Source organism: Nicotiana tabacum, chromosome 9 (genome assembly GCF_000715075.1).
Source record: "Nicotiana tabacum cultivar K326 chromosome 9, ASM71507v2, whole genome shotgun sequence".
Taxonomy (NCBI): domain Eukaryota; kingdom Viridiplantae; phylum Streptophyta; class Magnoliopsida; order Solanales; family Solanaceae; genus Nicotiana; species Nicotiana tabacum.
This window is the reverse complement of record NC_134088.1, coordinates 9,833,860-9,905,948: the sequence shown is the minus strand read 5'-3', so window position 1 is coordinate 9,905,948 and position 72,089 is coordinate 9,833,860. Positions and strand designations below refer to the sequence as shown.

Below are 72,089 nucleotides of genomic sequence, written 5' to 3'. Positions count from 1 at the left end.
TAAATCAAATAGACAATAAAAAAAATTGAGAATTAGAGATAAATGAAAATTTGGAGTGAAGCATTACATTTGCTCGGTGCTCGCCTGTCTCTAGTCGAGCATTTATATAATCCAGTTGGTTTTAGCAATGCTGTTAAAAACAAGTTGATGTACAGACAGAGATATAGGCTTCTCAATCTCAGTAGACAATGATGATTAATATCTTTTGTTGATCATATAGTTCAAGATTGTGACTTAAAGCATATGCACTCTAATTTATCACCTATCCAAGGGGATTCTTTAAAAAATGAGTTCTCTAGCTTTTCAGAATAAAAGTTGTACCTTTTCCTTTTTAAGTTTCCATCATATGAAGGCCAATGAACCATGTAATACAGAAGAAATGGATGGAAATTGACATAGATATAAAAGTTTAACGGGTTAACAGTTTATCCGATAAAGAAATTGAGTAATCCGCCCCCAAATCATTAAGCCGTTAATTATAAAATTTCAATTCGTTCACCAATCATTACCGCGATACCCCTCACCAGTTGCCTCCTCAGTCAGAGCTCATCGTACCGTGCTTGCCTAGTGCGGTTTACACCTCATGTATTGTTTGTGGGCAGTGGCGGATCCACCCCTTTAGGAAGGGGTGGCATGGCACCCGCTAAGATGATAAATTTTTTATATACCTATGTTTAAATTTTCTTAAGCTGGGTTAAATATCTGATCTTGCCACCTGCCGTCGTAAACTAGACAAAGATGTCATGGCTGGTAGATCTTTTTGAAAGCTTCTCTTGTGTGTAAATTCAAGTTAGAATTTATCTTGAACCTTGCCCGACTTTTCCTTTTCTTTGTGCTTTTATTTCCTTTTGTCCCAGTAATTTTCCGGTTCGGTTCCCCCGCCCGCTCCCCCCCCCCCCCAATTTTCTATTTGTCATTTTATTATTTTTTGTATTTTTTTCTCTATTCTATTATCTCTAGCAAGAACATTCAAAAAAAGATACTCCAAAAATTTAAAATTATATAAAATAAGTATTCCTCTTAATCTTAAATTTATGAGCTTTCTTCTTTCAAATCCGAAAAATGTAGGTCTTAATGGAAATTTTGGATTGAGATAAAACACAGTTGATCTTTTTTATTGTATCATAAATCTTTGTGTTATTCTACGGTATTAAATATAATTTAAATCTCTTTATTATTAAATTATGATGAAAATTTCGTAAGTATAGCTTTAAAAATATGAGATTTATGATATTGATTTTTGGAAACTTGTCGTTAATTCAATTTTATACTTATAGGTATAATTTATCTATTGAAATTTGTTTTTAAAATTTTCTTATTCTGATTGATGTAATTCCCTTATTGAAGATGTTATCTTACCTGTGTAAATTTATTTTTAATATACAGAAAAAAAATGTAATTTTCTAGTAAAAATATTAGTTTTAATTGTGTTGTTATAATAAAGGTGTAATTCTTTATTTAAAATGCTAATTATATCTATTTTCATATCCGAGATGTAATTTTTATATTTACAAATAAAAAATACCTATTAGGTTGAGCCGAATAAACTAAAAAAAAATAACGAATAAACATTCCTAATAAATTCCGTATTAATTATGATAAAGTATACATTAGAGGTAATTATGGCACCCTGTTACTTTGTGAATAAGATCGAGTCTCGTCAGTTCACCATTGATCATCTATACAGCCCCCAAATTTTCCCGGGGGGGGGGGGGGGAGATACTCCCAAAAAAGGAAATAATAATAAATAAAGAAGAATATGAGATGATTACTTTGAAACTATTTTATTTTATTTTCTGAATCTGGAAGCAAAAACATAACCAGCTTAATCTAAACGTGCAGTACATCACACAGCTTTTATTGTAGTATATGTGGAAATTTATGGATCAAATAAAAAAGACAAAAGAGTTCAAGCTACTTTGAATATCATCTCTCCTATTCAATGTTTTTATTTATTATTTATTTATTTATTTATTAACAAATCTCCCAGTCAAAGTAGACCGCAATAAAGATGTCCCAAGGCCAAATAATCCAATTATAACCAAAAAGAGAAATCCAACCTATGCTTCCCAAGCTTGTGATGCTGCCAAAATAACAAGGATAAAAATTAGAAGAAAATTAATTTAATTAACCAAAATCTATAGTAATTGAATGTAATTTCTTTTATGCTGACTGTGCGAAGTGTTTTTACATTAAAATATAAGATAATTAAAATTAATTAAATAAATAACTTTTATAGAAAATTAACTTATTATAACAAGTTAAATTGCACTGATAACGTAAAAACAGATTAATTTACTAACCTTCTTGAGAAAGAGTCCACTTATTATCCACCCCAACATGCCATGCAAAATAACCGAGCAATCCCTTCTTCTTAGCAAAAGCAACTTTAGTAAAAATGGTATTAAATTCATCAAAATTAATCCATGTTGTTCCCAAATAGCAATAATTCCCAACAATATCAGCATCAAATGTTATTGTTGCCCTGACACAAAATTCACTTATTTCTTTATACCCCTTTGATCCATCTCCACCACCAATAGGTCCTCTGGCCGGTGCATTTAAATCATGATTTTTTCTATTCAATAATCTCCATGCGTAACCGAAAAATGGTAAACCTAATACTATTCTCTTAGAGGGAATTCCAGATTTAATCCAATCTTCAATTCCAGCACTTCCACTAATATTTTTTCCAGAATCTTGATCTAATAATGCTGCATGAGGTCGCGTTACACGCGAAAGATTAGGAGAAGTGAAATTATAAGCCATTAGATTAATCCAATCTAGACTTTTTGCTAATGACTTTGAAGGGTAATTCAAAGTACCATTAATTTTTGGTTTGTAATAAACTGCTAAACTTAGTAACAATGCTTGTTTACTTGATGATTTAGCTTCCAAGATTATCGCGGATCGCCATTCTTTTATAAGAATTTCTAAGTTGATCATGTCTGAATTTGATTTAGGGTAAGTCCAATAAAGATCTAAACCATGGAAATTAAAAGATCTAGCTAAAATTATCGATGAATCGATGAATTTTTTCCGAGAAGTTGGATTACTAGCCATGGTAGAAAAAGTGACAAAATTAGAATCCTTAATTGACAATAGGGTTTTAATTGAAGGGTTTTTTTGTTGAACATTTTTTGTGAAGGTGGGAAATGGTGATATATTTGATGAGGAAATGGAGACTTGAAAATCTTTGGGATTAATATCAGCAAATGCACAAAAAATATGAGTGAAATATTTGGATTCAATTTCAGAAGCTGAGAAATTGAAGCTAGAAAGCCAATAGGCTGATCTAACTACTTGTTCTTGACATAAAGCAAAATGTTGAAGAAAAACAAAGGGAAACAAGAAGTAAAGAAGATTTTGGAAAGACATTTTAGCTTAAAATAATATTTGCAACTTAAATTGGTTTGAGAAATGAAAGTTTAGAGCTTGAATATTTATAATAGGGGTGATGGGCATAAGATTGGCAATTTTAGTAGGCATTTGGACATAAAAATCGTAACTTCTTTTTTTTCAAAAAAAGTATTTTGATTTAAGTTGAAAAATGGTATTGGAATATGAAATTGTGTAATTTTATAGTTTTGTGAGTGGGGAAAAAAGTTTTTTTGAAAAAGTGGTCAAAACCATTTTTTGGTTTTTGAAAATTTTATGTTCGATTTTTTTTTAAAAAACTTATAAAATTTCACATACAAACATTTTAAAAAAAAAATCGAAAAAAAAATTGTATGGACAAATGGGTCCCATAGCACTACTCTTTGAACAAAATTCTTCTACTTCGGCTGGTATTATCCAAACTTAGGAAACATTTTCTAGTGGTTATTTAGTGTTTTCACATGCCTAATTAAGATATATGTTATCAACTTGGATTTTATTTGGATAAGGCCTCTTGTAATTTGAACTAGGAAATACATAACACGATTGGTTTTATATTGTACGCGCTGACTGTGTAAAGAAATTTTTCTCTAAAAATATTATGACTTTCCCGTTTTAGGTTACTATATATATCAAGTTTGTAATGAAGATTTATATGTTAATGCACGTAACTTAAATTTAACTTTTTTAAGCTCCGACCTCCATTTTCTTTTTTGTTTGTGTTTATATCTATCAACAACAACAACAATCTAGTGAGTTCCTATAAATGGAGCCTGCGGAGGGTAGAGTGTATGCAGACCTTACTCCTATCCTGAAGAATAAAAAAGTTGCTTCTGAAAGACCCTCGGCTCAAGAAAACGAATTTGTATTTATCTCTCTGTTCTAAACAAACTATTATATATTTATATTAGCTATAAGAGAAGTTCATTAAAATAGTACAAATATGTTTGGCATTAGTTTGAGTGAATTTCTCTTTTTTTTTTGGGGGGGGGGGGGTTTGGGGGGGTGGAGGGAGTTGGTGTGAGAGAAATAGAACGACTATAATTGCAATAATAGGACTTTTCTACCAGTAATTGCTGGCTATACAATGTGGTTGACTTTGTTAAGTAGCGTGCTATTTTAAAAATGACAATTGACTTTGACTACAATTGAGAGAGGACTTTGACTACACTTGCGTTTTAGTAGCCGCTCAAACTTATTATATGTATAGTTAAATCTGTCGTTACGTACGAAAAGTGTCACTTTATGAAACGATAAATTTGGTGTGGTGACATTATTACCTTATTTTTTCTTTCATCTTGCCCTTCAACAACAACAACAACACCCAGTATAATCCCACGGGTGGAGTGTACGCAGACCTCATCTTGTCGTTCCTTATTATTAAATAATCATATTATATTCTTTATCCTGCTTTTTTATACAATAATTCTACTTTGTATCCTATTTTTTCTTGGTAATGTTGCAACTTTATTCTTCGTATTATTGGTGCGTGACCTCATGAAACAACGGTAAACGATACAATCTATCCAAATATTTTATTCATTAAACAATATAGTACAATACAGTACGACACAATACAATATGATACAATACATTATAAAATAACAGGTAACAACCATCCAAACAAGCTGTAACACCATGAAACTCTTTTCAGCTTATGTTCCTTACAAGTACCAATATATCAAGCTCTCAAGACCACTGAAGCAGTTTTGAAAACACCACTTTAATCCATGCAAAAAAAACATATATAGCCGTGTATACGGTTAAAATCGGGTTCGCCCTCTTGGTTCTCTTCGATTGACCTTGGTGTAGTAGTCATGAGGATAAGACACCGAGTTCGGATTCGAGGTACCTAGCAAGATCGAAACCGATAATGATCGAGGTTGAGCAGGACAGACATCGAGCAAGACCGAACGGAAAGACGAGATATCCGTGACTGGTCGAAGATCGTGGCGAAAATCTCGAAACAGATCAAATCAAAAGGCGGTTGTTTAGTTAATCATGAGATTTACTACTATAAGTAGAATTGTATCATAGATAGGATTCATCTACTATATAAAGAGAGTTCTAATCATTTGTAAGAGACATTGTTCTCACGTATCAAAGCAATATAACACTTTCTCTTTAGCTCATATTCTTGTTCATCAGCTTGTTATATTTTTAATTGTTCTTGCATCAATCAGTTCGAGGGTATCCACGCTCGAGGGCCGAATTCCATTCAAATACTAGTTTGCTTTATCTTATTGTCAATTTCTATTATTAATCTTCATACTCATCAATTGGTATTAGGTGAAATCATGTGTCCTTAAAATCACATTTTAAGTTTGATTGTTATCCAGTTGTTAGGTAAATAGTTTGGCCCCCATCGTGGGGCTAAGGATAATAGTGATTACCTGGTATTAATTCTCATAACACACATTGTTTTACGCTTGTTCTTGTAAGTATCTTTGATTTCAGGATCAACATGTCGAACTCTCAAATAGCACCCACACATACAGACAACGACCTTGGTCTTTAGGGCGAGAACAAAAATATAACCGCCCCGGGAAACGGAGTACCTCCAGTCAACCCCGATGGACCACCATCTATGAACCCAATTGACGCCAGCTCCCATGTTGCCATTAATGGAAATTTAGGCGTCGATCCTAAAAATAACATCTGTAAAGATGCTCGAGTAGCCGATCAGAATGCACATAGTGGTAAAGAGGGCAGAATTAGCCTTCGAATGATATTCGAGATGTTGTAGACTCAACAAGCTGCGATAGCACAAATCCAAAACCAAAGTCGAGCACCAAGCAGAATCGAGCTCGAACCATCACAAGAAGTTGCTCATAGAGATGAACCTGTACCAGAGAGATCAAACGCCAATGAGTTGGGGACTGACCCCGCCATTACAAAAATGCTCAAGGAGCTCACTAAATGGATTGAATCATGTGGAAAAAAAATAGAGGCAAATGACAAAAAGGTAGAAATGTACAACTCCCGAGTTGACCAAATACCGAGGGCACCACCGATTCGAAAGGGTTTGGATTCGAAGAAGTTCGTGCATAAGCCTTTCCCTCCATGTGCGGCTCCGAAGCCCATTCCGAAAAAAAATTACATGCCATAAATTCCCAAATACAATGGAACCATCGACCCCAATGAGAATGTCACTTCTTACACATGCAAAATAAAGGGGAATAACTTAGAAGATGATGAGATTGAATCTGTTCTATTGAAAAAGTTTGGAGAAACTTTATCGAAGGGTGCCATGATATGGTATCATAACTTACCACCTAACTCTATTGATTTGTTTGCTATGCTCGCTGATTCTTTTGTGAAGGCCCACGCCGGAGCCATTAAAGTTGCAACAAGAAAATCAGACCTCTTTAAGGTAAGGCAGAAAGATAACGAGATGCTTAGAGAATTCGTATCTCGGTTCCAAATGGAGAGAATGGATTTGCCTCCAGTCACCGACGACTAGACTGTTCAAGCTTTTACACAAGGTCTCAACACTCGGAGTTCCATATCTTCACAATAGTTGAAGCAAAATTTGATCGAATATCTAGCTGTCACTTGGGCCGATGTACACAATCGGTATCAGTCAAAGATTAGGGTCGAAGACGACCAATTGGGGACTTCAATTGGTCCGATTTATCCCAACAAGCCCGTGGACAGAGTTAAAAGGGACGTCGATTGGGAATCACGATCGAATAGAGACAGATACCAGCCATACATTGGATATCAGAGAAGTAACAAGCCTGGACGTAACCTCGTACGAAATGATAGAAGGAATGATCAGGAACAGAGTTCCCAGGGGCTCACGAGCAACAGTGGTTTCGATAGGGATGTCGAATCCAAAGAAGCACCTCAACTGTCAGAATACAACTTCAGCATCAAAGCATCACATATTGTATAAGCCATTGGACGGATTAAGGATACTAGATGACCCAGACCCTTACAAACTGATCCAGCTCAAAGGAACCCTAATCAAATGTGCAAATACCATGGTACCCATGGTCATAGAACCGAAGATTGTAGATAGTTGAGGGAGATGGTATCCCATCTATTCAACGAGGGTCACCTTCGAGAATTCTTAAGATCGAGCCAAGAACTATTTCAAAAACAAAGATTCGAACAGACAGAACTAGCAGGAAGAGCTACAACATGTGATTCACATGATTGGAGGAGTCGATGTTCCTCAAGGACCGGTATTTAAATGCACCAAGGTGACAATCATGAGGGAAAAGCAAACTCGGGACTACTTACCAGAAGAAACCTTGTCCTTTACCGACGAGGATGCAGAAGGAATCGAGCAACCTCGCAACGACGTACTGGTAATATCTATCCTTATGAATAAAATTCAAGTTAAACGTGCGTTGATTGATCCAGGTAGCTCGGCCACTATTATTTGATCAAGGGTCGTAGAACAACTCGCCCTGCAAGATCAAATTGTGCACGCAACTCGAGGACTTAAGGGCTTCAACATGGCGAGTGAAACCCCTAGAGGAGAAATTATTTTTCTAGTGAATGTGGCTGGGACTATCCAAGAAACAAAATTCCATGTGATCGAGGGTGACATGAGATACAACGCTCTGCTCGGGAGGCCTTGGATCCATAACATGAGGGCAGTACCTTCAACACTTCATCAAGTTCTGAAGTTCCCAACATCAGAAAGAGTCAAAACAGTGTACGGTGAACAACCCACCGCCAAAAAAATGTTTACAATTGATGAGGTGATACCGGTATCGGCGCTTTCAGCTACAAAGGTACCAGAATCAAAGGGAAAGCAATAAGTCAAATAGTAACCACAGTTATCAGCCTCAGCTCGATCGGATGAGCAGGAAACTTTCAATGATGATGATTATATGATACCTCGAACATTCATAATCTCTGATGATTCTGATGCAACGAAGTCAATGATCAAAGAGCTGAAATAAATCATACTGATTGAGCATCTACCCGATCGAAGGGTATACCTGGGCATAGGATTAACCCCCGAGCTCAGGGAAAAACTCATTAAATTCCTTATCAAAAATATGGATTGTTTTGCTTGGTCCCACCTTGACATGACAGGGATCCCAATGGAGATTACTACCTATCGATTGAGCTTGGACCCAAAGTTCTGACCGGTAAAGCAAAAGAGAAGGCCCCAGTTCGAGGTTAAGCATGCATTCATCAAAGACAAGGTAACCAAACTTCTCAAAATAGGGTCCATTCGGGAGGTAAAATATTAATGTGCGTAGACTACAAAGATTTAAACAAAGCATGCCCTAAAGATTCTTTTTCTTTGCCGAATATCAATTGCATGATCGATGCCACAGTCAGCCCCGAGATCCTTAGTTTTCTTGATGCCTAATCTGAGTACAATCAAACATAAATGAACCCGTAGGATTAGGAAAAGACTTCGTTCATCACTAAATACGGCACCTATTGTTATAACGTAGTACCGTTTGGACTAAAAAATGTTGGTGCCACTTATCAACGCCTAGTAAATCGAATGTTCAAAGAACAAATAGGTAAATCAATGGAGGTTTATATTGATGATATGTTAGTTAAGTACCTACGAGCAAAGGACCATTTAAAACATTTGCAGGCGACCTTCGACATACTAAGAAAGTACAACATGAATCTCAACCCGGAGAAATGTGCATTTGGGGTCGGTTTGGGCAAGTTCCTCGGCTTTATAGTATCAAATCAGGGAATCAAGATCAACCCCGATAAAATCAAGGCAATCGAAGAATCACAGTTGTTGATAAAGTTAAGGTTGTACAGAGGTTAACAGGGAGCATAGCTGCCCTAGGTCAATTTATTTCGAGGTCCTCATATAAGAGCCACCGGTTCTTCTCACTACTCAAGAAGAAAAACAATTTTGCATGTACCCTGGAATGTCAACAAACCATGGAAGAACTGAAGCGGTACCTGTCGAACCCGCCTTGCTTCACACCCCGAAAGCGGACGAGCAACTCTACTTATATTTGGCGGTCTTGGAGATAGCAAGAGCAAGGTACACAATTTCCTGTTTACTATGATACTCGAACCCTAGGTGAGGCCGAGACCCGAGACCCATACTTAGAAAAATTGGCGCTCACTTTAATAAGCGCCTTTAGGAAATTAAAACCATATTTTCAATGTCACCCAATTTGTGTGGTGACTACCTATCCCCTTCACAATATTTTGCATAAGTACGAACTCTTGGGTTGATTGGCCAAATGGGCCGCCGAGATCAGTGGGTACGATATCGAGTGTCAACCCCGAACGTCCATCAAGTCTCAAATCTTGGCAGATTTCGTGACCAACTTCACACTAGCCCTCGTACCCGAGGTCGAAAAGAAACTATTATTAAAATTGGGTACATTATCGGGGGTGTGGACCCTCTTCACAGACGGCGCTTCTAACATGAAGGGGTCTGGGCTAGGCATCGTTTTGAAGACACTCACAGGTAATACTATTAGACAGTATATCAAAACTTCAAAATTAACTAACAGTGAGGCCGAGTATGAGGCCATGATTGCAGGTCTCGAGCTAACTAAAAGCTTGGGAGCAGAAGTCATTGAGGCCAAGTGTGACTCCCAACTTGAGGTAAATCAAGTCAACAGAACTTTTGAGGTTCGAGAAGATTGAATATAGAGGTACTTGGATAAGCTACAAGTGTCTCTACATCGATTTAAAGAATGGACCCTACAGCACGTACCTCATGAGCAAAATAGCGAGGCCAATGCCCTTGCAAATATAGGGTCATCAATCGAAGATGACGAACTTAGCTCAGGGACTGTCGTACAATTATCGAGGTCAGTAATCGAATAAGGTCACGCGGAAATAAACTCCACAAGCCTAACCTGAAATTGGAGGAATAAGTATATCGAATACCTAAATAATGGAAAGTTTCCATCGGATCCTAAGGAATCAAGGGCTCTGCGCATGAAGGCCGTCGATTCACATTGGACAAGGATGGAATATTGTATAGGAGAATGTTCGATAGACCATTGGCGATATGTTTGGGAGCAGGAGACACTGATCACGTTCTATGGAAAACTTACAAGTGCACTTGCTGAAATTATTCTGGTGCCAAGTCATTGGTTCGTAAAGTCGTCAAAGCAGGGTATTATTGGGCCGATATGGAAAAGATACAAAAGAGTTTGTTCGAAGATGCGACAAATGCCAAAGGTATGCATCGATGATTCACCAGCCCAGAGAACAACTCCACTCGGTCCTATCCCTGTGGTCGTTCATTAAATGGGTAATGGATATCATCGGCCCTCTACCATCGGCCCCAGGTAAACTAAATTTATTTTGTTTATGACTGCCTATTTTTCTAAGCGGGTTGAAGCACAGGCCTTCGAGAAAGTTAGAGAAAAGGAAGTCATAGACTTCATCTGGGACCACATTATATGCTGATTCTGGATGCCTGCAGAGATCGTATGCTACAATGGAAAGCAATTTGTCGGCAGCAAAGTGACAAAGTTTTTCGAAGACCACAAAATAAAAAGGATTCTATTAACGTCGTATCATCCTAGAAGGAACGGACAGATCGAATCGACAAACAAGACCATCATACAAAATCTAAATAAAAGATTGAACAATGTTAAAGGAAAATGGAGAGAAATTTTTCCTGTGGTCTTTTGGGCGTATCGAACGACGTCGAAATCCAGTACGGAGGCAACACCATTCTCTTTGTTCTATGGCGTCGAAGCTCTGATCTCGGTCGAAGTCGGGGAACCTAGCTTAAGGTTTTGGTATACAACGGAAGAATCAAATCATGAGGCTATGAATACGAACCTCGGATTACTAGATAAAAGACGGGAAGTCGCCCTAGTTCGAATGGCTGCACAGAAACAGTGGATCGAAAGGTATTACAAACGAAGAGCCAATCTTCGACACTTTAAAATTAGGGACATAGTTCTGAGAAAGGTCACCCTCAATACTCAAGACCCAAATGAAAGAAAACTTGGTCTGAACTGGGAGAGAGCATATCAGGTTTTCAATATCGTTGGAAAAGGATCCTACAAACTTGGCACGATAGACGACGAGCAATTACAAAACAATTGGATGTAGACATGTAATTTTTGACCCACACATTAGAATTACTTTTAAAAGTTCTAGTATTTTTAGGATATTTATTTGAGTTATTTCTATAGAATTTCACTTCATTTTTAATTATAATTCTATTTTTTAAGGCACAAAAATTGAAAAATACAAAACTAGTTTCATGTTTTATCTTATTTCTATTTAATATTAGGTTATTAATATTTTTATATAGCGATATTATTTTAATTTTGCCATGACTTTAACGTATTTTTCTTTATTCTTATTTTAGTATAATCTCTGGAAATACAAAATATCTACACTTTATATTGCGGTTTACCTTAATTTAGTTCTATATTTTATTCCTTACTAATAATTTACAATACTCTTATTTTATTCAAAGGAAGAATGATTTTGGGGTAGTTATTTTAATTAGATTTCAATTTAAGATAAAGTTGGCCCAATTTTGTGGAATTTCAGCAGCCCAATTTCCTCCATACCCGCCCCAAACAACCCGAAAACCTACCTCCCCCATGAAACCCGCCTGACCCGCCCCAAGTACCCGCCAACCCGCCCTAATTTGTTTTAATCTTAGCCATCCAAAACCCCTGAATCCAACGACCACGATTAATCCCCACACCCCCATATAAAAACTTAATCTTCATTAACCCTAACCTAATCAAAGAACACCAAATCGGCGCCCCACCCCTTCACACGCCTCTGCCGCCGTGACACCTCCCAAATCCACCGGAAATTCCTTCCACGTAAGCACTGGTCCCCTCATGGTCCCCCCCCCCCCCCCCCGCATCATTAGTAATTTATTCTACGCATTTTCTTCCTATTTTTCATCTTCGGATTTACTCTTTTAGGCAAAAATAGGAAAAATGGGGTGCATAGGATTGAGTTGCACTCGATCTACTCCCTCCATTTTTCTTATCTCATCAATAGAAGAGATTTTTCGATTTTTGTTTTGATTTTCTGGGAATTTTGTTGAGATTTTTCGGTTTTCTTGGAGAGGAAGGAAGGAGAAGCTTCTAGGCTGCCTATATATTTGGGTCTTGGACAGAATTTTCGGGCAGAGAAAAAGATAGAGGAGAAACTGTGAGAACAAAAAAGGGTTCTATTGTTCTTTGAGTTTTTCTCAGATTTCTTTTTTGGTTTACATTTCAGAAAAAGAAAAAAAAAAGAAAAATAGTTGAGTTTAGGTTTTGATCGAATTTGGTTTCCATTTCAAAAATCAGAAAACACCCCCCCAAAAAATATTTTAATTTCTTCCATTCAATTTCTATTTTCCGAAAATGGTTGAAGTTGCATGATTAAGCCGAGGTTTGGAGCCGATTAGAGTTCCTGCTTGTCGTCCGAGGTCTGGTTGTGGTCTTAATCGCGGTTCATTCGATTTTGTCGCTGTTTCTCATAGGATTCCAGAATCGAGGAGTATGTATTTGTTGCTTTTTCTACTGTTATATTGAAGGCAACTTTCCTCACAGGTTCACCTTACTTCTCCCCTCTTTGTTCAATTTATTTAGATGCAATCTTCTTCTGTTACTTGCTCTATTTTACTCCTGTGTTTATACATGTTAGTGATGGGAATATGCTTGGTTTAGACATGTCGGATTGTAGTTCGATCTCACTCTTTGATCATTGATTTGGTATGTGACTATTTGGAATATTAGTGTTTAATCGTTTTAAGTTTTACACGATGAATATGGAAACCATTGGATTTGTTGTCTTAGTTTATTTGTTGACAAAGATCTGTTGGTGCCTCCTTAATAGTTTGAATTGGTTGGTTTAATTTCATGTTTTATAAATATAGTTGACAAGTTATGTTTTACTATTTTTACCTACAGTGAGGCCTTCGTTGTTGGTTGAAAGCGTGATTCTCTGCTCATTTAGCCAATTTTAGTCACAAATGAAAACATGACTGAATTTCCTTCAAGCATTTACTGGAATCCAATTCTTGAGACATTGAATCTATTAGTATTTTCCTTTCATTCTTGGTGTTTATTTCTTTTACTAGCTTTGTGTAAGATTTGGAGTATTCTAGTGTTCTGCCCTTTTATAAGTATTTTATAATGTGATTAGAATACACTGTTAAATGAAGGGGTACTTTCACATGAGTAGTATTTTAAAAAAACAGAAAAAGAAAAAGTAGATTTGAGGTTTAGATGGTCTTATGGATTGGAGCTTAAAATTACAATGTTAGTAACATTAATATCCAATTATGGCCATGAATCTTCCTTTTAATGTAGTTAAAAAATCAAAATTGGAAAAGCTGCAGTTAACTTTGCCAACTCATATTAAATTGTGGTCATTCCCTTGCTTTGTCTTACTCGGTCATTAACGAAAATTTCAGCTAGGCATTTGCCCATTTCTTTGTTTGCATTAGATATTATGAGTTACGCTTTAAGAATGCTCTCTGTTTGCTTCGCCTTTGTTTTGGTCTGTTCCGAATGCTTTGTATCATATTGTGCACACATCTCTTGTTGATGAATATGGATCGTTGGGTTGGGTTTAAATAGAACGAATTAAATTTGAACATGAATTGAATTTTTCTTTTATTTAATACTCTTTTATTTATTTTACTTTTATAACTTACCCGTTAGTAGCATGTTTAGGCCGACCGCATTTGGGTAGGTGAGCCTCGAGATTTTTGTTGGTTTCGACGCGAGAGGTCTTTCCCTTAGTTAAATTTGTCCGGAGAATGCCCCGAAGGATTTGTATATGTTTTATTCCGGGGTATGCCCCGAAGTATTTGTACTTGGAGATCGATAGTAGAACTCGTAGTATTTCATTTTTGTTTTTTAGGTGGGGACGACCTCGAGCTTCGTGTGTGCTTATTTTGCTTTTTCGTGATTTTACCTCAACTTGAATATTTTTAAAAGCCGACTAGATCAAGTATGCAACCGTACTCGTTACGTGACTTGGGGAGTGCCTAACACCTTCTCCCTGAGTCAAATGAACCCCCTTACCCGAATCTCTGGTGTAGACTTAGTTGTAGAGTCCGAAGTGTTTTTAAAAGGAAAAATTATTTTTAGAAAAAAAAAACAGTGATCTGACACACCGAAATCAAATGTCAGGTGGCGACTCTGAGTTAATCCTTTTGAACACAAAATTTTGTCACTTTTTCAAGCTTTTACTAAATCTTTTATTATTTTAAGAGGGTTAGTGAGGTTGTAAAAAAGGGGTGTGACATCTCTGGCGACTCTGTTGGGGACTTGCAGGTTCGAGCTAGTACCTGATCTTGTTGGCTTTTAGAATATTTGGTTGAGGTTTTTATGCTTTTCCATTAGCTTTGCTTGATTTTTATTATATTTTTATATTTTGCTATTATTTTCTAGTTGTTTATGTGTTTACAGTTTTTGCTTTATGTGTTTACTGCTTTATAACTGTCATCATTTGCATAACCTCACGTCTTCTTTCTGCACCAAGTCTTCCGGAGTACGTTTGAGCGTATACGGCCTTTTGTGAGACACCTGTGTCTTTAGGAGGGTGGGGTGGGAGCGTGGAGTGGGCGGACAGCTAGAGCAGCCGCCATCGACCACGTGCCGCCCCGAATTGCCTTGTCTAGTGAACCCAAACCGTAGGTCAGCCTTTAGGTCATGCTTATGTGCATCATATCATTTAAACCTATCAGGGTTCGGTCCCAGGCACCGTGTCCCATTGTAGGAGGCCTATCCAAATTATGTCAAAATGGGCTTATGGCCCAAAAAGACATTTAATCATCCCTATGTGCTACATGTTGCATCTCTTTAAGGGTAAATGGGTCATTTGGCGGACCAAAGATATTTGAGAGTGAAATATAAAATGAAGCAAGCAGGGCCCACTCGCATTTTTCTTTCATAATCTTTCAAAAATCAAAAAAATTTGAAAATAGAAAATCCAAAAAGATTTTACACTTTTCCATCATTTTCCAAAAAAAAAGAGAAATAGAAAATTCAATAAGATTTTACACTTTTGCATCATTTTTCAAAAATTCACAAAAAAAAATGAAAATAGAAAGTCCAAAAAGATTTTACACTTCTCCATTATTTTCCAAAAATTCAAAAAAATGAAAAAGAAAACCCAAAAAGATTTTACATTTTCCATCATTTTTCAATAAAACAAAAATATATTTTTTCCAAATTAGTGTCATTTTTAAGCTTTCTCTCATATCCAATCTTCCCGAACTATGCGAACCGGATTTCGTCTTTCGGGGCAGGATACGTAGGCAACCCACATAGGGTCCGGTTTTTTTAGTAAGTCTTAGGTTCTTGGATTCGCGGGATCTTAGCCAAATCTTGCATGGCTAGCCACTTTTGGCCACATCAGCCATTCTTGCAAAATGGGGTCATTTTTGCAAAAGTGATTCAATTACCCATATCTTAGAATCTTGAGTCTACAACTAGGTGTCATATTACTTTAAGGTCCGTCCTTTCTGAGTTTGCATCTTTAGCCACTTCTGGCCATATCGGCCGCTTTTGCAAATTGGGTCATTTAAGCAAATTAATTTAGGGCTATGATTATTGGGAGTTTGAATCTGTATAAGCTTTGGTGAGGTATTTTCATGTCTTTGAGGTCACCATTGTTGAGTTTTTACTTTTAGCCATTTTCGGCCCCTTAGGCCATTTTGCAAAAATAGCCCAACCGTCCCGTAGGAAATATTGTGGTGTCACATAATATCTTGAGTCATTAACCATGTTTTCCTTATTCAGGTATGGATCCACTTACCAATGCTAGAGTATCAATGGTGGTCAAAGTCCCTAGAAGACTAGTAAAATGGTGGAACATATTCACATTACTTGAGCAGCGTGATCTGATGGGTAAATTAGGGACTCTTATTTCTTTGATGGACATCACCTCCCGTCCCGACCTTGTAGAAGCAATGTTGACATTTTGGGACCCACAGGGAATAGTATTCAAGTTTGGGGATCTTGAGATGACACCCACCTTAGCTGAGATAGCCGGGTTAATTCGCCTGCCATACCTAGACAAGGATTTGATTTACACAAGGGCTCATTCAAGCACCAAGTTCCTTAAGATCATAGGGATGGATTTAGAAAATCACATGGGATGTCTAGATCAATCTTGGGTATCTTTGGACTTTTTATTCGAGAGGTTTACTCGTCCTACTGGGTATGAGACTTTCATAGATGAATTTTCCATATCATATGATTCTTGGAAGAAGAGGTGTCCTATGGTCTTCTCTATTGCATTGTTGGGTCTTCTGGTATTTCCTTTGGAGGGTAGACATATTAGCACGCGCCTGGGGTCAATAGCCTTTGCACTTTTTCATGATAAACACAGTAGTAAAGTCACCTTGGTTCCGACAATTCTAGCAGAGAGCTATCGTGCTTTGACCAGGATTCAAGAAGGTGGGAGGTTCTTTGAGGGAACCAACTTGTTGCTACAGCTGTGGATAATAGAACACTTACATCCCGCCACCATTTTTGAGAAAGATGTGATTGACCGTTGTCTGAGAGATCGAGTGAAGTACATCGAGCATAGAATGACGTTCGATAAGTTTGCCTTACCACTTGGAGTTCAGGCTTGGGTTGATTATTTAGGGTCCTTGAATGAAGAGAAGATTTTGTGGTCATACCTTTGGATTGATTTGGACGTGATCTTAGCAGGATCTCGCGTGCAAGACTTCTTGGTACTGATTGGACTTTAGTGTACTAGACCATATACCCCTGCTAGAGTGATGCGTCAGTTAGGGAGGCGGCAAGAAGTCCCCTACATTCCTGATTCTCGTGACTTCATTAGGGAATTTGGCACTATGCCTCATAGGGAGGACAACATCCAGACCTATTGGCGTCATGCAATGAAGATGGGTAAGGATACTTTAGCAGCTGACCCACATTCACCTAGGTATACCCATGAGTACTTCATATGGCTACAGTCCACTCAGCGGGAGGTTATCAGGCCATCGCCTCGACGTGTTAGAAGAGTATTTGACGAGGAGGCCACCTCACAGATATTGCTTAGACAGTTGATGGATCGATTTACCCAGGAAGAGGAGGCCCATACAGTAGAAAGGGTTGGGGTTCGAACTACACTTCAGTCACTAAGATCATAGTTGGAAGGGTTGGTAGAGAACATGGGACAACACCGTGAGTACCTTACTAGAGTCAGCCTTCCAGATGCAGGCGCGCATTCCAATATTCTCATTCCCAGCTTCGAAGTGTCCTTGTAGGGTATAATACAGAGCTTAGATTCGACAGGATTGATAGGGCCATCCGGACCTTCATCAGACATGTCCTAGCCAGGACCGTCGCATTCAGGAGTAGTTTGAGGAGTCGTTCTATTTAGATGTTTTGGGATTGTCTTATGTTTGTCTTTTACTTTCGTGTCTTGTCTAGGAGTACTGAGTCCTTTAGGTAGTGTCAGAGTTTGTCGTAGTATAGTTAAGTCTGTCAGGCCTTTCATTATCGTACTTCCCATTGTATTTTAATATTAACAAGTTTTAAAATGAAAATCCCAAAAAGATTTTATTTTTAGTTTATTTTTCATCACTTTTCCAGAACTACGCTTGGTCTGATTCATGATGGACATGATACGTAGGCAACCTACATCGGGTTCGATCAAACTATTTTTGGTTCCAAAAAAAGGAGAAAGAAAAGAAGAAAGTGATAAGCCAAAAGAAAAGAGTGGGAAGAAAATGATGTGCAAGAAAAGAAAGAGAAGGAAGGATTGAAATGAGCAAATTGGGATGATGCCATATGACCCTACGACCCTCAAAGGCATTTTAGAACCATTAATTATTGCTAGGTGCATTGCACATAACGTGATATTATTATTTGATAAAATCCCTAATGCTAACATGGTGGTTTTGTGTTGTTGTCCTCTGTTATTTTTATTCAGTTTTCAGGAAGGTGGTTAGTTTGTTGGCATCTTGGCAAGTCATCCATACAACACCCGATCAAAGCATCAAACAGTCATGGTTAGCAAGGAAACAGACATTGGAGCTGTAGACCCACCAAGGGAGATTGTTGAGTCGGAATCGGAACTGCAAGAGGAGGTCCGAAGGTTGAAACATCAGATGGCGGAAATGTATCAGGCTTGGATTAAGGGACACCCTCCACCCTCATTCCCTACCAACTACACAGAAAACCCTGCTTCCATTCCACCACTCTCCCAATCCCAGATGCCCAATACCATTGATCTCTCCCCACAACACGCACCGAGCTTTACCACTTACCACAAATACCCCGGCACTTCGGCCCAAACTTTTCAGGCTCTACCAGCCAAAACAACCTCGTACCATATTTCGACATCTGCTCCTATTTTCTTACCCCCTCCACAAGCTACCCTCCATCGATCCTCTAGTGAGCCTGCATTCCCAGCTCAAGATACCCAATATTATGCCCCGGAACCCACATTCAATGTCCCAGATCCTTACTCCTACACTCCCCACTTTGAGACTCATGTTGAAACTGACAAACCACCTAAGAACACAAAGCAGGAGGAGATGTTTAGGAAGGTAAAGAGTGTGGACTATAAGGTTTTGTGTTTGTTCCCTGATGTCCAACTGCCTGTAGGGTTCAAGATGCCTAAGTTTGACTTGTATGACGGACATGGGGATCCTGTAGCTCATCTGAGGGGTTATTGTAGTAAAATGAGAGGCGCTGGGGGAAAAGACAAATTACTGATGGCGTACGTTAGCCATAGTCTGAGTGGGGTAGCTTTAGAATGGTACACCCGCCAGGACGCCAACAAGTGGTACACATGGGACGATATGGCTCAGGCCTTTGCCAGGCACTTTCAGTACAATATAGACATTGTCCCGGACCGCCTATCTTTGACCAAGGTGGAAAAGAAACCCAATGAAAGCTTGAGAGAATATGGGTTCCGATGGAGGGAGCAAGATGTACGAGTCAATCCTTCGATGGAAGAAGACGAGATGGTTGAATACTTTCTTTAAGCCCTGGAGCCCACTTACTATGACCACTTGATCTCAGCCATTGGTAAGTCTTTTAATGATGTGGTTAAGATGGGAGAAATGGTGGAAGAGGGGCTCAAGTTGAGCAAGATCATGAGCTATTCTACTATAAAAGCAACCACCCAGGCAATCCAGAGTGGTACCGGAAGTCTGCTAGGCAAGAAGAAGAAGGAAAATGTTACTATGGTTGTCTCCGGGTCATGGCATGGCTAAAGGGGTTCACCTTATCAGTACACCCATCCTCGACCTCGACCTCAAACCTATGCCCAAGCTCCATATAATCCACCCCAGCATTACTTTCCCCCGTAAAACCCCCAATACTCAGCTAGGCCATCCCAATACCTTGTTCATCATGCACAGTCATATGCTCAACCCCCTCCTTACCCACAATGGCGTGCCCCAGCCCCATAAAATACCTACCCAGCTCCACAAAATACCTATCCACCTCCACAACCCTACCAAATCCCCAATGGTTCAAATTTTCGATCAAGGCCGGAGTATAGAAGAAAGAGGCAGCAGTGGAAACAAACCTTTACCCCGCTTGGAGAGTCTTATGCTAGTCTGTTTCAAAGGTTAAGGTAGTTAGACGTCTTGAGGCTGATTGAGTCAAAGATACTAAATTCCCCTCCAAAGAACCTCGATTATTCCCTAAGATGCGCCTATTGTTCTGATGCTCCAGGGCATGACATAGAGAAATGTTGGCATTTGAAAAGGGCAATCCAGGAGCTCATTGATACAAACCAAATTGTAGTCCAAAACCCAGACACCCTGAACATCAACCAAAACCCTTTGCCAGCCCATGCAGAGATGCATATGATTGAAATAGTTCACAAGGATGGGGAGCCCAAGAAGTTTTCTAAGTCCGTCATGATGATTCGAGCCAGTGAAAGTAATTTGGTTAAAGCTCCAAACTCTACCAAAGCAAAGCCCTTGACAGTTGAAGGGGCGACAAAAAAGCCGAGCTCGCTCAATTTGAAGCTACTGGTGTTGGTCGTGAAAGGGCCTTCGAAAGATATTGGGGCAAGTCCGGAAAGCTCAAAAGTGGTAGTGCCAGGGATTCCAAGTAAGCCTGTCATAGTTGTGAAGGGGGCTCCTATTACCCCTATCATCATTAAACCAGTAACCCAGCTGCTAGTGGTTGATGCCAAGGATGTTCCATGGAATTACAAACAAGTGATAGTGACATACAAAAGAAAAGAAATAGAGGAAGAAGTTAATGAAACTGGAGGATTGACTCTATCTAGGAGATGTTTCACCCCATAAGAATTAAGGAAAGCCAAGCCATTCAAGGATAGCCAAATGCCAGTAAAGAAATCGGTCACCGAGGAATAGGCTGAGGAGTTCTTGAAAAAGATGAAAGTGTAGGATTATTCCGTTGTAGAGCAGTTAAGGAAAACACCAGCTTAGATTTCTCTTTTGTCATTGCTAATACATTCAGATGAACATCGTAGGGTCTTGATGAAGATTTTGAATGAGGCACATGTTCCTGATAAGATCACAGTGAATCACTCGGAAAAGATAGCCAGCAAGATTTTCAAAGTAAACAGGATCACTTTCTCAAATGATGAACTTTCTATGGAGGGTACAGAACACAACCGAGCTCTTTATCTCATGGTGAAGTGTGAAGATTCTGTTGTCTCAAGGGTTTTGGTTGACAATGGCTCTAGTGCGAATATTTGTCCCATATCTACTCTACAAAAATTGAAGATTGGCACCAAAATAATCCACTTGAACAGTGTGTGTGTTTGAGGCTTTGATGGGGGAGGTAAAGATTCTGTCGGAGATATAATGCTTGAAGATTAGCAAATTGTCGATAGGGCCAGTTGAGTTCACCATGGAATTCCAAGTATTAGATGTGGTTGTCTCCTATAATTTGCTATTGGGCAGGCCCTGGATACATGCTGCTAAGGCGGTCCCGTCTTCTCTCCACCAAATGGTGAAGTTCAAATGGGACAGGCAGGAAATAGTTGTGCACGGTGATGAGGACATGTCAGCTTGTAATGACACAATTGTTCTGTTTATCGAAGCTGAAGATGATAAGGGACCTTGGGTCTATCAAACTTTCGAAACAGTGTTTGTTGAGAAGATTCCTGAAGGAAAATGCATTCCGGGTCCTAAGCTATCCTCCGCTTCTGCCATGGTAGCGAATGAAATGTTGAAGAATGGTTTTGTGCCGGGCAAGGGTCTGGGCTCATCTTTGCAGGGTATTGTGCATCTAGTGCGCCCTAGTGGGAATTCGAGTACATTTGGTTTGGGATTCATGACTACAGAGAAGGACATGAAAAGAGTTAAAAATCTGAAACAGAAGGTATGGTCACTCCCCAAGCCTGTCCCGCACATCTCTAAGTCTTTTGTCAAGCCAGTGGCCAAAAAACCTCCAACCTCCTAAATCCCAAAACCTGTGGTCGATGTTGATGAAGAGCTGATTAAGAGGTTCCAAAGTCTGTCCGATGAGGTCAATATGGTAGAAGTTGGTGAAGGCTCTAGTAAAGCAGATGTGCAGCTCGTTGGCCCAAACGTAAAGCTTAGCAATTGGGAAACTACTCCTCTCCCCACCAGGAAGGAGTTTTGGTAGTTTGCTTTGTTTGTAATCTAGATTTTTATTTTTTGCTTGTTTTGATGTTCAAACCTTTCTATCCTTTTATTTTCAATGAAATGCAATTTCCCATTTTCCATTATTCCTAATAGTGTTTCATTTTGTTCTTTTTATGCTGGTTGCAATGACATGATATGCATGAAGAATTTTCAGCCGAGTCTTAAAAGCCAATCTAATTCGGAAATAATAATCCAAGAAGTAGAATATGATGATGAAATAGCATATGATGAAGAAGCAGCATTTGAGAAAATCAGTAAAGAGCTAAAACAATTTGAAGAAAAACCAAAGCCTAATTTGAGTAAAACTAAAGCAATCAATTTAGGGAACCAGGATGATGTTATGGAAACCAAGATAAGTGTGCATTTAGAACTGCAAGTTAAGGAGGAGATAATCAAAACATTGTTTGATTACAAAGATGTTTTTGCATGGTCATATAACGTTATGCCAGGCCTGAGCACTAATCTGGTAGTTCATAAATTGCCAACTGATCCAGCATTCCCTCCCGTCAAGAAAAATTTGCGAAAGTTCAAGACTGATATGAGTGTGAAGATCAAAGAAGAAATCACAAAGCAGCTTACTACAAAGGTCATTCGGGTCACGCGATATCCCACTTGGTTAGCTAATGTTGTGCCAGTACCAAAGAAGGATGGTAAGACCAAGCTCTGTGTTGATTGCCGTGATCTTAACAAAGCAAGTCCAAAGGATGATTTTCCATTGCCGAACATTAACATTCTGATCGATAATTGTGCCAAGCATGAGATTGGGTCTTTTGTGGATTGTTACGCGGGATATAACCAGATCTTGATGGATGAGGAAGATACAGAAAAGACAGCGTTCATCACGCCATGGGGGACATATTGTTACCGGGTAATGCCATTTGGTTTGAAGAATGCTGGGGCAACCTATATGAGGGCGATGCCCACCATATTTCACGACATGATACACAAGGAGATTGAGGTTTATATAGATGATGTGATCATAAAGTCGAAGAAGCAGTCTGACCATGTTAAGGATTTGAGGATGTTTTTCCAAAGGCTCCGTAGGTACAACCTCAAGTTCAATCCAGCAAAATGTGCATTTGGTGTCCCCTCTGGGAAACTACTGGGATTCGTGGTCAATCGACGCGGTATTGAGTTGGATCCGTCGAAGATCAAAGCCATTCAAGAGTTACCACCGTCAAAGAACAAAATAGAGGTGATGAGCCTGCTTGGAAGGTTAAATTACATTAGCAGGTTTATTGCTCAGCTCACGACAACCTGTGAGCCCATCTTTAAGCTGCTGAAGAAGAATGTTGCACTCAAGTGGACTGACGAGTGTCAAGAAGCATTTGATAAGATTAAGAGGTACCTGTCGAATCCACATGTACTAGTCCTACCAGAGCCTGGGAGACCTTTAATTCTCTTTTTGACAGTCTTGGATAATTCTTTTGGTTGTGTATTGGGTCAACATGACATCACGGGAAAGAAGGAGCAAACAATCTATTATCTCAGTAAGAAGTTCACTCCCTATGAGTTTAAGTACACTCTACTTGAGAGGACATGTTGCGCCTTGACTTGGGTGGCACAAACGTTGAAGCATTATCTATCGTCCTACACTACTTACCTCATTTCTCGCATGGATCCTCTAAAGTGTATCTTTCAGAAGCCTATGCCTACGAGAAGACTTGCAAAGTGGAATATTTTACTTACAGAGTTTGACATCATCTATGTGACTCGGACCGCGATGAAAGCCCAAGCCTTGGCCGACCACTTGGCCGAGAATCCGGTAGATGATGAATATGAGCCATTGAAGACTTATTTTCCTGATGAAGAGGTCATGTGTGTTGACGAGGCTGACCATGATGAAAATCCAGGTTGGAAACTCTTCTTCAATGGAGCTGCTAACATGAAAGGTGTCTGAATAGGGGCTGTACTTATCTCTGAAATAGGGCAACACTACCCTGTAATAGCCCAGCTTTGATTTTATTGCACCAACAACATGGTTGAATACGAAGCATGCATTCTGGGTTTGAGGTTAGATATAGACATGGGAGTCCAGGAAATACTGGTTCTGGGAGATTCAGATTTGTTGGTTCACCATATTAAAGGAGAATGAGAGACTCGAGATTTGAAGCTCATACCGTATCGACAGTGTCTGCACGATCTTTGTCAACGATTTAGGTCGGTATAATTCAGACATATTCCCAAAGTTCATAATGAGATTGTTGATGCCTTAGCTACCCTGGCGTCAAGGTTACATCATCTGGACAAGGCTTATGTTGACCCCATGCATATCCAAGTTCGTGATCAACATGCTTATTGTAATGTGGCGGAAGAGAAAATCGATGGCAAACTTTGGTTCCATGATATCAAAGAATATATCAGATCGAAGGGTATATATAGTATATGCCACAATTGATCAAAAGAGAACCATTCGACGTTTGGCTAATGGATTTTTCTTAAGTAGGGGAATCTTGTACAAGCGGACTCCAAATTTGGGACTGCTGAGGTGCATAGATGCTAAAGAAGCTTCAACTATCATGGCCGAAGTGCATTCTGGAGTTTGCAGGCCGCATATGAATGGGTATGTGCTGGCAAAGAAGATACTTCGAGCAGGTTATTATTGGCTCACCATGGAACGAGATTGCATCAGCTTTGTTCACAAATGTCATTAATGTCAGGTACACGGTGATTTGATTTATTCTCCCCCATCTGAGTTACACACAATGTCTTCACCTTGGCCCTTTGTTACTTGGGGCATGGATGTCATTAGACCAACTGAACCGGCAGCGTCAAACGGGCAGGTTTATTTTGGTGGCCATTGATTACTTTACCAAGTAGGTCGAAGCTGTAACTTTCAAGTCCGTGACCAAGAAGGCAGTGGTGGATTTTGTTCATTCAAACATCATTTGTCGGTTCGAAATTCCCAAGGTGATCATCACAGATAATGCTGCTAATATCAACAGTCATTTGATGAAAGAGGTATGCCAACAGTTCAAGATCATGCATCAGAGCTCCACACCGTACCGCCCCAAGGCAAATGGAGTTGTTGAGGCTGCCGACAAGAACATAAAGAAGATACTTCGTAAGATGGTTCAAGGTTCTAGGCAGTGGCATGAAAAGTTGCCTTTTGCCTTACTAGGTTATCGCACTACTGTTCGCACTTCAGTAGGTGCAACTCCTTATTTGCTAGTATACGGAACTGAGGCAGTTATACCTGCAGAAGTTGAGATTCCATCCCTTCGGATCGTTGTAAAAGCTGAAATTGATGATGATGAGTGGGTCAAAACCCGGCTAGAGCAGTTGAGTTTGATTGATGAGAAAAGATTGGCTGCAGTATATCATGGTCAACTGTATCAGAAGAGAATGGCAAGAGCATACAACAAAAAGGTGCATCCTCGGAAATTCGAAGTGGGCCAGATGGTATTGAAATGCATCCTTCCTCATCAGGCTGAAGCTAAAGGCAAGTTCGCTCCAAACTGGCAGGGGCCGTTCATAGTGACAAGAGTGTTGCCCAATGGTGCTTTGTATTTAACAGATGTAGAAGGCAAATATGTAGAGATGTCTATTAATTCTGATGCGGTCAAGAGGTACTATGTATGAGTTATTTGCTTATTTTCAGTCGTATTTTGTACTTGGCATGTTCAAAGTTGAAATGACGAAGGCATTTTGTTCCACTACCCAAACACTTTATCCTTTGTTATCCCTTTTGAACCTTATTTATTTTCTTTCATACCCCTCTTTTGGAATCAGTAGCAGAATTAGAGAATGAAAAAAATGAATGAATGAAAAATAAGAAAAATGAAAAAAGGAAAAAGAAAAGAAAAAAAAGAAGAGAAAAGAAAGAAAGAAAGAAAGAGAAAAAAAAAGAAGAAAAAGAGAAAAAAAGGGAAAAAAGAAAAAAGAGAAGAAAAGCAACAAAAACAAACAACTTCCTTTTGAACTACGTTCGACCTGATTCCTTTTAAGGATATGTAGGCAGCCTTACGGTTCGGTCCTATTAAAATTAAAATTAAAATTCCCCAGACCCAAAGAAACTGGGGAAGAAGTTTTGGTTTTGAAAAGATCTGATTCCAAAAGTTGTAATTTTGACCCCTTTTCATCTTAAATTATTTTGAGCCTTCATGCCACCCTTTCTTTCTAACCCTGTCCAAAAGCCCATATTACGGTCCAAAGAAAGACCTTCCGATCAATCTTTGAGGATGCCAGGTCAAGCGAGATAGAGGTATGATTTACATCATGGGTAACACTTTGTTCATGGGCACAAGAGAAAAAATTTAAAATGAGAGAGTCTTATTGGTGAAAACTCTCATGGGCACCGTAAGGCGATGGTGAGCTGAGAGAAAATTTAAAATAAGAGAGTCTTATTAGTGAAAATCTCGCAGGCACCGTAAGGCAATGGTGAGCTGAGAGAAAATTTAAAATGAGAGAGTCTTATTGGTAAAAACCCTCGCGGGCACCGTAAGGCGATGGTGAGTTGAGAGATGAACAAATGAGAGGGGCTTGTTGAAAACCCTTCGGGACACTACAAGTCGAATGAAGCTCATGAATCTATAGAGGAATTAGATCAGTGAAAGCCCGATTTTTGAGGTATGAAGACACGACTTGAACTGAAATATGATTGGTTGGACGGATTAGGCTGATCAATCCGAAATGCATGTCATGATCATTGGAGCTAGCCGCTTCATTCAGATAAGTCTTCTTTTCCCATTCGTCTTCATATAGTCATCTGTGTTCAAAATTTTCCTTTGATTCCTTCTGCCAAAAGTCATTTCACCGTGCTATTTGAGTCTATCTTTATGAGTCTTTTTCGAGTTAGCCCTTGTTGAACAAGCAAGAAAGGATTCTAAAGCCTATTACCAGCCTCTAAATTGCACAAAGCGGAGTTCGGCCAGGCATATCACAATTGTCATGATTTAGAATGAGAAGTATGGTGATAACTGAGGTTCAGGCAATCATTTGAATCTTGAATTTTGAGAAAATACAAGGATGCAAGAACTTTCAAAATAAAAACACAATACAACAATTGAGTGTGAGAGATTCAGGTCATTCAGAGGTTTTGTGGTCCAGTTCCAATCAAAAGGTCAAACAACTCCTTGCTAGCCCGAAGCAGCTAATCAGGATAAAGCATGGCAGTGGTGGAAGTAGACACTCATCAATGATGCCACAAACTAACCACCACATTTTCAAACTAACAAAATTTTATTCGTCTAAAACAGGGGCAAGAAATTTTTTTAATCCACAGGGACCCTCCCATGGAGAAGGCATGGCTCATGGGCAAGAAATTCTATTCAGAATCCTCCAAGAAGAGAGCATGGCTCAGGTAAGTTCATTCTCGTCTTTTCAAGACCCTCCTGGATAATGGGATTTAGTTTTCAAGTTTTCAGGGCCCTCCTGAATAATGAGATTTAGTTTTAAGTTTTCAGGACCCTCCTGGATAATGAGATTTAATTTTAAAAATTCTCAGGACCCTCATGGATAATGGGATCTAGTTAGGTTTCAAAACCTTCATAGATAACAAAATTTAACCTAAGTTCTACCTGTAGGAAATATAACTTAGCTTTAAAGTTGTCACCCTTAAGACGAGATTTAATTTGAAGTTTTCAGGGCCTTCCTGGATAATGGGATTTAGCTTTTAAATTCTTAGAGCTCTTTAGGTAACATGATTCGATTAACACTCACAGATTTGCCCAGATTCCAAACTGGGGCAAAAATTTTCTTTTGTTTTGTCTGTTTTGTTGTAATGGCAGGCATCCACCTGGATAACAAGAGAATACAATTCAAGTTTTGGAAATCAGGCACCCACCTGGATAAGGAGGGAATATAGTTCAAGTCTTGGTAATCAGGCACCCACCTGGATAACGAGGGAATACAATTCAAGTTTCTGGCAATCAGGCGCCTACCTGGATAACGAGGGAATACAATTCAAGTTTTTGGCAATCAGGCACCCACCTGGATAATGAGGGAATACAGTTCAAGTTTCTGGCAATCAGGCACCCACCTGGATAACGAGGGAATACAATTCAAGTTTCTGGCAATCAGGCGGACACCTGGATAACGAGGGAATACAGTTCAAGTTTCTAGCAATCAGGCAGCCACCTGGATAACGAGGGAATATAGTTCAAGTTTTTGGCAATTAGGCACCCACCTGGATAATGAGGGAATACAATTCAAGTTTTGGAAATCAGGCACCCACCTGGATAACGAGGGAATACAATTCAAGTTTTTGGTAATCAGGCGCCCACCTAGATAACGAGGGAATACATTTCAAGTTTTAGCAATAAGGCACCCACCTAGATAACGAGGGAATACAATTCAAGTTTTAGCAATCAGGTGCCCACCTGGATTACGAGGAAATACAATTCAAGTTTTAGCAATCAGGCGCCCACCTCGATAACGAGGAATATAGTTCAAGTTTTAGCAATTAGGCGCCCACCTGGATAACGAGGGAATACAGTTCAAGTTTTAGCAATCAGGCGCCCACATAGATAACGAGGGAATACAGTTCAAGTTTTTGGCAATCAGGCACCCACCTAGATAACGAGGGAATACAGTTCAAGTTTTTGGCAATCAGGCACCCACTTCGATAACGAGGAATATAATTCAAGTTTTAGCAATCAGGCGTCCACCTGGATAACGAAGGAATACAATTCAAGTTTTAGCAATCAGGCGCCCACCTGGATAACGAGGGAATACAATTCAAGTTTTAGCAATCAGGCACCTACCTGGATAACGAGGGAATGCAGTTTGAGTTTTTGGCAATCAGGCGCCCACCTAGATAATGAGAGAATACAGTTCAAGTTTTTGGTAATCAGGCGCCCACCTAGACAACGAGGGAATACAATTCAAATTGTTGGTAATCGGTCACCCACTTGGATAACGAGGGAATACAATTCAAGTTTTGGAAATCAGGCACCCACCTGGAGAACAAGGGAACTCATTCTATACCAAAGTCAAGCTATTGGCAGGCGCCCATCTGGAGAACGAGGGAATTCATTTCAGAGTTACTTCAATTCGCAAATTAAGAAGCATCAGGAGCCCACCTGAAGAACAGGGTCCATTTTTTTCAGTTTCATATTGAAGATCAAGTAGAGATTCAAGGAAGATTCAAGACAAGAAGTAGATAAGATCTTGTATTTTTCTTTTACTTCTGCTGTAATTTTTCCTTTTATTTTTGATGTAATGGCAGAAACCGCGGATCGGAACCTCGACAGCACTTCACTCAGCTCTCCACCTCGGTATACTCCATCGATCTTCTCACTCCGAACTACACGTGGCCTGATTCCTTTATAGCCAAGGATATGTAGAGAGCTCAGATACCAGCGCTCGGTCACATTTTCTTTTCTTTTAGTTTTTGTCTCTCTAAATAAAGGTTGGGTCAAAAATATGTCTTCTTGTTCTTTGTCTGAAAACACTTCGTGTTTCCCGTCAAAAAGGGGCAGCTGTAGACATGTAATTTTTTGACTCTCGCATTAGAATTACTTTTAAAAGTTCTAGTATTTTTAGGATATTTATTTGAGTTATTTCTATAGGATTTCACTTCATTTTTAATTATAATTCTATTTTTTAAGGCACAAAAATTGAAAAATACAAAAATAGTTTCATGTTTTATCTTATTTCTATTTATTATTAGGTTATTAATATTTTTATATAGTGATATTATTTTAATATTGCCATGACTTTAACGTATTTTTCTTTATTATTATTTTAGTATAATCTCTGGAAATACAAAATATCTACACTTTATATTGCGGTTTACCTTATTTTAGTTCTATATTTTATTCCTTACTAATAATTTACAATACTCTTATTTTATTCAAAGGAAGAATGATTTTGAGGTAGTTATTTTAATTAGATTTCAATTTAAGATAAAGTTGGCCCAATTTTGTGGAATTTCAGCAGCCCAATTTCCTCCAACCCGCCCCAAACAACCCAACAACCCACATCCCCCATGAAACCCGCCTAACCCGCCCCAAGTACCCGCCAAGCCGCCCCAATTTGTTTTAATCTTAGCCGTCCAAAACCCCTGGATTCAACGACCACGATTAATCCCCACACCCCCATATAAAAACTTAATCTTCATTAACCCTAACCTAACCAAAGAACACTAAATCGGCGCCCCACCCCTTCACACGCCTCTGCCGCCGTGACACCTCCCAAACCTACCGGAAATTCCTTCCACGTAAGCATTGGTCCCCTCATGGTCCCCCCTCATCATTAGTAATTAATTCTATGCATTTTCTTCTTATTTTTCATCTTCGGATTTACTCTTTTAGGCGAAAATAGGGAAAATGGGGTGCATAGGATTGAGTTGCACTCGATCTACTCCCTCCATTTTTCTTATCTCACCAATAGAAGAGATTTTCCGATGTTTGTTTTGATTTTCTGGGAATTCCGTTGAGATTTTATAGTTTTCTTGGAGAGGAAGGAAGGAGAAGCTTCTAGACTGACTATATATTTGGGTCTTGGACAGAATTTTCGGGCAGAGAAAAATATAGAGGAGAAACTGTGAGAACAAAAAAGGGTTCTAGGGTTCTTTGAGTTTTTCTCAGATTTCTTTTTTGGTTTACATTTCAGAAAAAGAAAAAAAAGAAAAATAGTTGATTTTAGGTTTTGGTCGAATTTGGTTTCCATTTCAAAAATCAGAAAACACCCCCCCAAAAAATATTTTAATTTCTTCCATTCAATTTTTATTTTCCGAAAATGATTGAAGTTGCATGATTAAGCCGAGGTTTGGAGACAATTCGAGTTCCTGCTTGTCGTCCGAGGTCTGGTTGTGGTCTTAATCGCGGTTCGTTCGCTTTTGTCACTGTTTCTGATTCCAGAATCGAGGAGTGTGTATTTGTTGATTTTTCTACTGTTATATTGAAGGCAACTTTCCTCACAGGTTCACCTTACTTCTCTCCTCTTCGTTCAGTTTATTTAGATACAATCTTCTTTTGTTTCTTATGCTCTGTTTTACTCTTGTGTTTATACATGTTAGTGATGGGAATATGCTTGGTTTAGACATGTCGGATTGTAGTTCGATCTGACTCTTTGATCATTGATTTGGTATGTGACTATTTGGAATATTAGGGTTTAATCGTTTTGAGTTTTACATGATGAATATGGAAACCATTGGATTTGCTGTCTTAGTTTATTTGTTGACAAAGGTCTGTTGGTGCCTCCTTAATAGTTTGAATTGGTTGGTTTAATTTCATGTTTTATAATTATAGTTGACAAGTTATGTTTTACTATTTTTACCTACAGCGAGGCCTTCTTTGTTGGTTGAAGGCGTGATTCTCTGCTCATTTAGCCAATTTTAGTCACAAATGAAAACATGACTGAATTTCCTTCAAGCATTTACTAGAATCCAGTTCTTGAGACATTGAATCTATTAGTATTTTCCTTTCATTCTTGGTGTTTATTTCTTTTACTAGCTTTGTGTAAAATTTAGAGTACTCTAGTGTTCTGCCCTTTTATAAGTATTTTATAATGTGATTAGAATACACTGTTAAATGAAGGGGTACTTTCACATGAGTAGTATTTTTAAAAATCATAAAAAGAAAAGGCAAATTTGAGGTTTAAATGGTCTTATAGATTGGAGCTTAAAATTACAATGTTAGTAACATTAATATCCAGTTATGGTCATGAATCTTCCTTTTAGTGTAGTTAAAAAATCAAAATTGGACAATCTGCAGTTAACTTTGCCAACTCATATTAAATTAAGGTCATTCCCTTGCTTTGTCTTACTCGGTCATTAAGGAAAATTTCAGTTAGACATTTGCCCATTTCTTTGTTTGCATTAGATATTATGAGTTACACTTTAAGAATGCTCTTTGTTTGCTTTGCCTTTGTTTTGGTCTGTTCCGAATGCTTTGCATCATATTGTGTGCACATCTCTTGTTGATGAATATGGATCGTTGGGTTGAGTTTAAATAGAACGAATCAAATTTGAGCATGAATTGAATTTTTCTTTTATTTAATACTCTTTTATTTATTTTACTTTTATAACTTACCCGTTAGTAGCATGTTTAGGCCGACCGCATTTGGGTAGGTGAGCCTCGAGATTTTTGTTGGTTTCGAGGCGAGAGGTCTTTCCCTTAGTTAAATTTGTCCGGAGAATGCCCCGAAGGATTTGTATATGTTTTATTCCGGGGTATGCCCCGAAGTATTTGTACTTGGAGATCGATAGTAGAACTCGTAGTATTTCATTTTTGTTTTTTAGGTGGGGACGACCTCGAGCTTCGTGTGTGCTTATTTTGCTTTTTCGTGATTTTACCTCAACTTGAATATTTTTAAAAGCCGACTAGATCAAGTATGCAACCGTACTCGTTACGGGACTTGGGGAGTGCCTAACACCTTCTCCCCGAGTCAAATGAACCCTATTACCCGAATCTCTGGTGTAGACTTAGTTGTAAAGTTTGAAGTGTTTTTAAAAGGAAAAATTATTTTTAGAAAAAAAACGGTGACCTGACACACCGAAATCAAATGTCAGGTGGCGACTCTGAGTTAATCCTTTTGAACACAAAATTTTGTCACTTTTTCAATTGAAAACCCTTTTTCAAGCTTTTATTAAATCTTTTATTATTTTAAGAGGGTTAGTGAGGTTGTAAAAAAGGGTTGTGACATTGGAACATATCACTTCTCAAATGATATTACTGCTAAGGTACGACCTTCTCCATTTTCACTTATATTTTATACTAACCAATTGCAGGTGTCCGATCGAAGACAATCGAGGAATTCTTCAACACAAAGTCCTTAGGTTTGAAAGCACATGTTGCACTCTTTTTCCCTTAGACCGTTTTTTTCCTAAATGGGTTTTTCTAGCAACGTTTTTAAAGAGGCAACCATTGTTTGTGCTACCTTGGAGCAATTCAACATTATTCAAGATTTCTTTACAATCAACCTCGAATATTGGGGGGCATCACCCTCTCGAATATTGTAAGGAAAAGTGCTTCGTGTTAACAGGGTCTCGATAGGCAAACTTTGTAGGGCCCAAACAGTCGAATGAACCGTGCCCATGTAGATTATTCGAGCCCTAACATCGAACATGTACACATGTTTAATCATCTATTAAGAGAAGCATTTTTCTTTGACAAACATTTCATGTCTTAGAAAATTTTACCTTACAATTTCGTACTTATGATCTATCGTGGAAACTGGCTTAAAGGTCGATCACAACTAAGTTCGAACAACTAACCCTGCACTCGGGGACTGCCATCCGATAAATTGACATGATCGAATTACTAAGATCTTGAGATCGTAAGACCTTAGAAAGGCAACCATCGATTTCATAGGCCACGGCCGCCCCACTAGGGGACTGACACTTCGAACAAGTACGGAATGTAACAGGGAAACGATCCCGAGAGTCGAATCCCAAGTTAAAGGCTACGGCCAAAATGATACGGTTCGAAGACGTCCGAATTCCATAATAAAATAGGCCTTCAAATATTTTCATAAAACCGGTTTAAAAGGCTACCCTCGGCAAATTTACTAAGGGTTTCGATCATATCAACCCTCGAAAATCCTAAGGAGTACCGAATTATTCGAACTCCCGAACAAGCTTATTTCATGATAAGGTGTAACGAAACAAAGGGTTTCGATAACTCTAATGGGTACAGATTTATCTTGTGCTAAGACATAACCAATTTTCATATGATTAACTTTTTAAGCCGAGAAAGGATAAAAGTCATTCTTTTTAAGGCCATATCAGCCTAATTCGACAGCCTAAGGGCCATTTTATTTTTTGAATTCGAGAAGTCATCCTCACTCAAATAAAACCTAAGGGTCATCCTACTTCGATTTCGATCAAGTACTCACTCGATTACAAAGACTATATTAGTCCGACTTCGATCAAATTGCCCGAGCCTTGTACTCATGAACAAAAGTTTCACAAGGCATGGACGAAATAGAATTTTCACAAGGCAGAAATTGAAATAAAGATAAGTCAGAAAGCAAAGAGACCTTTCATATATAAAAATATTTACAAGGACCGATCAGGCTCCTACACAAAAATTCAAAAAAGAAAAATCCTAAGTGTCTAATCCTCCCCGGGAGCTACATCTTTGACATTAGGATCTTCTCCGCTCTTGGATCTGCTCACGCTCCTGGAATCATCATCATCGTAAGAGACCAACGCTCTAGCTTCGACTTCAAGCTCTTTTGCATTTTTGATCTCTACAGTGAGATCGAAGCCACGAGCGTGGACCTCCTCGAGAGTTTCCCTTCGGGACTGGCACTTGGCAAGCTCGGCGACCCAGTATGATCGAGTCTGAGCAGTATCAGCAACTTCCTTTGCTCGAGCTTGAACGGCTTCGGCGTCAGATCGGTAGACGACCACGATTGCCTTAGCATCGGCCTTAGCCGTTTTAGCCTCGGATTTCACCACTGCAAGTTCCGTGATCAACTAAGCTTGGAGCTCCTCATTTTCTCGGCTTGTGCCAAGTTCTTCTCTTTCATACCTTGGAGCTGGCTTTTAGCCGAGGATAACTGAGCTCGAGTAGTCTCTTTCTCTAAGGCAAGGTGGTCCATATTTTTCTTCCACACTATGGTTTCCGCCTTCACCCCATCTACTTCTCCACGGAGTTGCCCGATCGTCTCGTGTAGTTGCTAGACCCGTGAGATCGAATCGTTAGCCACCACTCCCGAACTGAGGCCATGAGCTTCTAGGACTTTATTTACCTGCTCGGTCAGCTCGTTCTGTTCTTTCTGAGCCATTGCCAGTTCAGTTCGGAGGCCTTTGATTTCCTCTTCTTTCCGCCCACTAAGAAGTTCAAGGGCATTCTTCTCCTCGGTAAGCCTTTGAATATCGGTCTCATACCGGCTCAGTTCCGCCCGAGATTTGGAGAATGCCTCCTGATAAAGCACCAAATCCACACAGATAGAAGAAAAAAATTAGACAAAAGGGGAAAACGCAAGTATGATACCAGCGAGGGGAATTAAAACTTACCCGATTCAGAGCCTGTTGTTCTCAATGAAGAGACCCGGCGCTCCACCCGAATCTTTCCTCGATGTCTCCAAGTCGCTCAATCGAGGGATGTCCTCAATCCCAATAAAGCAACTACGGAAAAGGTCCTCCCCTCCATGGGCTCCTTCTATGGAAGAAGCCTTCATGGCCCGAGCCTCCTGAATCATCCCCTCAGAAAATAAAGGAAGCGATGGGGAATCTCCAATTTCAATTGCCTCAAGTGGGTCACTTGGGGTGTTCTCTTCATCTCGAAGAGCCTCGAGCTCAGCACCCACTGCCTCTTCAATGGCCTCTTCGACCCGAGGCAAAACGCCTTTCGGCATGGGGACTTGGTGCTGAAGCCTCCTCCTCGACCTCATCGAGCTTAGACCAATCGGTATCGATCCCCATCGGATGCTAGCTCGAGTACGGGCTACCATCCCTGAATCATCTTCTTTTTCTTTTTCTTGTTCGCCCTCTTCGGGCTCATCTCGTAGCCTGAGGACTGAATCCATTGACAAAGGGGTAACATCCCCCTTGTGGGTTCGCCTCTTTTTGTGTTTTGCTCATCCAAGTTCATGGAGCTCGAAACCTCTTTCCTTTTCCTCTCTTTCTTCTATTTCGGAGCAGACGATTGGGGAAGATTTTCTTCATCACCTGATGGGGGCCTCATCAGAACGTCTTTCCCAAGGCCTTCGGAAAAAGGGAAAATGAGATCAAAAGGGAACTTTGGACAGTGATCGGAGTTATCGGGTTATACGAAAACTTACCATGGGTTCGGGCCTCCCATCGACCCTTCGACAACTCACGTCACGCACGTTCATCTTGTTTTGATGTTGACACTAGGCTCCTGACCTAGTTCTCAAGATTAGGAATTGCACCCGACATCCAAGCAACGACTACATCAAATAAAACACCAGTAAGGAAAGATGAAAAATTAAAGACAAAGAACAGAAGTTGAAATTAGAGTTTTACTCACGTTTCATATTCCATTTCTCTAAAAATGGCATGCTTTCGGCCGGGATCAGGTCCGAGGTCTTTACTCGAACAAATCGGCCTATCCAACCCCGGTCCTTGTCCTCATCTATGCTCGCGAAGGCTGACTTGGAGGACTGATACTGAAGCTTTATTAGCCCCTCTCGATAAAGTTGGGGGCTATATAAGCATATAAGATGATCGAGAGTAAAAGGGAGCCCATAGACTTGGCTCGGAAAAAAACCGGAGTAGTATCACTATCCTCCAAAAAGAGGGGTGTAGTTGGCCGAGGGTGATCTCATACTTCTTGTAGAAGTCGATAATAACCGGATCCAAGGGGCCCAATGTGAACGGGTAGATGTAAACGCTCAAAACCTCATCCACAAATGTAGTGATCGACTCTTCGGGCGAGGGTACCACCACATGTTTGTCTACCCAGTTGCAGTCCTTTTTAACTTATTTTAAAAGGCCATTAGTAATTGTGCATATATATCTCGACATTAGCTTACATCGGCCCGGAACCGAGGAGGTTTTTTCAACTTTGAAATCGGAGCCAAGGACACATGGCGGAGGAAAGAATTCCTCAGTGCGTGGCTCCGCCGCTGGTTGTTCGCCGACCGACTTAGATGAGGAAGCTTTTTGCTTCTATGAAACAGTCATAAATATTTTGGCCATTTCTAGCTATATGGACAAAGAAAAATGGGGGCTAGGATATTTGGTGTTTGAAAAAAGATTAGTGATCAAACTTAGGAGATTTGCAGATGAATTTGAAGATTTGTAGATGAACTTGAAAGATGCAAAAGAGTTTTGAAGATTAGCACAAGAAGGATTCAAAGTAAAGTTTGAGAAAGTGAGAAGAAGACCTATTTATAAGATTCACGATGACGGTTCGAGACCACTAGTGGCCGACCATAAATTACATGCATTAAATGCCTGGGGATTGCACCGACGAGACATTTCAGTCACCTCAGTCTCTTACGTCACGGTGGCGACGTCATGATAGATCGGGGTATAGGTCGAAGGTTCAATTCGTTTCTTGTCATTATACTCCAAAAAACGAGGGGACTATCTGTATACGGTTAAATCGGGCTCACCCAATTTTAAGGATCGAAGATCGATCCCGTGATAGATCAGATCGAAGCACGAGGATAAGGCACCGAGTTCGGATTCGAGGTACCTAGCAAGATCGAAACCGATAATGATCGAGGTTGAGCAGGACAAACATCTAGCAAGACCAAACGGAAAGGCGAGATATTTGTGACTGGTCGAAGATCGTGGCGGAAATCTTGGAACATATCAAATCAAGGGCGGTTGTTTAGTTAATCATTGGATTTACTACTATAATTAGAATTGTACCATAGATAGGATTCATCTACTATATAAAGAGGGTTCTAATTATTTTGTAAGCACCTTACATTCTCACGTATCAAAGCAATATAACACTTTCTCTTTAGCTTATATTTTTGTTCATCAGCTTGTTATATTTTTAATTGTTCTTGCATCAATCAGTTCGAGGGTATCCATGCTCGAGGGCCGAATTCCATTCAAATATTGGGTTGCTTTATTTTATTGTCAATTTCTATTATTAATTTTCATACTCATCAATTGGTATTAGGTGAAATCACGTATCCTTAAAATCACATTATAAGTTTAATCGTTATCCAGTTTTTAGGGCAAACAAACCGCAGCGGCGGAGCAAGCCCATCAATTACGAGTTCGGTCGAACCTAGTAGATTTAGTTCAAACCTTGTATTTATTTTATGAAATTCATTGAATATGTACTAATTATTGATTTAGACTTAAAATAATTAGAACTCTGTATCCATAATCTTTAAATTCTGGCTCCGCCTCTGTATATAGGTTTAACAATATTGCTAGTTTGTTGTCCCAAACTCGCAGAGAAGCCAAATAACAATTGCTCCCTACCACTGAAGTGAAATACATAATCAACATTTTAGTAATAATACACCATCAGGGTGACAAAGTCAAAATTATTATTAAAGTGATTCAAAATATAAAAAAGTGAAAACCAAATATATGTATATTCAAAAATTGTCTAAGTTGGACATTAGGGTGTCGGCAAGTGACCAATAAAATTATATATCAGAGTTTAAAATCTCAATATCGACAAAAATATTTAAGTAATTTTTTCTGTCTACCTAATCATGGTGAGTAAATTTATCTCATACTTGCATTGCTCGGAGATAGCATGAATATCCGGTAGAATAATCAAGATAAAAAGTTAAATTGCCTGTGTAGTTTTAATTAGGGGTGTCAATGGTTCGGTTCGGTCGGTTATTTTATAAAATTTGTACCATACCAATTTTTCGGTTATTCTATTATATATAACTAAAATTAGACTTTTCAAAACCGTCCCAATCATGTCGGTTTCTCTTCGGTATCGGTATGGTTCGGTTAATTTTCGGTATTTTTTTAATATCATGTAAAATTCACCAGTAGAAGTAGAATTGCAATAACGTACGTTCTTTTATAGGACTTAGCAAAACTCTCTAGACATTTTTATTGTTTAAAGGGTGATGAATTTTTTTTAAAAAATATGGCTATAGTATAGATCCATCAACTATTCTACAACAGCGTAAAAGAAATCAAACAAAGGCAAAGAAAATATTAATCACACGAGTTGAAAGATATACCAAGTTGGGACTCAAGAATTTTAAGTCTATAGAAGATTAAATATTCAAAAAAATAAATCTAAATTATATGAAAGGAAACATATTCAATACATTATAGTTTGCTACTCATAATTGCTAGAATACTTTGTGTCTTGCTAATAAAGATACTTGAAATAACTTAGTTTAAGTCGAAGTAGCATAATAGGTTTTAGGAATTAGTATTTTGAGTTTAATTACTTGTTGGTTTGTAATAGTTTTCATAATTCCAAGGCTGAAAGAAAATTTAATGCATTATTATTTTTAAACTTACTAAATAAATATATTTTCTACATGTAAAATTTATTCGGTACAGTTCGGGTTTTTTTCGGTTTATTTTTATAAAATAAAAAACCTACCCTAATTATCGGTGCGGTTATAAATTTATATAAAAACCTACGATTTCTTAAAAAGAAACCTAAAAATCGGTTCGATGCGGTACGATTCGGTCGGTTTTCGAATATTCATTGACACCCCTAGTTTTAATCACTATGATTGTTTTCAAGTAAACCTTTTTTCAAACAAAAAAAGAGAGCTGAACCAAAAAACAATCAGTTTCTGCTCTTTTAGTTCCTAATAATATTGAACAACTACAAAATGGTTAATTAATTTTTCTTTTAAAATGAAGAGAATTTCAGTACTGTAGAATTATTCAAAAAAAGAAGAAGCAAATAAAAGTATAATATTACATTTGACTATTAGCAATTGCAAATTAGAAATTGGAAACTGCAACAGTTATTGCACTTTGCGCCCAAATATTTGTTGGCAACACGTCTATATGTTCACCGGTAGCACGTGGCTACACGCGCCGACTCCGTTTTGTGGCATTTCCGGCCCCATCCTTCATCCAACGCCGTCAAAACTCGCCGGCGGTGACTTCTCAATGTCCTCTTCCGTCCGAATCGCCGTCGTCGGCGACGTCGTAAGCATTTTCATTTGTTACTGAAGTCTTAATTTGTTACTTTCTTTTTTATATTTGTAATTTGAATTATTTTGCTTTTTCTTTCATTTTTTTTGTAATTTGAATTGATTTAGTTTCTTTTTTATGGAAATGTTAAAAATTGTGAAGCATGATGATTGGAACCTAGAAGAAGATAGGAAGGCTCTTCAACTCTTGCAGGTATTTAGCTTCTTTATTTTTTTTTAAATTTAATTAATTACTCTCTACGTTACAATTTATATGATGGTGTTTGACCAAGCTATAAATATTTGGGTGGCTACAAATTATCTCATTAAAGGTAAAATATATAAAGTTTAAAGTTAAATTGTTTTTAAATAAGGAAGCATGACATTCCTTTTGGACAATCTAAGAAAGAAGGTGGACCACTTAAATTGAGATGGAGGGAATAATTTGTTTTGTTTTCTGGAAAAGTTCTTTTTTGTGCTAGAATTGTTGAGGTTTTGCTTATTGTCAATATGCTAATTTCTCGAACACATGAAGCATATTCTGTAGTTTACCAAAATATGCTAATTGACGAATTTTCGTACTTTGAGCTGACTTTGTATTGAGTTTGGTTCTATTAGCAGTTAAGAAGGTGGACAAGCGGAGCTCTAGATTTTGGTTTATCATCTCAATGAAAAAGCTCTTTGCATTGAATTGGTTAACTAAAGGAAGCCAAACTTGCTTTAATTTGAAGCTCTTGACTACCAATTGTTATTACTGTTAACGTGTCGCACCAAGAAGTGCACTAAAAATTCGTGGTATGGACATCGTGATGTCTTTTTCGTGAATGCTTGTTTCGTGGATCTCTTTGTCATGCTAAACTTGCCCCTACATTCAAACATTTCCTTGTGTAGATGTTGCGTGAGAGGACGGATAATGACAACTTATAAAGTTTTACTTGTCTTGCTTTTGCATCTTCTTTTCCTCTTGCTTTTTGTCTCTTGGAACTCAATCATAGTTGTATTTTGGTGTGTAACGCATGATTTTGTTGGCTAACTCTATCCCATTCTGCTCTTCAATTAAGGTAATTAATTGGACGGAAACAAAAATTATCACGATTAACAAAAAAATCATATAGTAATAATGTGCAGAGCATCACCCTTCCAGCTGCGCCTTTAGAGTAGTTCTAATGAATGATTCTCTGTTACTTATCAAACAAATGGTCTTGGCATACAACGTAATCATGAGAGATCGTGAAGTGCAAGCTTCATTATCCAAAACTAACTTCTGGGAGGATCCCTAGTTTTCCAACTTTTTCTTTCTTTTTATGGGACAATGGGAACTTTCTCTGGAGAAATCCTTTTACTTTTTCTTGTGTTAAATGTCTTTTGGTATTTTCATATCCATCTGTCAGCTAATGATATTTTTATGTGAAAATTGCAGCCAGATTTGGTGCTATTCACAGGCATGTTTTCTTGTCATCTCCCAGTTTATCCACAATGCATACTACATAGTTATAGTATCCTTAAACTACTATGTTCATTCACCACCAATTGAAATTGGAAGAATTATCAGTTCAATTCATATAGTCCTTGCTAATCCTTTACCTTATCGGAAAAAAATCATTGTGTCCTTGCTTCAGGGGATTTTGGGAATGAAAACGTGGATCTAGTCCGAAGCATTGCAGATTTAGAGATGACCAAAGCTGTTATTCTGGGGAACCATGATGCATGGAATACTCAAAACTTTTCTGGAAGGCAAGTCCAAGTTCCAGTTTATCCGGCTGCTTACACATATTTCCTCTAAATTGATTTGCCTGGCTTTAGTTTACACTTACCTGTTTATATATGCTAACACTTACTTTTTTATGCTACGTCTGATCTAAACTTGCTATCTTAGTGTATATCAATCGGATTCATCTTCTTCTCACTCCTTCAACTGTGCTTCAGGCATAGTTTATAACTAGATGTTTCTCATTTTGTTCCTGATTTATTCCTAATAATTCATCGTACCTTGTTTTGCTGGCCAAGCTCAACGTGTCAATGCAACTTGAAGAATTACTACCAGGATTTCTAGGTATCAGATTGTCATATGGAGTTGCATTCTAGTATCATTATGCAGTTTCTAATCAATCATGATATGTCACGACCCGGATTTTCCCACCCTTGGGAGTCGTGATGGCGCCTACTAGTGTGAGCTAGGCAAGCCAATCCCTTAAACTAATTACTTCATTATCCATTTATTTCTTGTTAATAAACATAAAGCGATAACGTATAAGCAGCGGAAATTTAAATTAAGCGGAAGAAAACAATAAATATCTGAAATTTGCATCTATTACAATTGCTTAAGCTTTAATCCCCAAAACCTGGTGTCACAGTACCACAGACGGTTTAAGACTGCTAAATACAAGGTCTGAAAATAATAGACACACTGTTTCTGAAGCAAAAAGACAAAACAGGGAATAAAAGATAGAGGAGACGCCAGGGCCTGCGGACGCTTGCAGGTCTACCTTGGATCTCCGCGGGGACTGAAGGTAGCCTCCAAACTACGGTCCAAGAGCTGCTCCGGGATCTGCACATAGTGCAGAGTGTAGTATCAGCACAACCGACCCCATGTGCTGGTAAGTGCCTAGCCTAACCTCGGCGAAGTAGTGACGAGGCTAGGACCAGACTACCAAATAAACCTGTGCAATTCAAATATATACAGCGAAAAGAAATACAGAAATAAACAGTCAAGTATGGGAGGGGTAGCATGCTACGGGGGAAGATATCAATTCCGAATAGAAATACAACAAGTAAACGAAAGAAACAATATAACTCGGATATCATCAAGGAATCAGAATCAATAAATGTACGGCATCACCCTTCGTGCTTTTACTCTCGTCCTCACCAAAGCAATCATATAGTAATAATGTGCACAGCATCACCCTTCGTGCTTTTAATCTCTTTCCTTACCATATAATCAATATAATCGGCACAGAATGGTACATCGTGCAGCACGGCATCACCCTTCGTGCTTTACACTCTTTCCTCACAAATCGTACACGGCATCACTTTTCGTGCTTTACACTCTTTCCTCACAAAACAATACATGACATCACTCTTCGTGCTTTAACTGTCTTCCTCACCCAAACAATTATAACAAACAATGGGGCAAGGAAAATAAATGAAATTTGCAACAATAATCCCGGCAAGGGAACAATAGTTCAACAAGTCCCGGCAAGGGACAACATCAATAACATCAACATCCTGGCAAGGGAGATAACTAATAAAGCAACAATAACCCGGCAAGGGGGGGGGGCAACATAATGATCTCTTCTCTTTCTCACTTTACTTCACAATTCACTTCACAACTCGAGCCAATGCTCTAAAGGTTCAACTATCACTTATACTTTCACAATTCGTTGCACAACTTGAGCCAATGCTCCTCAATGTTCATAGGTCACAATTTCTTCCACAAACTTTACACAACAAATAGAAACCATCACCAAGGCATGAAAGATACAACGAAGTCATGATAATCACAATATAAGACACACGGGTATGCTGACACCAACGTATAGATACTCATCATCATGCCTATACGTCGTACTCAACAATTACCATATAACAAATAGGACTCGACTCAACAATTGAAATCCGACCCCAAATCGAGGTCAAATTCCCAAATAATCAAAAAGCCCTAACTCTACCCAAATCCCTAATTTTCTACCCTTAATCTCATATTTTAGGCCTAGAAATCTAATGGGTGTTGATAAAAATGGAAGAAAACGAGCTTAGGATTACATACCTATAAAGCTATGGTGAAGTTTCTCTTCAAAAATCGCCCAAGAGGTGTGGAGAAGAAGAAGTTGTGAAAAATGGTGAAATTCCCGTAATACATTCTGTTTTTGAACTTAAAAATAACTGGGCGGATTTTGGTCTATGCGATCGCGAAGAAAGGAATGCGATCGCATAGGGTAAGGGAGATTGGTCACTGCGATCGCGTTCAAGGCCGTGTGATCGCATAGAAGAAAACAGGTTCCCTTCCCAGGCTTGGTTTAATACATCGCGATCGCGAAAGAAACAATGCGATCGCATAGAACAAATTGTGACCTCTCAGAAGTTACTCTACGCGATCGCATAGCACAAAACAGGACCCCTGAAGTTTACACTATGCGATCGCGAGCCTTCCTATGCGATCGCATGGTACATAATAACTGGACACCAGCAACAGCAGAAAACCAGATTTTTCTAAGTCTGTATCACCCCGACACCTATCCAAAACTCACCCGAGCCTCGGGGCTCCAAACCAAATATACACACAACCTCAAAAATATCCTACGGACTTATTCGTGTAATCAAATCACCAAAATAACATCATGAACATCGAATTAAACCTCAAAATCAATGAAATTTCTCAAAACTAATTTAAACATCAAATTTTGCATTTAAGGTCCGAATCACGTCAAATGGATTTCGTTTCTTAACACACTTTACCGACAACACATATAAATCATATTGAACCTGTACCGGGCTCCGGAACCATAATACGGGCCCGATACCACAGGTTTCACATAACATTTCACTTTCAAAAACCTTTATATTTTTTCAGAAAACAATTTCTTTTAAAAAATTCATTTCTCGGACTTGGGACCTCGGAATTCGATTCCGGGCATACGCCCAAGTACCATATTTTCCTACGGACCCTCCGGGACCCAAAATGTTGACCGAAGTCAACATAATTCATTTTATAGCCAAAATTTATCATTTTCTTCACAGATTTTCGCATAATAGCTTTCTGGCTACGCGCCCGGACTGCGCACGCAAATCGAGGTGATGCTAGAAGAGGTTTTTAAGGCCTCGGAACGCAGAATTTTATTTAAAAACAAGTGATGACCTTTTGGGTCATCACATGATATCTGAATTCATTAAACCAAAATCAAATTCTTTGACCATCCACGCGGTTGAGTTTAAAACCCAATGGATCCGTTTTACAGGAAAAATGCATGTTCTTATTCATATCCATTGTTTGTTGAAATTCAATCTCTTGTAGATATGTTGGCATATGATGTTAGTCGAATTAGTGTTGTGGCCTCATAACAGTAGTGATGGGTAATGATGAATGGGTTGCAATAATAGTAACTGGTGAGTAGGATAAGTTAGCATTGTCTTTGGTGGTAGAGCCTATTAAAAATGATAATGAATTTAGAGGACGTTCTCCTCAAAAACATATCTATCCTAGAAACTTCCAGCACAGTTATAGACAACATAATGGCTTGAAATATGAAATATCAAAAGGACCCGAGATATTGTAGATTCATTGTTTTAATTTACCTTATCAAAAAAATTGTAGATTCATTGTTTCCTGGCCGCTGAGTTGCATGTCTCATTGGCGTATTATTTTAAGTTTGAGATGCTCTACCTCTCAGATTCTGTTTGCTGAATTGTAAATGTCATCTACTTGTTCTTTTTTCTTAGTATGTGCCTTCCAATTTGTAGGGAAAAAGATGCTGTTCAACTTCAGCTGGAATGGTAAGTTTTTCGAGTTATATAAGAATTTACTTTTGATTAATTTTTCTATATATAAAATAGCACGGCTATGTGTTCATTTGCGATGTTTAGGACTGTAAATTTCTCACTCTAGCATGGCTTTCCATCTTGTGTTTCTCACAATCTGTCACCCCCTCTGTCTCTAAAGAATGCTAAGATAGATGATAAAATAGGTTGCAAGATAGAAATTAAATAGCCAGGATTCAGAAAGGTCCTCGCAGTACATCCGCTGGTGCTTATTTATATAAGACACATGTATCAAGTAGGTTATGGGAAACAAAAAGTCATACGATCATGTTTATCTGCAACAATCTGGAGAATATTTGCTGTTAAAAGAAAACATGCAATCTAAACATAAAGAAGGCATCTCCTTTTGCACAGGGAATTATCCATATGCAGGTATTAAGAGGTGCCACAAGCATAAATCTCCAAAATGCTGCCTCTTCAAAAGGTTTACTTAAAGTTGGGAAATTATAAATTTAATTGCAAGAAAAAATTATTTGAATTAAGTTCTAAAATTTAGGTTTCCCACATTAGTCTTTCTTGGCACTAGGAGTGCTGACTGATTCCCTGTGAACAAAGATTGATCCTATGACTTGATTCTGGGACTCTGGCTCATGTTGCGAAGGTTTCTTTTAAATTTCAACTGTCTCATTTGCATGTGTTCGATAGTTCAATTCTTTGGATTGTGATTTTGTCTTGTCAAGTATCTAAAGCTACAGCTATTAAACTTCCTTGTAAACATTTCTACCTATTATCATAATTGAGGGGGGGAAATGAAGATTATGATTGATTGTATGTCAGGTCATAATCAAGGTTAAATAATGATATGACACTGGTACATATGCACGTTCTCAAGGACAATTTTTCTTCTCACTTTTCCTCAATCTACTGCTATCTGCTTAATGAGTAGAAAAATGAGTCAGACAGCCAAGTCCTTCTAATAACAGCGGGATTCTGTCTTCAGCTTTTCATTTTCTTTACTGGACATCACATTTCACACTATCTATTTTTTAGCATGTCTTATATAGTATAAGGACAAAAGACCTATATTGTAAAAGTTATCTTATTGGCGTACTGACAGCTTATAATGGTCAGTCTTGGTGATGAGCATGTTGGTTACCGTCGCATGGATCTCCCCATGCTAAAACTCAGTGTTGTTGGTGGACGACCTTTTTCTTGTGGTGGTAGGCCCTTATTTCGGAAACAGCTTCTGAAAGCAAGGTTTGTGGTCCTAATCTCTTGTTTGTTAGTTATTTCCTCTTCAATACACATTGACACTTTACCCTAACTTTGTGTATAATTGGTGAGTGTTGCTTAACCCGAGTATCTGAACATGTTTAGCATTGTCTATTAATTTGATGGACTAAAAATTTACAATTTGCAGTATCTGATGCATTTTGCACTTGAAGGTGTATAAGTGTGACTCTTTGATGTAGACATCGACTCTTCATAGTCTTACAAATATACATGCCTGATTCAAAAGTTTTATCCACAAATCCTTGATAATACTTTACAGGTCATCAACAAAATGCCTGAATTTGTTTTTGCTTGTCCTCCACATGTATTTTTGTTTTACTCTTCTACTTTAAGCATGTACTTATAGCATAACTATGAAACTGCCTGATATATAGAAGGTCCGAAACCTTGTAACCTTTTCCAATATTCTCTGATCAGAAACGAAAACCTTTCATATACCATTATAGTCTAAACCAATTTTATGACTCTAGTTCTTGTGTTGCTTGTTGGATAAACAAAAAACTTGAGCTATATGCAGGGCAAGGCTGAACAAGATCCCAGAAACCGAGGGAATAATCTGGCGAAAATCAAGTAGTTGCATAAATGTATTTAAAATCTTTCAATGATTCAGATCTTTTTCTTTTGAAATGGCAAGTGTGAATTTATTAAGCAGCACTAAGATGGTGCTGTGACGCTACATCCATAAAGCAGAATAATATTTTCTTCTAGCTATGCAGAGAACTAACAAGATCTAGAGGCGATTCAGCGTCATCTATAAGCTCCAGTTTAGACCAAGAGAAAAGCAAAAAAATGCAGTTAGCTTTCATCTTTAGTTGTTAAATGGATTATAAAACTCAATTTGTTATTATTTCTTGTGTAGTATGTCCCTTTCTTTTTCATTTGATCGTAAATTTTCATCTTATCTTATACATATAATGTGTCCCTCTTGCACCAAGAACCCCCCCCCCCCCCATGCTTGAACCACCTCCCTCTTTTCATGTTCTGATCATAAATACTTCAAATTGATGATTGACATTTTTCTTCCCATTGTTGCTACCGCCTGATCACTTTTGCTCAATGGAACTCATGTTAGACACTTTGATTTAGGAATTGCTCAAAACTAGTCTCTAAGTAATATTTAAGAATTTATTGACCTTGAAATATTTGAGATTTAAATGATTTCATCTTTAACTCTTATGCCTATATCAGAGGTGGCTTTGCCAAAGAGCGTCATATCATGCAGATAATATCTGCAAGCTCAAGCTTCTGCTTTAACACTCTGGATGTAGCTTAGATTGTGACTTGCAACTCTAACGTATCTCAAACTGATAAAAAAAACGCTTAATGTATCTCAATTATTTTCATAGGTATGGTGTCCATGATATGGATAGGAGCGCTGAGAGGATCTTACAAGCTGCCATGGGCACTCCAGAGGATCATTCAATTATATTTCTTGCTCATAATGGTCCAACGGGTATATTAGCTTGCTGATGTAGTATTTTGTTGAGGTACTTCTACCGGCTGCTGGAAATTTTTGAGGTTTTAAGAATAAGACATGCAGGGCTAGGTGCTAAAATAGATGACATCTGCGGAAGAGACTGGTTTGTTGGAGGTGGCGACCATGGTGATCCAGGTAATAATTATTACTCCCTCGGTCCCAATTTACGTGGCGGTGTTTGGATTTTGAGAGTTTTTCTTTGACCGTGATTTTTTCATATGCCTTTTAATTATTATAACTTTATAGTACTTTTGTCTATTGACATAGTTTCCAAATATGTAAATTTTATTTCAAAAAATTTAAAGATTCTATGTTCGAATTCACAATCAAAATTAAGAAGTTTGAGTCTCGAAATCCAAACTGTTCCATATAAATAGAGGCAGAGGGAGTAATTGATATCTTTGTTTCTGAAGTCCTTCAATGCTACAACCCATTTGTCCTGATGAGAGTAGTAATCCAAATCTTGATTAATCAAATCTGATCAACTCAAAAACAATTTGTTTCATCAGCATATGATTGTTATATTTCGTGCAGATCTAGCACATGCCTTGGCCCAACTAAAAGAGGCTGCTCCATATTCGGTCCCATTGGTCATTTTCGGTCACATGCATAAACAACTTGCTTTAGGAAATGGCTTTCGTAAAATGATAGTGGTCGGAAATGATAATACCATATACTTGAATGGAGCTATTGTTCCCCGGGTTAGACCCCCAGCTTTGACAGCTGAATCCGAAGGCACATCGCGAGCCTTCACCATCGCAGAAATTTCAAACGGAAGAGTGGAGAAGATTGCAGAAACTTGGATTTCTGTCATCGGAGACAAAACAAGATTAGAGGAGGAACATATACTGTTTAATAGTCCAAGCAGAGGTTCTGTCACTGCCTCTCTTTTGTAGATGAACAACACAATGTGAATGTGTATACTAATGATCGTCATTTTGTTTGGCGTGTGTATAATGCAAACTTGATCCCGGCCCCCATGTGCAGTCCAGAATACCAATCTGATTGCTTCTCTGGAAAGGAAAGATTCATATGATCATTTGTTATTCAAGAGTCACTTTATATGTACTGTCTTCAAGATTACATTATGTGCCATGATAAACACAATATCACGTTGCGCGGTTCTGTCCAACAAACTCTCTAGCTGGAGGAGAGGGAGAGCATCGGGTTGTTGCAGGTCGGATTTTATTTTTTGATTTTGTCAAGTGTATATGATCTGTTTATAATGCTAGATCAGCTATTGGGAGCCAGAACTTGGACAAATCCGGTGCCAAGGGACTCTTGGTGTGATATGGGTATAGAAAAATGACTTATGTTACAAAATAAAAATAACTTTACTATATAATTTTCAATAGTTGAGTGTCTGTTTGAGCAATGAACTCTACACTTCGCCAGCAACTATTTCCCTCTCATTGAGGAGCTTGTACTTGTGTCTGTTGTGTGTAATTGTTATATTCATTTTATACAAGAGGGTATTTTTGTCACTGATGTAATAAGTAAGGGATATAGTTGTCAATTACCATATTGCTAATAACAGATTAGTTAGTCGGTTAAGTGGAAGGTCAGTCTGTTATTAGATACAGGATATATAGGAGATGGGTTGTACCAGTTAGGGGTTATGATAATAAAATCAATCTTCCTTCTCTCTTCTCTCTTCTCTATTCTCTGAACTCTCAATTTACCCTCTGCAAATACTTGTTCAGAAACCATTCTCTTCATTGGTTTCTTAGAGATTTGCTTACTATTCCTTTTTGGTTGTACCAATTTGGTATCAGAGCGAGCGTTTCTTGGCGAAGTACGATGCCGGAAACGACGAGAAATAGTGAAATGTGACGTGAATTAGATGAAATCAGAGAACAAGTTCGGATTTTGGGGGAAAACATGATGATGTGATTGGAGAAATCCGACAGCTAGTAGCAGCCATGGCTATTAATAATCAAGCTCCGACGGTTCCACCAGCGGCTCCGGCAGAAAGTACGGGAATCGGTACTAATGGGGTAGGTTACCAGATGAATGGAGCTGGAAATCATAATCACGTGAATACCCGATATTCACGAGTAGAATTTTCCAGATTTGGGGGTGACGATTTGCGAGGTTGGGTGTATCGATGCGAACAATTCTTTGATGTTGATGGAACTCCGGAAGATATGAAGGTGAAATTAGCCTCGATTCACATGGAGGGCAGAGCTCTTCAATGGCACCAAACGCTATTGAAGTCAAGATTGGGTAGGGAATTCCCAAATTGGAACGATTATGTACGAGCTTTGCATCTTAGGTTTGGACATACTCTGTATGCTGATCCTATGTCTGAACTTGTGGGCCTGAAACAGAATGAGAGTGTTCAAGAGTTCTTGGATAAATTTGACGAACTGTTGAATCAAGTAGAGTTGACAGAAGAATATTCTATCAGTTGTTTTTTGAATGGATTAAAACCTGAGGTTGAGGTTCAAGTCCGCATGTTGGCACCAAGGACTTTAATGAGAGCTTATAGTCTTGCTAAATTAGCAGAACAATCAGTGAAGTTACAGAGAGAACATAACCAGTTAATGGTAAGAAATTCTAGACCCTTGTTACCCACTCCAAGTTCTTCTAGGAGTTCAAATTTTAGAAGTTATTATCACTTAATGGGACCTGAAAGCAGTAGGGGTTCAAATGGAGGAAAGTACTCTAATCCTAGTAATCATTCTACACTAAAGGGACCAAGAAAACTTTCTGCCACAGAAATGGACGAGAGGAGGGCCAAAGGGTTATGCTTTTGGTGTGATGAGAAATATATTCCTGGTCATAACTGTAAGAAGAAAAAATAGTTGTATGTTCTGGAGTTGGAGGAAGATATTGAGGTACTGGAGGAGGAAGAACCCGCAATGGAAGAAGAAAATACTGAGGAGTCCAATCTTAGTCCTCAGATGTCCGTCCATGCATTGGATGGAACAGTGGATTACAGAACAATGAGAGTAAAAAGGTCTATAAAGGGGAAGATGGTACATGTGTTGGTGGATTCTGGGTCAACTCACAATTTCATGGATGTGAACGTTGCAAGGAAATTAGGAATTCAGTTGGAAACTATTCCTAGTTTCTTTGTGGTTGTTGCCAATGGTAGTAGGGTTCATAACAAGTTTATGAGCAAGAAGGTGAAATGGAGGATGCAAGGAGTGGATTTTATGGCTGACATGTTGGTGATACCTTTAGGAGGTGCTGATGTAGTGTTGGGAATTCAGTGGCTTATTACACTAGGAGATATCAAATGGAATTTCAGACAACTGAAGATGGAATTTCAGACAACTGAAGATGGAATTTCAGATTAATGGGAAGAAAATATCACTCAGGGGAAGTCCATCTGGTGATTCCAAGATGGTTAGCAGTCAAAAGATGCAGAAATTGTTAAACAGACCTACTCAGCTGAGTATGATGACAGTGACTTTTGTGAAGCATACTGCTGCCCAGACTCTCAGCTTATCAGAGATGCATTTAGGAGGAAATGGTAAGACTTGTCCTAGTGATTTACAGCAAATACTTGATCAATATTTCCCTATTTTTGTTGTTCCTAGTGAGCTTCCACCTCACAGGAGTCATGATCATAAAATAGTCTTGAAGGAGGGAGTTTTTCCCATTAATGTAAGACCTTATCGATATCCAGCCTCTTAGAAGGATGAGATTGAGAAAATGGTACAAGAATTGTTGCAAACAGGTATAATTAGACCAAGTTTGAGTCCTTATTCATCACCGATAGTCATGGTTAAGAAGAAAGATGGTTCGTGGAGGTTGTGTATTGACTATAGAGAATTGAATAGGGCCACCGTCAATGACAAGTTTCCAATACCTGTCATTGAAGAATTATTGGATGAATTGGGAGGTGCTCAGTTTTTCTCTAAGCTAGACCTTAGAGCGGGATACCACCAGATCAGGATGTGCCCTGTTGATATTGAGAAGACAGCCTTTAGGTCACACCATGGACATTATGAGTTTGTGGTGATGCCCTTTGGACTCACAAATGCACCATCTACTTTTCAAAGTCTAATGAACCACATCTTCCAGCCACACTTGAGAAAAATCATTTTGGTTTTCTTTGATGATATCCTTATATACAGTCCTTCATGGTCCAGCCATCTAAATCATTTGGAAATAACTTTTCAGATCCTACAATCAAATAGCCTATATGTAAAGATGAGTAAATGTTCTTTTGCAACAAAGGAGGTTGAACACTTGGGGCATGTAATTTGTGGTAATGGAGTGTCTGCTGATCCTAAGAAGCTGGAAGCTATGCTTAAGTGGCCCCCTCCAAGGAATGTGAAAGAGCTTAGGGGTTTCCTGGGGCTCACTAGATACTATAGGAGGTTTATAAGAGCATATGGCCTGTTGGCTAGACCTCTTAGCAATCTGTTAAAAAAGGGAATATTTCAGTGGACCAAAATAGCTGAGAATGCTTTCAACAAGTTAAAGGAAGTCATGTCTTCACCACCAGTTCTGGCATTGCCTAACTTTTTTGAAGAATTTGTGATCGAGACAGATGCTTGTGATGATGGTATTGGGGCTATTTTAATGCAGTCATGACATCCATTGGCATTCTTTAGCAAGGCCTTAGGAGTCCAACATAGTAGGTTATCTGTGTATGAGAAGAACATGATGACAATAGTAGCTGCCGTGCAGAAGTGGAGGCCCTATCTGATCGGGAAGCATTTTATTATCAAAACTGATCATCAGAGTTTGAAATACTTGATGGACAGAAGATATCTACCCCCAGCCAACAGAAGTGGATAGCTAAGCTTTTGGGATATGATTTCACTATTGTATACAAGAAAGGGAAGGAGAATTTAGTAGCAGATGCATTGTCTCGAGTGGCCAAGTTATACTCCATGATTGTCGTAATTGGTCAGTTTGTACAGCAGATCAAGGATTCTTACAAGGATGATAGCAAGATTTCTAAATTGATTCAACAACTTCAGTTAAACCCCAATAGTAGGCCAGGCTATGTTTATAAAGATGGGTTGCTATACAGGAAGGGCAAGGTGTTTGTGGGCAGAGATGCAGAATTGAGAAAGGAGCTACTTAAGCTGCACCATGACAGTGCACTAGGGGGGCATTCAGGTATCATTGCTACTCTGCACAGGCTAAAAAGTGTTTACTACTAGAAAAGTATTAGAAAAGATATGTACAAACATATTCAAGAGTGTGAGATTTGCTAGAAGAACAAGGTGGAGAATGTGGCCTATCCAGGACTACTCCAACCTCTACCAATTCCTAAGAGAGTGTGGCAGGATATCAGCATGGATTTCATTGAGAGATTACCTAATTCTTCAGGTAAAACAACTATTCTGGTGGTAGTAGACAGGTTGAGCAAGTATGCTCACTTTATGGCATTGAAACATCCGTTTACAGCGGAAAGGGTGGCACAAGTTTTCATGGAAAATGTCTACAAACTCCATGGATTGCCGCAGACAATTGTGTCTGACAGAGATACTATATTTTAAAGTAAATTTTGGCAGGAGCTCTTTGGCCTTCAAGGAGTCACCTTGCATCATTCTACAGCCTACCAACCTCAAAGTGATGGGAAAACGGAGGCTGTTAACAAGTGTCTAGAAGGATATTTGAGGTGTATGTGTAGAGATAGACCAAAGAATTGGGCAGCTTGGTTGCCACTTGCTGAATGATAGTACAATACCAACTTTCACAACTCCACTAGAACTACGCCTTATGAGGTATTGTATGGACAGAGCCCTCCTCTCCATCTCCTATATTTACCTCAGAGTTCAATGGTGGAGGCTGTTGACAGAAGCTTACAAGCAAGGGAATCCACAATCACGATGTTGAAGCATCATTTGAAATTGTCTCGAGACAGGATGAAAATGCAAGCAGATAAAAGAAGATCAGAGAGGTCCTTCCTAGTCGATGATTGGGTGTACATTAAATTGCAACCTTATAGACAAATTTTGATACGTGGGGATGATTATTCTAAGCTCAGTCCAAAGTATTTTGGTCCATTTCGGGTGATCAAGAAGATCGGGCAGGTTGCATATCAGCTGGATCTTCCCCCTAATGCCAAAATTCACCACATTTTTTATGTGTCGCAGTTGAAAAAGAAGCTAGGAGATAAGCCAGTGCTTCCTTACCTTCCCATTTCATTATCTTCTAATGGTCACATTATGTTGGAACCTGAGGCTATTGTAGAAAGAAGAATGGTCCAGAAGCACCACCGACCAGTCACTTAAGTTCTTGTCACGTGGTTTAATTGCTCAACTGCTGATAACACCTGGATGGATTTACAAGCCCTGCAGCAACAGTTTCCTCATTTCAATCCTTGAGGACAAGGATCATTTCGAGGGGGGATTAATTGTTATATTCATTTTATACAAGAGGGTATTTTTCTCACTACTGTAATAAGTAAGGGATATAGTTGTCAATTACCATATTGCTAATAACGGATTAGTTAGTCGATTAAGTGGAAGGTCAGTCTATTATTAGTTTGTTATTAGATACAGGATATATAGGAGATGGGTTTTACCAGTTAGGAGTTATGATAATAAAATCAATCTTCTTTCTCTATTCTCTATTCTCTGAACTCTCAATTTACCCTCTGCAAATACTTGTTCAAAACCATTCTCTTCGTTGGTTTCTTAGAGATTTGCTTACTATTCCTTTTTGGTTGTACCAGTAATCTTGCTACCAAATATACCATTAGCCTAATGGTATATTAAGTTGAAATTTGATGTGAAAAATAGAGTTAAATTTAACTACTATGGGCAAAGTTGTAAGGCTCTTATTCAAATTGCTTATTACTTCTCTAATACGAAGGTGTCTTTCTTAATAAATTGATCTTTAGCATATTGTTACATCCATTCTGAAAAGATTAAGTCCTGCTTACAAGAGTTTCTTTCAATTTTAAGTATATAATACGATAATAGAATTCTGCAATGCCAATGCACAATGCAATTAGATTTTATTAGCTAGAAATTCTTTCAAACGGTTTTATTAAGTTGATATTGATAGCAAGTGAAACTATTGTTATTAAAACCACAAGTCTAAAGTCTTCCTTACTTTTTCTTAAAATTTCGTGACTAGTCAAGCTAAAACAAATAAAATAATCTAGAAAAATAATAAAAAATAAAAGAGTGAAGTAAACCTTAAATACCCTACTAATATACTCTCTAGTCTCTCCATTTCCCTTTCATTTCCTGCCGTTAACTACCTCCGCCGTCCGCCGGCGACTATAAATTCAATAAATTCGCCGTACCTTCAACCTGATCACCGAAAATTTTCTTAAAAATCTCAAAATTTCAAAGAAAAAAAAAAAAAAACACCCTACTAATTGCTAGAACACAACATCATTAGACAAGGCATTGCTTGTTGTAGACTAAAAAAGTCCTATATCAATATGGGTTATGATGGGATGGATAGTATCTCTCCACCCTTAATTGGAGGTCTCGAGTTCGAATCCTGAATACGTAAAACATCCTGTTAAGAAGTACTTCCCCCTTAAATGGCCTTATGCAGCCAAATTCGGATATGGTCTGCTTCAATGGGGATACCGTATATCGAATGGGTTAAACCAATCCAAAGAAGTCCTATAATCTTGAACTGCAAGAAGAATGAAAAACAAATACTATAAGTTGATCTATGGAAGACTCAATTCTCATTTCCAAGACTTAATAAGCTAGTAAATATTAAAATTAAAAGATAAAAGAAAGGTAAAAAATGATGACCCTTTACCTAGATTTCTTCAAAAAAGTGGAAATAGTAAACATAACTAATCTAAAGTTGTAAACATTATGCTTCTGTTGACTCATTCTTTTCATAAATTAAAACACTTGAGGACAGACAGAGACCCCTTTTAAAGCTCAATCCCACTTTAGCTTTTATAGTTTAGTGCACCAAATTCTAAGCATTCTAATGAGGCTTTTTTGACCCAATTCTTTTCCTTTAAACTAAAGCTTCCTCTTTTTAAAGTTTTTAGGAAAGAAATAAAATAATTGCAACTTTAGTTTAACACTATCCTATCCCCGGAGAGTCTTAGAGAACGGTAAAAGTTATCTTTGTGTGACCTATAGGTTACTGGTTCAAGCCATGAAAGTCGCCACTAATACTTACATTAGAGTAGGCTGTCTATATCAACATGGGTGGAGCTAGAGTGCTCAGAGCGGGTTCGGTCGAACTCAATACCATTGGTTCGAACCTTGTATGTCTTTAAAAAATTCATTAAATATGTATAAATTATTAACTTAGTCACGTAACTTAAGGCGATTAAAATTCTAAATCCATAAGCTTGAAATACTGATCATGCCTCTGTATATCACATCCATCGAGAAGCATCCCTTTCTCCGACACTACGTGATGCAGGATATTTTGTGCATCGGCCGCCCTTTATTTAGTTTAGTACTACTCACATCTTTGTTTTCTATATTTATATTGGGGTGTGGTTATGGCATACTAAAAGAAATATGTGTACAATCAGTTACTGATGATGCTTCTTCATTAAGTAGGCCAACCAACCCCCCCACCCCCACACAGAAAAGGTTAGGTTGACCATGTAACAAATTAGTAATTGATACTAAAAGTAGGTTAGATTTTCCACCTCACAGTAACATGGTCGGCTTAATTAATTAAGCATGAGATCCTATAACAAAATCTTTTTATTCTATAATTTATGTATCATAACATAAATAATTATAAACCAAAATAATAAAAAAAATGTCAATGGTAATTGCGGAGTGTAGGGAACGGAAAAAACACTTCGATGTTTATATCAGACAAATAAATAGATATATATGTCATATATCTTTAGGCATTAGAGGGCATGGAATCATGACGGCGATAACAATAACAACAAAAAATCTAGTGTAATCCCACACGTAAGATTTGGAGAGGATATTGTGCATGCAGACCTTACCACTACCTTTAAGAAGGCAGAAAGACTGTTTCCGAAAGACCCTCGATTTAAGAAAGATAAAAGGAAGGAGCAATAACAAGCAAACCAATTAGAAAACTGAAGTGAACATACAAGACCAATATTAAGTACTGAAATCAGAAAACCAAAGCAAAAGAAACAACGTAACAAGTAATAACAGAAATCTACAAATAAGAAAATACAAGACTAACACTAGGTAATGCACTACAACTACTAGAACGAACAAGGACAATGCCCGGCTACCTAACACTTTAATACACGGCGTGAAATCATGGATAATTCTAGCTCTAAGAGGAATGTAATTGCCTTAAACCTTCACATAATTATTAGATAATAAGAAGACCTAGCTGGAAAATAGTGGTCATAACTCATAAATTATTGAGTTTAATGAGGCGCTGCTCCCTTTAATGAGACTTAGGCGATGACACAACGTAAATTCAGATTAATTGAGACTCCAAAACGGACACTGAATATCAGGTAGGAAACAAAAAAAGTTATTTACAATTTAAGTCGTGACATCTTACTCATTATAATTAGTGTCCTTGGATTAGATATATGAGTCTAACCAGTCAAAAAGTATGTTTGTTATTTTCTTTTGTCACTTCTGGAATGCAAAGTGCAGCTAAAATTTACCTAAGATTACAATATATATATATATATATATATATATATATATATATATATATATATATATATATATATATATAAGGTAAAATTTTAAATTTTAGAGGTATATAATATATATTTAATATTCTATTGTCGGGAAATTTTTTTCAATTTTTTTACCCTTGGGAAATTTTTAACTTTAACATTGTGTGAATTCATGAAGGTGATATCACTAGATCAATTGTCATTTGCTTAGCTTCTTTTGGGAGTTGAGATGATAACAACTATTATGTCTCAATTCTAAATTAAGGTAATTATATGAATCTGTATGACATATAATATTTAAGCTCATCACGGGCTAATATCAAACAATAATAAAAATAAAAATTATTGGAAATTCTCTATATTTTTTATTGATATATAAATTTCTGACATGATTAAAAGATGGCTAAAAATATAAGACCTAAAGTAAATGTATTAATATGATTAAAACATATATTCCCAAACTAATCAGCCCTCTCATGCGAGATAACAAATGCATTAAGTGGTATTGTACTACCCGCTAAAGTTTTTGTACTTTACTTTTCCAGGAAAATAACATTACAAAAAGGAGTTGACGACGGACAAATTATATCGACAAACTGCAAAAATCTGTTGTTGCTAATCCTATTTACTGTTGGTGACAAAGTACATTAACGCTTGGTGACAAAGTGCATCGACGGGAGTTGGAGATAAGTGCTTCAATAAAATTGGGTGTTGGTGACAAAGTGCATCAACGATTGGTGATAAAGTGCATCAACGTGAGTTGAAGACAAGCGCTTCAACAAATTTAGGGATGAAGACATGTGCTTCATCAAAAGTGAAAGTTGGAGAGAAGTGCTCCATCATAACTGCACAACGAACAAGTCAAACATATACAACTTTGAATTACGGAAGAATGTTGGAAAACTAATTCAAAGTTGTAGTAAGAAACCATAGTTATTTAGGATTTAATTTATTTAATTCATGTCTAAATATGATTTGCAGTTAACATAAATATAAGAATAGACTTTCCTGTTTCTAGTTAAAATAGGTTTCATACTATTATAAATAGGGATATTGATAGCTTATTTTATGTGTAGAGAAAATAAAGATAGTTGTAGAGATCAATCTGAATTTATAATAAAATATTTTCCTTCGTTTACCAACAGATTATCAAAATCATATTAGTTAGTTACGGGACTATTTATTGATATATTAATGACGAATTTTATAGCTGATTTTTGTGTTTTAATATTACAATTCCAACTCCAAATAACATTATTAATTCCTTCCAACAAGGCTATATAGAGCTAGATTGAATTCATTCATTCATAATGAATGATTAGGTAAGTAGGGCTAAATGATTGAATTCTTCTATGACTAATTATTACTTAGAAACTTTAATGGTATTTGCTTAACTAGTAAGGATTGTGGTCCGGTAGTAAGTACTATTTCATCCTTAATCAAAGATTTCAGATTGAGCCCATGGGTATGGAGTCGTCTTTGTTAGCGAGCGCTCCCCCCCCCCCACACCCACACCCTCCTCCAATGTGAGACTTCCCGATGTTGAATTTAATCGGGCTCTAATACGGATGCACAGAATAGGAAACTAAAAAAAATTAAAGATTTGAGTCCAAGTTGCTCTTTAAATGAAAGAGGACCAAAATCTAAGAGCTAGTAGCTAGATAGCCATATTGGCTTTGTTGGGGACCCCTCACGGCTTTAATTTGTGGTCCGAGAAAATTTAATTCAAAGCACAATAATTCTCTTATATTTATTAATTCCTACGTAATTTCCTCATGCAAATGTCTTATCCTTTTTGCTTTTAATTTTCTTTCTACTGTTATTAGCATACTAATCACATGCATGTAGACTTTATAGTCTTTTATGACTATGTCTTATTTCTCATAATAACAAGTTGACTATAATTACTTTAATCCTTATCATAATTATTTGTACTACCTTTTTAGTCATTATTTGTTTAATCAATCTAGTGAGTTACTCTCTTAATGATGTTTAAAAAGAAAAAGTATTAATTAGTATGTAGAAAAAAAATTCCACATTTCCTCGAACATTTATTGAATTTCTGATAGAGAGTAAATGTGATAATTTACAGATCATTGCCTGATAAAAAATGTAAGGTCATATAAAGAAATATTTAACTTTCCTGATTAAGAAAATTTGATAAAATAAATTAAAAATAGTAGACAAACTTACTTGTCCATTATATTGAAAAAATATTATTCACTTTTATTTGTCCAGTTTGAAAACCCGAGACATAATTTACTTATTTTATATATATTTTATCATTATTATTATTAAGTACAACAAATCATTTACAATTCGTTTCCTAGCGTATTATAATTAGGGGTGATATAGTAAAATTATTATTTTATTAATTATTTTCTTAAGGGGTATGCCAAGTCAAACATGGACAAGTAAAGATAAACGGAGGAAGCAATAAGAACTTGTGCCACTAAAGTTGTAAAGGAATAGTACAAAATGCTCCTCAATCGTTAATTAAAAGTCTCGAATTTAACCTATTGGTAAATAATCGCCTTTAATAGAAAGCATTTATTATTTCAAGTTATAATTTTCCGGCGTGATTCCGAATTAGTCGGACCAAATGTTATGTATTACTTGTAACTACTATAGCACTAAACGTAGAGCATCAAACAAAAGAAAATTATTACAAATATATAATATAAGAATTTAAGGACAAACTTTGTAACAATATAAGATCCAATAAAGGAAGGTTCAAAGTTTGGCCAAAAAAAAACAAGACAATGAAAGAATGTTTGAATCTGACATTGTCTCTCTGACACACCAATCTGAAAAATAAAACTTCGTTAAATTGTTTAGATCTCCATAGCAGCCTTTGACCGAATCTTACCATCATTTTTTCTTAACCTTTATTTTCTTTTAACTATTTTTTTCCTCTCCGTATAACCTATATATTACGAGTTTGAGCCGTTGAAGCAGACACTAATAGTTTGAGCCGTAAAAGCAGCCACTAATACTTGTATTAAGGTAAGTTGTCTACATCAGAACCTTTGAGATGCGATCCTTCTCCGAAACTTGCATGAACACGGAATATTTTGTGCATCAAGTTGCCTCTATTTTCTCTTTCTTGCCCAAATCTTTTTAATGTAACTAGTAGTAATAGTAATTTTCTCGAGGTTCTCATGTTTTTTTTTTCTTTTATGAACCAATTTTCACACCAAAGTCACTATTGTCCTCGTTGGATTAATCATGGTTTAGCTAAAAACTAGTTAGAATTTTCTTTTTCCCTGTAATTATTAGTATATTCTATGTCTATAATTCTAAATAAATTTGAAAGAAAACTACTTAAAATAGAAGTAGAAATTTCACTAGCTAATGCCTCATAATATCTACAAATATTAAAAGCACAACGGTGTTTAATTATTTTTTTCATGGGTTATATCAGATTCGTGTGATCATCGATATAGGATTTTATTAAACTACTAAAATCATATAATAAATTAGCGTTGTATTCATTTTTTTTAAAATTTTGTACGCAAACAAGGTAATTTTATGATGTTTTTTTTTTCTAAACTAAATTGTTGTTGTGCCCATTGACTCTATCTAAAATAGTAGCTATGAGTTAAATAAAGTTCAAGTACATCTTCCATTTATATAAGTTATGATGATTGAATTTTTTATCCAAAATCTTCAACTACCAATTATTGTCTAATATATTTAGGTAAACTTTAGTTGACACATACTTTTATCATTAATTATAAAAAATATAATTTGTGTGATCATGAATTGCATGCTTCTTTAGTAAATAATTAACTTCATCTAACACTTGGCAATTCCACAACTAACTATATTTTCTCACCCTAATTCAATGATACAACTATTCTTACTCCTTCTAATTCACTTTAATTGATTTTTTGGCTATTTTCACACATATTAAAGAATTTACCTTTTAATATTAATTAATAATAAAATTAACCATATTAACTTTTACTATTTCGTTAATTTGTTTCTTGAAAATATAATAGATTCTCCGAGACTCTTTAATCTAAGGGCAACTTTGAAAAAAAGAAGTTATTTATTTCTTGATATCTGAAAAAAATTAAATATTATGGACCACAAAAAAAGGCCAAAAAATTAATTAAAATGGATCGGAGGAAATAATATGTTCTTAGTTTAAGTTATGTGAATAATTTACAAATCAAGTCACTTATAATTTAATTGCAGGTAAATCTTTATGATAAGCATTACTTGATAACATATTGAAAATAAAAAATAACCTACTATAATAGATTAAACTGAACCAATTGTGTAAAAAAAAATCTTAATGCAAATCTCTCTCTTTTTTTTAAGCATAAAACAATTCTTGAAGGCTAAACTTGACTTTTCACCAAGTCATAGATAATGGGCGCCCATAAATGATGAATCAAAAAAGAAAAAATATTATTAGAAAAAAAGAGTGTAATAAATTAATAAATAAAAATAATACTACCAACCAAAAAAATAAGAAATAAAAAAATAAACAGTGGGCATTTTACAGATCATCTGAAAAAACCAACATGCACCAGTTCTCTTTGCTTCTTTTAATTCTTTGTTTCCCCAATACACACACCACACCCCGCTTAGATCGGATCTTTCTCAACAAACCACTCAAAAACAACAACAAAACAAAACCCAAAAAAAAAAATATTTTTTTATATATACAAAAAAATAGACCAAGAACTTTCTCTCCCATATTTTCTTGCAAAAAAGATTGATGCTTTTGCCAAATTCATGGCTTAAATATATATTGAATGATTTTATTGTCAAATTTAGGTTGTTGGGTTTTTGATAATGGGGAATGTAACAGCAAGTGTAGCTGCAAAATTTGCATTTTTTCCACCAGACCCACCAACATATGAAGTATTTAAAGATGAAGAAGAAAGTAGTAGGCTTTGTTTTAGTGGAATAACAGCTGATAAGAATGTGAATGTTCATTTATTGGATACAAAAGGTGGTAATAAAATTGTAGCCACTTTTTGGAAACACCCAAATGGGAGATTTACTCTTCTTTATTCTCATGGAAATGCTGCTGATTTGGGACAAATGGTTGATCTTTTTGTTGAGCTTAGAGCTCACCTCCGTGTTAATATTATGTGGTATGTTAAATTCCTTTTTTTCTTGGTCATATTCTTCTCTTATTTATTTACATCATTGTGTGTGCGCGCATTGGTTTTGGGAAGGGGAGCCTTGGCGTAAATGGTAAAATTATTGCTTCCTGAGGTCATGAGTTCGAGCCGTGTAAATAGCCTCTTGACCAGTAACGGGTTCGAGCTGTGAAAATAGCCTCTTGACCAGGTCACGGGTTTGAGCCGTGGAAACAGCCTCCTTGCAGAAATGCAGGTAAGTTGTGGTCCGCCCTTTTCCGGACCATAGCGGAAGTTAGTGCACGGGGCTGCCCTTTATTGTGTCTGTGTGTGTGTTTTGTTTGTAGGAGTGTTTAAGAATGATTAATTTCATGGGGTTTGCTTGTTTTTTGATAGTATTGTTAATGGTTGTTCCAAATTTTTAATCTTTATAATGTTTTTGTTGTATGTTCCATGTATGAGCTTGAGTTTTTAATTTTCCTTATTGTTTTGTGGTGTGGGGTTTTTTTTTTGGGTGGTTGTGAGGGGGGGGGTGTTGTGGGTGTTTTAAGATAATGATTTTATGGGTTGTGCTTGGTCTTGATGGTATTGATAATGGTTGTTTCAAAGTTTTGATGTTTACCATGTTTTTTTTGTATATTGCTTCTGCCTAATATGTTCTTTGTGTGTGTGTTTTTTTTTTGGTTTATGGGGTGTTTTAGAGTAATTGATTACATGGGTTTTCTTTGTTTTTTTTGGTATTGTTAATGGTTGTTCCAAAGTTTTGATCTTTACTTTGTTTTGTGTACATTGGTTCTGTCTAATATGTTCTTGTTGTAATTCTCTGTATAATACTTTGTGTAATTATGTGTTTTCTTTTCCATTTTGTGGTGGGTTTTTTTTTTTTTTTTGGGGGGGGGGGAGTTGGGGGTTGGGGTGTGTTTTAGAATAATTGATTACATGGGTTTTTCTTGTTTTTTTATTGGTATTGTTAGTGGTTATTTCAAAGTTTTGATCTTTATCATGTTTTTGTGTATATTGGTACTGTCTAGTGTGTTCTTGATGTAATTTCGTATATGATACTTTATATGATTAAGTATTTTCTTGATATCCAGTTGGGGAAGGGATGAAATTTCAGTAGGTTTGTTTTATTTTTTATTTTGGTGAATTGGTTTGTTGGAAACAACCTCTCTACTTTCACAAGGTCGGGGTAAGGCTGTGTACACGCTACCCTCCCCAGACCCCATTTGTGGGATTACACTGGGTTTCTTGTTGTTGTTGCTGGTGGTGAATTGGTTTGTTGTTCTAATTCATCTTATTGAGTAAATGCTCAAATCTGATTTAGTAATTTCAATAATATCTTAGTAATATCCTGCCCTTGTTTGGTGTTAGGATTTTGGACCCGCTGTTTCTGAACTTGTTAATCTGTCTTTCCTAAACTTACAAGAATTTTGTAGTTCTATTAATACTGTATCATCATGCAATTACAATTCCTGAAAGTTCTACTGTTATAATCTCCTTTTTTCTTTGGCACTGATGTCATTGTTTGCATGCTGGATTGCAGCTATGATTATTCGGGATATGGCGGATCATCGGGTAAGGTAAGGAAATTATAATGCTAACTTTCATTTCTAACTTCTGATTAGCCAGCAATTGGCATCAAGTCATTGATCCTGTTGCCTTCTAAGTTTTGGTCTACTTGTTCCAATCTTCACATATTGATGTCAGTTTACTTGTATCAGCCATCGGAGTTCAATACGTACTATGACATTGAAGCTGTCTATAATTGTTTGAAGAGCGAATACGGCATTAAGCAGGAGGATATTATTTTGTACGGACAATCTGTTGGCAGCGGGCCAACACTACACTTGGCATCTCGCTTACAGAGGTTAAGAGCCATTGTTCTTCATAGTGCTATACTTTCAGGAATACGAGTTCTATATCCTGTAAAGATGACATTCTGGTTTGACATTTTCAAAGTAAGTATTTCTTTTTTCCTCGTTTTCTCCTGGTTGATTAATTATGACGAAGTATCATGCTGACAAATTTCTTTCCTTTTGCAGAATATAGACAAAATACAAAAAGTCAGCTGCCCAGTTTTAGTGATCCATGTAAGAAACATTTAGTTCGTTCTTCCTTCTAGATACTTTCACATACTTTTTGTTTTCTGCTTTGTTATATTTAGTTGATCGATTATTCACAAAAAAGTATGCTTCTGTATGTTCTTCATTCTTCAAAGTTTCTTCATTCTTGCTGACATTCCAAGAAAATGGAATGGTAGGGGACTAGGAATATGTGACACAAAACAATAATAAGTTGGTGAAATGGAGGAGTGCGACAGGATTGATATAAGACCAGCATTCTTAGATTGGAGTAAATGTTGAGACTCTAAGATCCACAAGATTAGACTAGATTAGAACTGCTCGCATTCTATTAAGATGGATAGTAAGACTAGAATGCAGATAGTAAGATGGGTGTATGATCATACAAGATTGCGCAAGATTAGAAATGATCACATTCGATAGAAGGTGCAAGTAGCACAGACAAAGGATAAGCTGAGGTAACATCAGTTGATATGGACTGGTCATGTCTTACATAGACCTCCCAACGCACCCCTTCGGTAGATGCAAAAAACATGATTGACGATATTTTGTTAATTGGATAAGGTAGACCTAGAATTGCATGAAAGGAAATGATCTCAAAAGACTGACAATCTCTCGAAATCCACGCAGAGAAAAGGACACAATGAAAGCAAAAATCTATACAGGCAAGACTAGTTGGCATTAAGGCTATGTCGGGATGCTATGCTTTCATTAGGCTCAATGTTGTAGAAGTCATTTTAGTCTGAAGATTTGTATGCCAGTAGAAAATGTAGAGAACCTCTAGTGCTAGAGTACTCCAAGTTATTGAATACTGGAAAAGACGGGTACAAATAGAGTGAAACGGATAGTGAGAATCCATTGCCAACTAGCTTGGGACTGAGGCGTAATTGTCATTGTTGTTGTGGATAAGTTTCATGACATGGACAAGTAGTTTTTCCAAAGTTATGCCAAAATCTTGTAGAAAAGCATGTTCAACCACCTGCCTTGTTGCTTTTAATTGGCGAAACTGCTTTTGTCTTTTTGTTACATCCTATTAAATTTTTTCAAGATAAAAGTCTTAACGAAATGGTATTGGTCTTTATAATTGAAGAGTTCTACTGGGCTCATGTTTATGCTCGGATTGGTAAAATAAAATAAAAAAATCAATATAATATATCTATATCTATATATATATATAGACATATCCGGAGAACCAGTACTTTTCTTTGGTTGTGCCTATTCATTATTTTCTTGATCTTTAGTGTATATTGAACGTGTTATAGCAGATATGTGAAACCAAGTTGCTAATAGTCTCACACTTTTAACCAAAGCTCGAGGCACATCCAAGTGCTTGTATCGCATTTATGTCACTCAACAACTGAAGTAGATGGGAGATTTATGTGCTGACATGTCAAAGACGCTTTTGATGACCTCTGTTGTCAAAATCCAATAGTGGACCATTTCACACTTTCCTTCCCCTGTATGATTAGCGAGCTCGCTATCAACTAGAATAGTTATTGTCTCATTGAAAGATCAAACCTGTTCTTGAAAGACCCTTAGACTATGACTATACAAGAAAAACAATTCACAATATTGCATCTAATTCACTTCAAAACCAGCTTAATTTTTCATTACTGGTCCTTTCTTTCAAGCAACCGTTTTTGATAAAAAGATATAAGGATTGCATACTCTGAAATCAAAACAAAAGTTAGGGTGAAATTGAAGAAAATAGAACCTTGTATAAAGAAATTTCTATGTCAATCCTTTTCCTTTTATCTCCTTCTTAGATTCTCCACTTGATCAATATTTTTTCATTCTCAGAATACCTTGCAAGTTTTCCACATAATATCTCTTACTATAGACATATTTTTATAACTCTATTCTTAGATATTTGAATTATTTTTAGCCGAATCCCTACACCTGTATCCATACCTAGATCCGTACCCACAAATCTTAAAATTTAGAAGGATCCGGCCTCTTAATTTGCACCTGTATCGGACACCCGCACCCGAGTCCGAGCAACTTAGGCTGACTTTACATGATTTTGTTGTCCTTTTATTCAAATATCCGGATAACTGTTACAAGTCTATGCTTCTAATCAGGGGTTATCTTTTTACACTTCTCTTTTCGACATAAACCATAGCACCAAATAGAATGCTTGAGTGACTGACCTATCATGTGATTAAATGATCATTTTAACTTTCCCTTTCATTAAGGTGCTTACCGGAATTAAATACACTGTTATCTTTTACTTGCTTCGTCAGTATCCTACAATTGTTGATGGTATTATTCTAATGTTGGGAACTGCATGAAAAATAATGGAGCACACTCGAGAACCTGCTTTAGAACAAGAGTATCTTCACTGTACATATTATCGAAATATGTCTTACCTTGGTCCTCTTTCCCACTCTCTTTTCCTTGTGTCATTGAAACTGTTTAGTTCAGATACTCTCAAAGGCCAGAGTATCCATGACCTCAGGGACGCATCAACCATTTTAACTTGTGGATTTATTTGAACCCTATAGCGTTTGCCCATACCCTGTATATGGATAAAGAAATCCATTAAATATCTATAAATATTTGATTGTGAGTGCAGTTACTATCATATATTAGTTTGAGTTCGTGTACCATAAACTTCAAATCCTTGATCCGCCTCTTCATAACCTGACACGACACGCAGTGAGCACTACAGTAAAACATCCTTTTCAAAGTTTCAATTGAAAAACCAGATCCTCAACACGTCCGTAAGATGTCTTCGATGTTGTCGGAGTAAAATTTAGGATATTGGGTTCTTATGTTGCAAGATATGACAGATTGAGAAACGAAGATGACAAAGGTAAACTAAGCAGGAAAAATGTGTCATGGCATCTTTAAATTATCTAACTCTCATTTAGGTTATGGACTATGTTGAATCATGCGCAGTTTCTTAAGGCTGTTGGAGTTGGTATGTGTTCACAACCCAATGACCAATATTACTATCATCGGACCTTTCGGGTTTGTAGTCCTTATTGACTACGTTGGGCATCATTTTTAGTTAAACTTCTAACATACTTGCACAGTGGGCTGGAGATGTTGGTTTCTGCTGGGCACCTAATTAGTTCACTCCCTATAGATCTCCTTTTCGAGAAAAAGTTCTGGAAGTTCTTGTTCATTTCCCAAGTGCGAGCTCCTAAACTTTTGTTTATGATTACATCTTCAAATTTAGTTTACTAGTTGTAACTGCTGACAAATTGGGGAATGGACCACCAAGGGGTATTTTGACTATACGATTAAAGCTTTTGGTGGGTCCAACTGGTAGCAAAGACTTGTCGCTGGGCCCGGCCATGTGGAATTGGTTAGTTCAAATTGTGCGGGTTGATAGGCCTCTAGGAAGTAATGGAAGGCCAAAGGAGAATTCTGGATGGAAAATCATGACATTAAGAAAATTAAACAGTTTACCTCAGTCCATTTTCATGGACCAACAAATAAGGAAACTTATAATGGACCCTAGAGGCTATAGAAGGATTCTATTGCTCAGTAAAGGACATCAATGGCAAAGCAATAGTGAAAGTTTAAGGGAAAATGACACTATATAGCCGCTCTCAAAATAATAGCCGAAAAAATGTATATTTTTTGTATATATATATATACATTCTGTTCGTTATATACAAAAATTATACAAATTTTATACAAATATAAATAGTTTCTGGCGCGGGCTATAAGTGAAAAAAGCCCAAAGTTTAACTGAATGCTTGGCGGTTTTGAGGAGGATACCGATGGCACATCAATGGCAAAGCAATAGTAACTCCAGAGCAGAATGCAATGTGTCACCAGAAGATCCTAGTAAAATTTCTCATGTGCTATTAAAAAGATGCAAGTATATTAAAAGATGAAAACTATTACTCTCCTGTACCAATTAACTTTCTCTTTCTTTTACAGCTAATGCAGCGGCTGAATATATTAAGCACTTAAAATGCTAGTTGCTTATGTCCTTGTAACCTTTTGAAAGTGTTACAGGAAAGTTCTCCTGCATATTTGAAATCACACTTTCTTGTTTAATACAGTCTGATGTATTTTACAGATAAATAGTTCCTTATCCACGATCACGTCTTATAGTGCAATCCCACTAGGCATTGCTGTTTAATGAAGTTGGAAATGATGCTTTTGTGCGCAAAAGGTCATTAATATTACCTTCTGGAGTGTCATTATTTTTCTTAATTTACATGCTTGATTAAACCTTAGATAGTTGCTTACACTGTCTTATTACATTGTTGTTTCTATTGTTTCTCTATTGCTCCATTTTTTACGTTCTTGAGCCGAGGGTCTTTCAGAAACAGCCTCTCTACCTTCATTGGTAGGGTTAAGGTCTGCGTACACACTACCCTCCCCAAACTTCACTTGTGGGATTCCACTGGGCTGTTGTTGTTGTTGATTAAACCTTAGATCCATGTATGTCTAAAATGCAAAAAGTCTAAACTTTTGTATGCTACTCAGTAAACTTAATGAATTCTTTAATGGCAGATACTATCGTTTCTTCAATTGAAATGATATTTTTGAAATGAACTTGGTCGCTAAAACGTATGATTGTCATCAGTTTTCAACTTCCCAATTATTAATTGCTAGAGTGTCAGTTCTAATTGTACGTCTGGATCCTTCGTCACAATCTAAGGCGAGGTTAACGTGAATACCTGATGTTTAAACCCATATATCCAGAGGAGTTTCCACAAGATAATGACGTGTTCCACATGTTTATCCTTAACATGGTTGTTATCTTGAGAAAGAGCTAAGATTAGTATGCTGTTCCTTTCTTTATTTTTTTTCTTTTTACCATCTCCCTCTTGCAAATGGATAGGCTTAAATCCGTAGCTGCAGAAATTTTTTCTATATGTCATATCATATATACTGTTATGATATAGGATTGGCTTGTTTGCTGTGTTAAAGCTCCTATACATTTGCAATATGATAGTACAACGCCCTTTTTGCACTTACCTACCAGACTTCTAGCATTTGTATGTCTCTGAAAAATGAGTTATTTGCAGGGTACAGCTGATGAGGTTGTTGATTTTTCACATGGTAAGCGTTTGTGGGAGCTCGCCAAAGAGAAATATGATCCGTTATGGGTCGAAGGTGGAGGACATTGTAATCTAGAGACATTTCCTGAGTACATTAAGCACTTGCGCAAATTCGTTAATGCAATGGAGAAACACTCGTTTTCTAAACGAAACAAGGCACGCCTTTCTCAAGCCCCAAGTATAACCGAATCCAAACACAACAGATGCTTAAGATTTGGAAAGAGATGAAATGATTTGTTCTAGTTATTACTAAGAAGTGTTGCACAGGAATTAGCTGCTTTTTCGCGGAAATAGAAAAGGTTTGCGTTTATTGCAGCAACATAACTGATTCAAGAACTGGCTGTTTTTACACCGATGTTACCAACTCAAGATTCTGCTGCTGAGCTTGTTTCATCATTTGCTAAAGATTGAGGTAACGCGAGTAAGATTTAGTCAGTTCGTTACAGATTGCTGCTCACTTGATTAGTTTATGTGTTGGACAAGATCAGTTGACTTGTCTGCTAATGTAACAGTGTGTATTATCCCCAGAAAAGATTATGGTTAGACTTGAATCAACTCTCTGTACATTAGGAATCTCAGTGTTTTATGTAGAGACCACTACCTTTTCTTGGCAATAGAGATGCAAATTTATTTGCTTGTATCATCTCCTATTTTATTTCCTAAAATCTTTTTCTTATACGACGTATCGATTTTCTGCTGTCTGGTTATCACGTTGTTGGTGTTATCTTTTTGACTTCCTTTGATGTTACAGCTCCACTGTCCTTACCATCGTCGTGAGCCGAGGTTCTATCAGAAACATCCTTTCTATTCCTCCGGAGTAGGGATAAGGCCTGCGTACACACTACTCTCCCTAGACCCCACTTGTGGGATTCCACTGGGTCGTTGTTGTTGTTGCTGTATCGATTGTCTATACTCTATCATTGTTGTAAATAATGCAGTTCTATCATACATCACACCCGAGCCGAGAGTCTACCGGAAACAACCTCTCTACCTTCTTAAAGGTAGGGGTAAAGTCTACGTATACACTATCGGAAATAGCCGAAGATGCTTCGTGCACCGGGCTGCCCTTTTTATCATATTCACTAATATTAATGTCCATGTATAGAGGCTGCAGATTCATTGTACATGTGAAAATTCACCTTGAAATAACACCACGTAAAACTATTTTCTATTATGCTCTCTTACAAATTCAGTCTTAAGTACATGCATCTGCCAATGTGAAGCCTCAGTTATATATTATAAAATATTACTAACTTTTTAAACCCTAAGCAGCCAAGTTTTACAAACAACTGCCCCATTGCAACTAAAGATGTGGCTTTGTAGTTAACGAAGTGGGTGGAAACCACGGGTGATCAGGTTCAGTATAGACAAAAAAATGTTAGGTAACTTTTTCCTATATATCTAAGTTTTGGTCGGCAATATTACCCGGTATATGTATGTAGTAGAATAATCGAGGTATTATTATAAGAAAAGTTTCTTCCTATATGTCTAAGCATTAGTTAGCAACGTTACACGGTATATGTACTCCTATATATGTAGTTGCTGCCTAGCAGGTATCTAGTAGAATAAATGAGGTATTGTTATAAGAAGGATCTCTTCCTATATGTCTAGCATTAGTCAGCAACATTACTCAATATATGTACTCCTATATATGTAGTTGCTGCCTAGCAGGTATCTAGTAGAATAATCGAGGTATTATTATAAGAAAAGTTTCTTCCTATATGTCTAAGCATTAGTTAGCAACGTTACACGGTATATGTACTCCTATATATGTAGTTGCTGCCTAGCAGGTATCTAGTAGAATAATCGAGGTATTATTATAAGAAAGAATTCTTCCTATATGTCTAAGCATTAGTAAGCAGTGTCTTGGTATATGTACTCCTATGTAGCAGCCGAGCAGGTATCTAGTAAAGTAATCGAGGTATTGTTATAGGAAAGATTTCTTCTTATATGTTTAAGTTGCGTTACTCAGTATATGTACTCCTATATAGCTGGTATCCGGTAGAATAATCGAGGCATTATTATAAGAAGGAAAAAAAATTATTGCTCCAAGTGAATTACTTGTGCACCCATATATAAGGAAGAAGATGGAAGCCTTTCAGAAGCTTTAAATATTTTAATGATTCTTTGCACAAAACTATGGAAATCTTAATAGGAAAGCCCAAATGACCAAATCTTTATACTTAAAAAAAGATTGTAATTTCCACTTTGAGTGGGATTTGTTTGCTTCTTTCTTGCACATGGTAGGTTACTTAGGTCCCATTGGCCATAGCTAAAAATTATTATAATTAATAAAACTAGTTCTATATTAGGACATCTGTAATACCCTTTTTATTTTACTTTTTTTTTAATTCTTATTAATATTTCTGTGTAGGAGAATTGATAGACTTTTCATGCCCTTTTTATTTTGTTTTTCTTGTTTCTTATACTGAAGAATATATTATGCCCAGAATATATTCTTTTATTGTCTGCAAATCTTATAACATATCAAGATTGTCTCTTAGTGGTATTGTTAGATGTGAAACTTTTTTTTAAGTGATGATTAAGAACACTTTAAATTAGGTTTTTCGACTTTGTTAACTATAAGTATTTATTTTATGAGTTTAAGTTCTATTCTCTGATATATAAAATATATTTACATAATCAATTCATTTATAAAGTTTGCAAGTCTTTATACTGTCGATCTATATAACTTAGTCCTTATTTTGAAAGTATGGGTTCTCCTTTTA

The 72,089-nt window shown here is 37.3% G+C and overlaps 3 protein-coding genes across 3 annotated transcripts; 2 read left to right on the top strand and 1 right to left on the bottom strand.

Annotated features, from left to right (window-relative positions):
* Positions 1 to 2,298: 2,298 nt before the first annotated feature.
* LOC107786713 (class V chitinase-like) lies at positions 2,299 to 3,063 on the bottom strand. The gene has a single exon (XM_016608229.2). The coding sequence runs from the start codon at positions 3,061 to 3,063 to the stop codon at positions 2,299 to 2,301; it is 765 nt and encodes a 254-aa protein (XP_016463715.2).
* Positions 3,064 to 39,119: 36,056 nt separating this feature from the next.
* LOC107807700 (uncharacterized) lies at positions 39,120 to 48,680 on the top strand. The gene is made up of 9 exons (XM_016632136.2): positions 39,120 to 39,368; positions 39,516 to 39,566; positions 40,773 to 40,794; positions 40,972 to 41,086; positions 44,810 to 44,842; positions 45,959 to 46,084; positions 47,467 to 47,573; positions 47,661 to 47,732; positions 48,132 to 48,680. The coding sequence occupies exons 1-9, from the start codon at positions 39,225 to 39,227 to the stop codon at positions 48,491 to 48,493; spliced, it is 1,032 nt and encodes a 343-aa protein (XP_016487622.1). The 5' UTR covers positions 39,120 to 39,224; the 3' UTR covers positions 48,494 to 48,680.
* Positions 48,681 to 61,683: 13,003 nt separating this feature from the next.
* Positions 61,684 to 70,000, top strand: LOC107776253 (uncharacterized). The gene is made up of 5 exons (XM_075221433.1): positions 61,684 to 62,261; positions 63,793 to 63,829; positions 63,971 to 64,207; positions 64,292 to 64,339; positions 69,328 to 70,000. Exons 1-5 carry the CDS (start codon positions 61,957 to 61,959, stop codon positions 69,586 to 69,588), a joined length of 888 nt encoding a protein of 295 aa, XP_075077534.1. The 5' UTR covers positions 61,684 to 61,956; the 3' UTR covers positions 69,589 to 70,000.
* Positions 70,001 to 72,089: the final 2,089 nt, after the last annotated feature.

Bases quoted from the DNA above. Each gene is read 5' to 3' on its own strand.
- LOC107807700 (XM_016632136.2), top strand. From the start codon at position 39,225: ATGTTCACCGGTAGCACGTGGCTACACGCGCCGACTCCGTTTTGTGGC. The intron at 40,795-40,971 runs GCATGTTTTCTT...TCCTTGCTTCAG, and splicing joins AGATTTGGTGCTATTCACAG to GGGATTTTGGGAATGAAAAC. The intron at 41,087-44,809 runs GCAAGTCCAAGT...TCCAATTTGTAG, and splicing joins ACTCAAAACTTTTCTGGAAG to GGAAAAAGATGCTGTTCAAC.
- LOC107786713 (XM_016608229.2), bottom strand. From the start codon at position 3,063: ATGGCTAGTAATCCAACTTCTCGGAAAAAATTCATCGATTCATCGATA.
- LOC107776253 (XM_075221433.1), top strand. From the start codon at position 61,957: ATGGGGAATGTAACAGCAAGTGTAGCTGCAAAATTTGCATTTTTTCCA. The intron at 62,262-63,792 runs GTATGTTAAATT...GCTGGATTGCAG, and splicing joins CTCCGTGTTAATATTATGTG to CTATGATTATTCGGGATATG. The intron at 63,830-63,970 runs GTAAGGAAATTA...TACTTGTATCAG, and splicing joins ATGGCGGATCATCGGGTAAG to CCATCGGAGTTCAATACGTA.